This window comes from Phyllobates terribilis, unplaced genomic scaffold (genome assembly GCF_046119375.1).
Source record: "Phyllobates terribilis strain yellow unplaced genomic scaffold, ASM4611937v1 Scaffold_453__1_contigs__length_1468511, whole genome shotgun sequence".
In the NCBI taxonomy this organism is placed as follows: Eukaryota; Metazoa; Chordata; class Amphibia; order Anura; family Dendrobatidae; genus Phyllobates; species Phyllobates terribilis.
Genome location: NW_027363213.1, coordinates 642,865 through 714,953, shown reverse-complemented (window position 1 = coordinate 714,953; position 72,089 = coordinate 642,865). Strand labels below are relative to the sequence as shown.

At 44.2% G+C, this 72,089-nt stretch overlaps 1 protein-coding gene across 2 annotated transcripts; it reads left to right on the top strand.

The window, feature by feature from the left end:
- Window positions 1-38,610: 38,610 nt before the first annotated feature.
- On the top strand, window positions 38,611-59,331 carry LOC141229027 (uncharacterized). Of its 2 annotated transcripts, none has more exons than XM_073667395.1 (5): window positions 38,611-38,745; window positions 54,637-54,760; window positions 54,844-54,932; window positions 55,129-55,219; window positions 58,265-59,331. In XM_073667395.1, exons 2-5 carry the CDS (start codon window positions 54,727-54,729, stop codon window positions 58,876-58,878), a joined length of 828 nt encoding a protein of 275 aa, XP_073523496.1. In that variant the 5' UTR covers window positions 38,611-38,745; window positions 54,637-54,726; the 3' UTR covers window positions 58,879-59,331. The 2 variants fall into 2 exon arrangements, with proteins under 2 accessions (XP_073523496.1, XP_073523494.1); XM_073667393.1 differs by lacking the exon at window positions 38,611-38,745 and adding an exon at window positions 54,155-54,553.
- The last annotated feature ends 12,758 nt before the right edge of the window (window positions 59,332-72,089 follow it).

Sequence of the window (72,089 nt, the reverse complement as noted above, 5' to 3'; positions counted from 1 at the left end):
ACAGAATTTATACCATTGGGCAGTGAAAAAAAAAAAATTACATTTTTACCACCAAAATTTAGTGTTAGCCCCAGATTTTACATTTTCACAAGGGGAAATGGCAAAAATGGCACCAAAATTTGTCCCACAATTTCTGGTGAATGTAAAAATACCCCATATGTGGCTGTACAGTACTGCTTAGCCATACCGAGACTTGGGAGAGGCGGACCGCTATTTTTCTACTGGAACGCAGATTTTCCTAGAATAGTTTGTGGACTCCATATACAGAGCCCCTTACTGCTAGAAAAGCAGAATCCCCCCCTCAAATGACCCTATTTTGGAAATGATACCCCTTTTGGGAATTTATCTACAGGTGTAGTGACGATTTTGACTCAATGCGTGTTTTCCAGAAACAGGTGTAGCACCCTGAGGATTCGGCTGCTACAGGGGTATTGCACCTCAATCCAGAGGTGTGATATTCCACTCCCGGGTAAGGATGGAGTGTGGAACTGAGCTCGGTAGGCTGCATGCACTACATACATCCCATTTCCGAGGAACAGGCCGACGGTACTCCCACTTAGAAATGTGCAGGTACGACCGAGTCTGTTCCTGGCTGGAGTGGGAGGGGGGGTGGTACATCCCAAGTAGTGTAGGGGCAGATAGGGGGAGCAGCCTGGGAAAAGATAGGAGCTCATTGGGTGCTGGTCACCTGAGCTCACACATAGAGGGTGTATATAAGGTGGGCACCATCAAAGAACAGGGTCAGTCTGTCAGAATCAGGAAGAGGAGCAGAGCAGAGCCCTAGAGAGAGAGAGTGGAGCAGAGAAAGAGAGACCCAGAGGGGGAAGCAGAAGAGAGGACTCTGAGATCCCAACTAAAAGCACCGGGTGAAGAGTCGGCATCAGGGTACCGGAACCCAAGCTGGTGGGGGCAAAAACACACCCCAGCCAGAGACCGGAGGCCGTGGGCAGCGTCTGCCACGGCCACCCACCACATCCACCACGAAGGCATACCACACGGAGGGTCAGGGAACCCAAGGCCAAGGGTCACCCAACAGAAGGCCCGAGGAAGCTGGACCTGGGTGGATCAATAGTGGGGACGGCCAGAGAAAGGACAGAAGGAGAGCTCAGGGTCACGCTCCGGACTCGCTTGGGGGTTGGCTGGATCCAGGACCTGGTGGACGCAGCACGGCTCGGGTGGTCACTAGCAGCTGGAGTGACCGGAACATCAGCAGTGAGTAAACACCCTAAACTGCACAACCCGACTCTGTCTTCCTTTAACATCTATGCTGCACCACTACAACCCCCATCCTCTGCACCTGACCCCCTGAGGCTATACCCCACCCGTTGGGGGTTATACCATCACAAGCTGCACCTACACCATCAGCCTCAGCGGACCCCGCTGCAGCGGCGGCCATAGTGACCGCAACACAACGGGTGGCGTAGTCGACACAAAAGAACTCTTAATAACAGCTGTAGGACTGCCACATAACACTGAGCTTGACGCCCTGGGCACGGGGCCGGGTCACAGCCGCTCGGAGACTACAACCCCCCATCTGATCCGGTGCCGGGTATTCCCCTCAAAAAGGAATATGTCCCAGGGGGCGCGTCACAGGCAGCAGTGGATATTGCTGAGTGAAAACTGCAAACTGCCATTGTATTCCCCAGTACGTTGTAGTGCCCAGTACTTTGTATTGCCCATACATTGTGCCCAGCTCGTGCTGCTGGAGACATGCACCCTTAAATTAAGCGGGTTGTCATCACTACAGAAATGACAAACATATGGGAGCTAAATGTGATTTAGGCACACTGGGGCTCAGAAGGGAGGTGGGTACTTGGATTTGAGAGCGCAGAATTTGCTGAACTTCTTTTGCGGGGAGCGAGGAGCCATAGTCCTCTTCCAGAGCCTTTGTACTACCAATAACGTGGAAGCCTCCTATATTTCCATTGACAGATGACGGACCTGAGTGGGCACTTGCTTTTTTGTGGATTGATTTGAAGCTTTTTTTGGGAACATTTTACATAACATTTGGGATCACATTTATCCTGCGCTCTACACTGAGCACTTATATCGGGGTTTCCATGTAAATCTCCAAGAGGTGTGATTCAAATGAAACCCAGAGGGACCCATTTACTAAAAGGAGGCAACAGAGTTACTCTGGTCTCTGTTCAGTGGTGTCCTTCTTTTCAGAAGTGCATAAAACTGTGGCAGACTTCGCTTTTATGCACACCTAAAAAGACGGACACCGCCGGATCACAGGCCAGACGGTGTCCTCAATGCCTCCATCTGCCTCATTGTAGGGAATCTTCTGCCAGGGGTTCTGTTTGAATCACGTATTTCAGAGATTTACACAGAAACCCCGGGTGTAAGCCCTTAGCGCTGAGTGCAGGATAGATGTGTGCGGAGCCTTACTAAGATCTTTGGGAGGCAAAATGAACAAATCAGCAGCAGCAGTGTGCTGTCACACACTAAAAGACGCTTTTTATTGTAAAAATTACGTTTTGCATTGCCATATTTTGAGAACTATAATTTTTCCATATTTCTGCCGACAGAGTAATGTAAGGGCTTGTTTTTTGCAGGACAAGTTGACATTTTTATTGTACCATTTTCGTACACATGACATTTTTTGATCGCTTACTATTCTGACTTTTGGGAGGCAGAATGAACAAAAAACAGCAATTAAGTAGTTGTTTTTTTTATGCCGTTCAGGTCGTGGTAAAATTAATACGGCAGCTTTGTTCTTCGGGTCGGTACGATTACAGTGATACAACATTTATATCTTTTTTTTATGTTTTGACTCTTTTACACAATACAAACTATTTTATAGATAAAATATATTTTTACATCACTTTATTCTGAGAGCTGTAACTGTTTTATTTTTAGGCTAAGGGAGCTATATCACGACTTATTTTGCCGGACAAGATGATGTTTTCAGCGATACCATTTTTCTTTACATTCGTCTTTTTGATGGCGTTTTACTCCACTTTTTCTTGATCACAGCATTTAAGGGTTAAAGTACTGGGAGTGGTGTGGGCACTGCTCCTGTCACTGAGTGCCAGGTGTCAGCTGTCATAATTAGTTGACACCCAGCGGCAATCATGCGTGCACAGTACCTACCGACCTGAACGTATGGATACATCCAAGGTCGTAAAGGGTTAAGAACCATCTGAGATAGACTTAGACACTAACAAAAAAAGAAGAATATCAGTTACACTAACTAAAACCACAGATAGACTAAACAAAAAAAGGAAAAACAACCTTAAAGACAAGGAAGACAAATAAGAGGTCAATTATGTGACCTACTCAATCTGAGAGGCAGAAAACAGGATCTCAGTGGAGAGTATTTTGTCAATGCCGAGGTAGGCCAAATACATGCCTAGGTCACCTCAGCCGTCTTTTCCTTTTTTCTGGAAGGGACAGTTTGCCAGTCATTCTCCCTGCAACGTGGGTTCAAATTTTGCTCTTGAGGATGATCTGGGATGTTGAGGTCCCTTCGTCTCAGTAAGTCTCTACCCTCTTCGTATGTTGTGATGGAGTGCCAGGCATTGCTGTGGTTAATGGGGAGATATAAGGGGAAGCCCCATCTGTAAATGATCAAGTTCTCCCTGAGACTAGAGGTAATGGGGACAGATTCCTGCAAAAGCGAAGGCTAGTAGAGGACACATCAGAGAAAATCTTCATTTGGTTGAAGGTTTTGGGGAGTTACACTTTCTTTCTTGAGCAGAAGAGAAGGTACTCTTTAACATGAAAGAAGTGGATTCTGGTTAGGACATCACGTCGAGCAGTCTCTGGAAGGTGTTTAGGGCACGGGACCCTAAGGCTTTGTCAATAATCATATCATGGCTGGAGCAGTCTGGTTATCATACCTGGGTAATGGAACAGTGCTGGAGCTATATTAATAGGACAGGTACTGAGGTAGTTGCTAAATAAGGGCACGGGCTGCCAGTGCACTGCAGTCAAGGGGCAATCTTCTTCAGCTTCCAAGTCATGCCCCCCTCACTGTCAAATTTTAATTCAGAAGGTCAAAATCATTAAGAAATGGCTCATTTCATAACTAAATCTGACAACTTTTGAAAATATGTAAAACAATGTTACATGATCTGAAAGATCCTTGAGCTAGTCGAGTGGAAGGTCCTTCAGCTGCTCACTCAGGACATGCAACCTCTGATGGTCCCGGTTCCTTCCTTTCCTGCACTGCACCAATCAGTTACATAAGTGTTGGGGCTAGAGGAGAGAGAGCAGTTCTCTCAGTGAACAGAAAGGACAATGTCTCAGCATTCTCCACTGTCACAGGAAGCTGCCTCCAGTCTATAACACCCAATCACTTATTAGCAAGATTTGTTTCTTGTTAAAAGTGTATTTTATAGGCCAAAAACTACGGTAAGTTCTAAGGTAATTTCCCTTTCTCATTTAATTATAAGATTGTGCAAAAACATATAACAATTTGTCAATAACATACATAGTTTCTTCCCATTTGAGTTAATTTTTGATGGTCAACAAAATCCGATTTTCCAGTAATTAATTTTTCACACTCTAGGTATGATAATGACTTATTTCTCTGTGGGATTTTTGATGTTTAAAAGGTTTGAACAATGCCTTCTCATTCCTCTTGTTTGGTCCCATAAAAATAAAAACACTTATACAAATCTCCCATGTCAGTGCTGACAGCGGTGTCGGTACTTGCGTTCTCAGTGCCCATGTGAGGTTGTTACGTCATGTAAGCCCTGCACCCAATCAGCGCTGGCGTCACTGTCCCCACTTTCAGACAAATCAAACCTCATGACGAAGTCAGATAGCAGCCGTAGCTCTGGCTTCATGTTGATGTTTAATACGTCCGAAGGTGGTGACAGTGAAGCCGGCACTGATTCGTGTGAGTCCCAGGAACGTGAGTCCCGACACTGCTGGAACAGCGACAGCACGGGATCTGAGTATTAGTGTTTTTATTTAATCAAGGCAAACATGAGGAATGACAAGGGGTTGTTGTCGTAGTGGATAACCCCTTTAAGAAGATACAATTTTCAGTTAGAACATTCCAACATTCTGAACATTAAAAAATATTCTCCCCTGTGTGACTTCTCTGAAGTTTATTAAGAATTGTTTTCCCAAGTAAAAAATTTCTCAAATTAAGAAAATAAAAATGGTTTTTACCCTGTGTGACTTCTCTGGTGACTAAGAAGAGATTTATTCACAAAACATTTTACACATTCTGAACAGGAGAAAGGCTTTTACCCTGTGTGAGTTCTCTGGTGCCTAACAAAATTTGATTTCTGTGTAAAACATTTCCCACATTTTGAACATGAAAAACATTTCTCCCCTGTGTGAATTCTCTGATGTTTGATAAGACTTGATTTATCTGCAAAATATTTCCCACATTCTGAGCATGAAAAAGGCTTCTCCCCTGTGTGAGTTCTCTGATGTTGAATAAGACATGATTTCTCTGTAAAACATTTCCCACATTCTGAACATGAAAAACGCTTCTCCCCTGTGTGAGTTCTCTGATGTCTGGTAAGACTTGGCTTCTCTGTAAAACATTTCCCACATTCTGAACATAAAAAAGGCTTCTCCCCGGTGTGAGTTCTCTGATGTTTGATAAGACTTGATTTATCTACAAAACATTTCCCACATTCTGAACATGAAAAACGCTTCTCCCCTGTGTGAATTTTCTGATGGCCAAGAAGATGCGCTTTCCGGTTAAAACATTTCCCACATTCGGAACATGAAAACGGCTTCTCCCCTGTGTGACTTCTCTTGTGAGTAACAAGATATGAATTCCAAAAAAAACATTTCCCACATTCTGAACATGAAAATGGCTTTTCCCCTTTGTGAGTTCTCTGGTGACTAACAAGGTCTGATTTCTCTTTAAAACATTTCTCACACTTGGAACAAGAAAATATATTCTCCGCTGTGTGAAATTGTTGATGTTTTAGAAAAGACTTTTGGAGGGGAAAACTATTTCCATATTTTGAACATGAAAATGGCTTATTTGCTTTAGGAGCAATTTGTTTTTTATTGCTTATTTTGTGACTTCGGTTTTCCTTAGTAGTCGGTAATGAATCAGAAGACAGGACCTGTTTCAAAAGATCAGATGACAGATCTTTGCTATGAAGGGATGATGGTATATCTAGAGTAATGGCATTCACTTCAATTGTATCTTGTGGGATCTCAAGATCATCCGATTTGAAAATTGAAGATGTCAGCGGTCTCTCTGAACTCCAGGTACAGTCATCTGCCAAGAAGAAAACCAATTATTATTTTTGAATAAAAAAGGCTTGAATTTTATATTTTTGAACATTTCTACTTAAATTATCCATATCCTGTGCTGGGCCGATTGCAAGCACTACAAGTCAAAAAACAACCAGCGAGGCTGCCGAGCATGAAGAGGCTGGATTGAGCGTCCCAGAGGCTGCAGCTAAGTACAAAGGCGGCAGTAAAGTACATAGTTAAACGCAATAACATAGTTTAACACCAGAGCATAGTTTGGTGTTTTCCTTACTAACCTTCTATTTGTTTTTCTGCTTTTACTTGTATTGTTTATCCCCATATAGTATGTGCTCCATGGGCAATGCTACCAAGTGTGCGTCTTGTGAGATGTATGCATGCTTTGAACAGCCGTTTGAGGGTGAAAATGTCTGCGCTCGATGTCAACGAGTTACATGTTTGGAAGCCCAGATACCGGATCTAAATGTGCAGCTAGCGACACTCAGGAGCATTGCAAACCTGGAGAGGAGTTTAGAGTTCACTGAGCTTGTACTGATTGGGGCCAGTGATATGGAGGCAGGTGGAGGTGGGGAAGACCAGGATAGAGAAGTATGTAGCTGGGTAAATGTTACAAGAAGGGGTAGGGGGAAAAGTGCCAGGGAGCCCAGTCCTGATCTGGCACAACCTAGTAAATATGCCTGTTTGGCTGATATTAGGATTGCTAGCCCAGGACTGGGATCACTGCAGCAGGACGCTCCTAGCAACCAGGAAGACGTCTGTCGTACAGTGCTGGCCAAAAGTATTGGCACACCTGCAATTCTGTCAGATAATACTCAGTTTCTTCCTGAAAATGATTGCAATCACAAATTCTTTGGTATTATTCTCTTCATTTAATTTGCTTGCAAGGAAAAAACACAAAAGAGAATGAAACAAAAATCAAATCATTGATAATTTCACACAAAATCCCAAAAAAGGGCCGGACAAAAGTATTGGCACCCTCAGCCTAATACTTGGTTGCACAACCTTTAGCCAAAATAACTGCGAACAACCGCTTCCGGTAACCATCAATGAGTTTCTTACAATGCTCTGCTGGAATTGTAGACCATTCTTCTTTGGCAAACTGCTCCAGGTCCCTGATATTTGAAGGGTGCCTTCTCCAAATTGCCATTCTGAGATCTCTCCACAGGTGTTCTATGGGATTTAGGTCTGGACTCATTGCTGGCCACCTTAGAAGTCTCCAGTGCTTTCTCTAAAACCATTTTATAGTGCTTTTGGAAGTGTGTTTTGGGTCATTGTCCTGCTGGAAGACCCATGACCTCTGAGGGAGACCCAGCTTTCTCACACTGGGCCCTACATTATGCTGCAAAATTTGTTGGTAGTCTTCAGACTTCATAATGCCATGCACACGGTCAAGCAGTCCAGTGCCAGAGGCAGCAAAGCAACCCCAAAACATCAGGAAACCTCCGCCATGTTTGACTGTAGGGACCGTGTTCTTTTCTTTGAATGCCTCTTTTTTTTTCCTGTACACTCTATGTTGATGCTTTTTCCCAAAAAGCTCTACTTTTGTCTCATCTGACCAGAGAACATTCTTCCAAAACGTTTTAGGCTTTCTCAGGTAAGTTTTGGCAAACTCCAGCCTGGATTTTTTATGTCTCGGGGTAAGAAGTGGGGTCTTCCTGGGTATCCTACCATACAGTCCCTTTTCATTCAGACGTCGACGAATAGTACGGGCTGACACTGTTTTACCCTCGGACTGCAGGGCAGCTTGAACTTGTTTGGATGTTAGTCGAGGTTCTTTATCCACCATCTGCACAATCTTGCATTGAAATCTCTCGTCAATTTTTCTTTTCCTTCCACATCTAGGGAGGTTAGCCACAGTGCCATGGGCTTTAAACTTCTTGATGACACTGCGCATGGAAGACACAGGAACATTCAGGTCTTTGGAGATGGACTTGTAGCCTTGAGATTGCTCATGCTTCCTCACAATTTGGTTTCCCAAGTCCTCAGACAGTTCTTTGGTCTTCTTTCTTTTCTCCATGCTCAATGTAGTATACACAAGGACACAGGACAGAGGTTGAGTCAATTTTAATCCATGTTAACTGGCTGCAAGTGTGATTTAGTTATTGTCAACACCTGTTAGGTGCCACAGGTAAGTTACAGGTGCTGTTAATTACACGAATTAGAGGAGCATCACATGATTTTTCAAAGGGTGCCAATACTTTTGTCCACCCCCTTTTTTAGGTTTGGTGTGGAATTATATCCAATTTGGCTTTAGGACAATTCTTTTTGTGTTTTTTTCATTGAAGACAAATTAAATGAAGAGAATAATACCAAAGAATTTGTGATTGCAATAATTTTCAGGAAGAAACTGAGTATTATCTGACAGAATTGCAGGGGTGCCAATACTTTTGGCCAGCACTGTAGGAAGGAGGGTAATAGGAATGCAGCAAAGACCAGACAGATGTTGGTGGTAGGAGACTCTATAATTAGGCGGACAGACGGAGTCATCTGCCGCCGAGACCGTGAATGCCGAACAGTGTGTTGTCTGCTGGTTGCTCGGGTTCAACATATTGCGGATCGGATACACAGATTGCTGGGTGGGTTTGGGCAAAACCCAGCAGTCATGGTACATATCGGTACTAATGACAAAGTTAGAGGGAGGTGGAAGGTCCTTTAACCGGTTCCCGACCGCCCACTGTAGATAAACGTCGGCGCTTGCCGGGCTCTGTGCAGTGCCGACGTTTAAAAACGGTGGGTGGTCTCGCAGTGCTCAGGACCCCCAGGGTCCTGCAAGCACTGCGATTCCGGTGCAGAGCGTTAGCTCTGACAGGGTACATCATCGGGACCTGATTAGATCAGGTCCCAGTGATGTTAACCCTTTGCTGTCTGCTATATGCTGTGATCTATAGTGATCGCGGCATATAGGAGACAGCAGGAAGAGAGGGGGTCGTCTTACTTACCTCCGAAGACCTCCGTTTCGTTTGAGGACCTGGGGTTGCTATGGCAGCTGGAGGTCACATGACCGCCTCCAGCTCTGCCATATATGGTGTCCTTCCTGTCTGGCTTCAGCCTGTATGTAGCTGATACCAGACAGGAGACTCTGACTGAAACAGTCAGTGAAGATCTCATATAATGTAATATATGTGTATTACATTACATGAGATCAGTGATCAGAAAAATAAAAATTAATGTCCCATACAGGGACTAAGTAAAAATGTAAAAAAAAGTAAAAAAAAGTTTTTAAACTATTAAAAAAAAAATCACAAAATAAATAAAAATAAATAAATAAAATATTAAACCAATAAATCCGTAAATTATTACAAAACCAAAAAAAGTACACATATTTGGTATCGCCGCGTCCGAAACAACCCGAGCTATAAAACTGTCACACTAATTAACTCCTTCTGTGCACACCGTAATAAAAATAAATAAAAAACGGAGCAAAAAAATATGCTTTTTCATCATATCGCCAAACAAAAAGTGGAAAAAAATGCGATCAAAAAGCAGAATAGAAATAAAAATGGGACCACTGAAAACGTCATCTTGTTCCGCAAAAAAAAGCTGCCATACAGCTCCATCAGCCAAAAAATAAAAAAGTTATAGCGCTCAGAATAAAGCAATGCAAAAAAAATATTTTTTTTTCTATAAAATTGTTTTATTGTGTAAAAGCGCCAAAACATAAAAAAAATACAGTAAGTGTAGTATCGCTGTAAACGTACTGACCCGAAGAATAACGCTGCCTGATCACTTTTACCACACGCTGAACGGCATAAAAAAAAACTCAAAAAACAATTCCTGAAGTGTTTGTTTTTGTTAACTTTACCTCCCAAAAAACGGAATAGAAAGCGATCAAAAAATGTCACGTGCCCAAAAATAGTTCCAATAAAAATTTCAACTCGTCCCGCAAAAAACAAGCCGTCACATGACTCTATCGGCCGAAATATGGAAAAATTATAGCTCTCAAAATATGGTGATGCAAAAACTAGATTTTGCAAAAAAAGCGTATTTTAGTGTGTGACAGCTGTCAGTCATAAAAACCCGATATAAATCTGGTATCTCTGTAATTGCACCGACCCGAAGAATAAAGTAATCTAATCAGTTATAGCACACTAGGAACGGCATAAAAAATAAATAAAACAAATATTATTCACCTACTACTGATTTGTTTATTATGTCTCCCAAAGATCCCAGTAAGGCTCTGCTCACATTTATCCTGTGCTCTGCGCTGAGCACTTACACCAGAGTTTCCGTGTAAATCTCTGAAATACGTGATTCAGCCAGAACCCATGACGGAAGATTCCCTGTAATGAGGCAGATATAGGCCACTGTGGATGCCGTCTAGCCTGGGATCCCACGGTGTCATTTGTTTTAGGCGTGCATAAAAGTGCGGTTGGCCACAGTTTTGTGCACTTCTGAAAAAAAGGACACCACTAAACAGAGGCCAGACGGAGTCCAGAGTAACTCTGCTGCCTCATTACAGTGAATGGATCCTGCAGGGGTTTCATCTGAATTACATCACTTGGAAAATTAGATGGAAACCCCGATGTAAGTGCTCAGCCTAGAGCGCCGGATAAATGTTACGTAAAATGTTCCCAATAAAAGCTTCAACTCAGTCCTCAAAAAAAGCTAGTCCCCACTCAGGTCCATCATCTGTTAAAAATATAAGGGACTTCCAAGTTACTGGTAGTAGAAAGGCTCTGGAAAAGCAAAATGGTCCTTGCCCCCCAAAAGAAATTCAGAAAATTTTGTGCTCCCAAATCCAAATGCCTATTCTACAATAATTTGTTCTCCAATTGTCAAATAGCGCTCCTTCCCCCTCAAATCTCACCGTATGGCTAAGTGGTACGATACAGCCACATATGGGGTATTGACACTTTTAGAAGAAATTGTGTGACACATTTCGGCACCATTTTTACCCATTGCCCTGTGTGAAAATGTAAAATCTGAGGGTAAAACATTTTTTTGTGGTAAAAATATAATTATGCTTTTTTTCACTGCCCAATGGTGTAAATTTAAAAATTAAAAAATGCTCACTACTTCCCTAGATGAATTCCTTGAGAGGTGTAGTTTACAAAATGGGGTCACTTGTGGGGGTTTCTGCTGTTTTGGCATGTCAGCGACTCTTCAAATGTGACATGGTGTCTGCTGCCTATCCCAGCCAACATAGCGCTTCTTTCTCTTCCGAACCCTGCCGTACACCAAAGCAGTGGTTTTCCCCCACATATGGGGTATCGGCGTACTCAGGAGAAATTGTACAACAAATTTCATGGTGCAATTTATCCTGTTACCCTTATGATAATGCAAAATTAGGGAATGAAAAACATTTTTTATGGGAAAAATGTGAAAATTTTATTTTTACGGCTCAATATTATAAACTTCTGTGAAGCAGCTGGGGGTGCAAGGTGCTCACCACACATCTAGATAAGTTCCCTAAGGGGTATAGTTTCCAAAATGGTGGCACTTGTGGGGGGTTTCCACTGTTTAGGCACATTAGGGGCTCCCCAAATGTGACATGGCGTCCGCTAATTATTCAAACAAATTTTACATTCAAAAAGTCAAATGGCGCTCCTTCCCTTTCAAACCCTGCCATGTGCCCAAACAGTAATTTGCCTCCACATATGGGGTATCGGCGTGTTCAGGAGAAATTGCACAACAAATTTCATGGTGCAATTTATCCTGTTACCCTTATGATAATACAAAATTAGGGAATGAAATACATTTTTTGAGGGAAAAATGTGAAAATTTTATTTTTATGGCTCAATATTATAAACTTCTGTGAAGCAGCTGGGGGTGCAAGGTGCTCACCACACATCTAGATAAGTTCCCTAAGGGGTCTAGTTTCCAAAATTGTGGCACTTGTGGGGGGTTTCCGCTGTTTAGGCACATTAGGGGCTCCCCAAATGTGACATGGCGTCCGCTAATTATTCAAACAAATTTTACATTCAAAAAGTCAAATGGCGCTCCTTCCCTTTCAAACCCTGCCATGTGCCCAAACAGTAATTTGCCTCCACATATGGGGTATCAGCGTGTTCAGGAGAAATTGCATAACAAATTTCATGGTGCAATTTATCCTATTACCCTTATGATAATGCAAAATTAAGGGATGAAAAACTGTTTTGTGGGAAAAATGTGAAAATTTTATTTTTACAGCTCAATATTATAAACTTCTGTGAAGCACCTTGGGGTTCAAGGTGCTCACCACACATCTAGATAAGTTCCCTAAGGGGTCTAGTTTCCAAAATGGTGTCAGTTGTGGGGGGTTTCCACTGTTTAGGCACATCAGGAGCTCTCCAAACGCAACATGGCGTCCGCTAATTATTCAGACAAATTTTACATTCAAAAAGTCTAATGGCGCTCCTTCCCTTCCGAACCCTGCCGTGCGCCCAAACAGTGGTTTTCCCTCACATATGGGGTATCAGCACGCTCAAGAGAAATTGCAGAAAAAAATTTGGGGTCCATTTTTTCATGTTACCCCTGTGAAAATAAAAAAATTGGGTCTAAAGTAACATTTTTGTGAAAAAAGTTAAATGTTAATTTTTTTCTTCCACATTCCAAAAATTCCTGTGAAGCACCTGAAGGGTTAATAAAGTTCTTGAATGTGGTTTTGAGCACCTTGAGGGGTGCAGTTTTTAGAATGGTGTCACTTTTGGGTATTTTCTGTCATAAAGACCCCTCAAAGTGACTTCAAATATGATGTGGTCCCTAAAAAAATGTTTTTGTAAATTTTGTTGGAAAAATGAGAAATCGCTGGTCAACTTTTAACCCTTATAGCTCCCTAACAAAAAAAAATTTGGGTTCCAAAATTGTGCTGATGTAAAGTAGACATGTGGGAAATGTTATTTATTAACTATTTTGTGTGACATATCTCTCTGATTTAAGGGCATGAAAATTCAAAGTTTGAAAATTGCAAAATTTTCAAAATTTTCGCCAAATTTCCGATTTTTTCACAAATAAACGCAAGTGATATCGAAGAAATTTTACCACTATCATGAAGTACAATATGTCACGAAAAAACAATCTCAGAATCAGGGGAATACGTTGAAGCGTTCCAGGGTAATTACTTCATAAACTGGCAGTGGTCAGAATTGAAAAAATTGGCCCGGTCACGAAGGCAAAAACAGGCTCTGGCGCGAAGTGGTTAAAATTATTACAGGGAACTAGGAGAGAAGCTGAAGGCCAGGACCTCCAAGGTGGTGTTTTCAGAAATACTGTCGGTGTCACGAGCGTCACTAGACAGACATCGGGAGCTTAGGGAGATAAATAAGTGGCTTAGACATTGGTGCAGGAAGGAAGGGATTGGTTTCATGGAGACCTGGGCCGACCTTCTCACCAGTCCGGTGAGAGGGAGCAGGTGGATGCTGGTTGACTTCAGTAATAATGTCTTTTACAATTAGATTTTTGCCCTAGTTTTTACTCAATATTTATTCCTGTACAAAGGACCTTTTTGAATGAATTAAATTTAATGTAATTGACTCCTGGATGAAATGTAATCATGTTATTTTGAAAAAGAAGTGATGTTTTGATTAAAAATGACTATGAATTATATATAATCATATGAAATAATCATGTTCAAAAGGGGATACTTAAAGGGACTATGAACTATATGTAATCATCAGACCAATCATTCATTAGTTACTAAATATTTTAGTGACATATCTGCACATCCTGTATATGTTAATTCTGATAGATATATATCACTTGCACTTTATATTTATATAATTATATACATATTCCCTTTACTATATCCCATTATGGCTAATAAGTAATACATCATACATACTCCCCTGTATGCGTTACCCCCTGATCCCCTCATTTGAGCTTCATTTTTATCTTATTTGTATTGTTGTATGTTTTTTGTCTATGTCTGTGCCCTTTTGTGTTTTTATTACATTAATTGCTATCAAATAAAAAATATTTTTATATGACTTTTTTGTCCAGTGAATATCGTTTTGTTGGTTTATTGATCTTGTGTTTAGATATTGTGAATTTATTTTCTTGGTAACTCTGAGAAACTCCTTCTGTTTTGTAGGATTTATTCTACTGTAGGGAAGGGCCGCATCTCAATGGGGAGGGAGCAGCTATGCTGGGGGAAAAAATGGTCAGACGGATGGAGGAGCTTTTAAACTAGGATCTGGGGGGAGGGAGGGTATGCGTGCTTATAAGGGGATAGATAGACTAGACCAGGGATCTCAAACTCAGCTGGGCATATGGGCCGCACATGGAAAAACATTTAATTTGGGGGGCTGCATTATTTGCATGACAAAGTGACATTTTTAGTGATATCATTTTATTTTATATACATCTTTTGAACTGGTCCTCATCTTGCAGACATGGTCTCCCATCCAGGTTCCCCATATTGCAGACATGGTCTCCCATCCAGGTTCCCCATATTGCAGACATGGTCTCCCATCCAGGTTCTTCATATTGCAGACATGGTCTCCCATCCAGGTCCTTCATATTGCAGACATGGTCTCCCATCCAGGTCCCCCATATTGCAGACATGGTCTCCCATCCAGGTCCCCCATATTGCAGACATGGTCTCCCATCCAGGTCCCCCATATTGCAGACATGGTCTCCCATCCAGGTCCCCCGTATTGCAGACATGGTCTCCCATCCAGGTCCCCCATATTGCAGACATGGTCTCCCATCCAGGTCCCCCATATTGCAGACGTGGTCTCCCATCCAGGTCCCCCATATTGCAGACGTGGTCTCCCATCCAGGTTCCCCATATTGCAGACATGGTCTCCCATCCAGGTCCCCCATATTGCAGACGTGGTCTCCCATCCAGGTCCCCCATATTGCAGACATGGTCCTCATATTGCAGACATGGTCTCCCATCCAGGTCCCCCATATTGCAGACATGGTCCCCCATCCAGTTCCCCCATATTGCAGACATGGTCCCCCATATTGCAGACATGGTTCCCATATTGCAGACATGGTCTCCCATCCAGGTCCCCCATATTGCAGACATGGTCCTCCCATCCAGGTCCCCCATATTGCAGACATGGTCCCCCATATTGCAGACATGGTCCTCCATCCTGGTTCTTATCTTGCAGACATGTCCCCCATCCAGGTCCCCCCCATACTGCGCACAGGGTCCGTCCGTCCCCCATACTGCGCTAAGGGTCCCCATCCCCCCATACTGCGCCAAGGGTCCCCATCCCCCCATACTGCGCTAAGGTTCCCTGTCCCCCCATACTGCGCTCAGGGTCCCCGTCCCCCCATACTGCGCTCAGGGTCCCCGTCCCCCCATACTGCGCTCAGGGTCCCAGTCCCCCCATACTGCGCTCAGGGTCCCAGTCCCCCCATACTGCGCACAGGGTCCCGTCCCCCCATACTGCGCACAGGGTCCCCGTCCCCCCAGCCGTGATCGTTACGGGGTCTATGTGCCTGCAGCCCGCAAGAAGCAGCCGGAGGGGCAACATGCGGCCCGTGTGTTTGAGACCCCTGGACTAGACAGAGAGAGTGGGACAGCAGGGGCAATAGAGCATCTAGGGTGGGGCTAGGATATGCAAGGCATGTAGGGAGCTGAGTAGGAGTAGCAAATGTGCTAATTGTATTAAATGTCTGCTGGCAAATGCAAGAAGTCTCGCAAACAAAATGGCTGAACTGGAGACTCTTATGTCGGTCATGGAATATGATGTGGTGGGCATTACGGAAACCTGGCTGGATGAAAGCCATGACTGGGTGACAAACATGGAGGGATACCTTACATTTAGAAAGGACAGGAAAGACAAAAAAGGTGGAGGGGTGTGTATTTTCGTAAGATCCAACTTAAAACGTGTTCAATGATAACATTGGGAGAAGCTGCGACAATGTAGAGTCAATTTGGGTAAATGTACATGGGGATGGCAATAATGGAAAGCTGCTAAGTGGAGTTTGTTACAAGCCTCCTAATATAGCTGAACTGGTAGAGGACAAAATGATGGAACAAATTAAAAATGCAGCAAATAATAATAGGGTCCTTATTATGGGGGATTTTAACTATCCAGACATTCAATGGGACACAGAATCTTCCAGTTGTGTTAAAAGCTGAAAATTCTTATCCACAGTCCAGGACAATTACCTCTCTCAGCTGGTAGATGAACCAACCAGGGGAGGTAATCTGCTGGATCTGGTGCTGTCATATAGACCAGATACCATTTCAGATCTACAGGTCCGGGAGCATTTGGGATAAGTTTCAATGTAATATTCAATAAAACATTTCAAAAAGGAAATGCAAAAACCTGAAACTTTAGGAAAGCTGATTTCAACAAATTAAGGGAAGAGCTTAATTGTGTAGACTGGGACCATATCATGGTAACTGGGGATAGATACCGAACGTAAATGGGGCATGTTTAAGGAAATACTTTGGACTTTGCAAAGGCATTCAATACTGTATCACATAACAGCCTTATACTGAAGCTACAGAAGAAAGGACTTAGATGGGTAAGGAATTGGCTAAATGATAGGAAACAAAGGGTCGTCATAAATGGCACATTCTCTAAATGGGATATAGTCAGCAGTGGGGGGCCGCAGGGATCTGTGCTAGGACCAATTCTCTTTAACCTCTTTATTAATGACCTGGGGGATGGGATTGTGAGTAAAACGTCAGTTTTTGCTGACGATATCAAACTATGTAGGATATTGAAATCTGATCTTGACATTACGATATTGCAGAACGATCTGGATAAGATGACTGAATGGACAAACACTTGGCAAATGAGGTTTAATGTAGATAAATGTAGTGTAATGCACACAGGATGGAATAATCCTATTGCTACATATACATTAAATGGGAGCATACTCGGGACTACAGAACAGGAGAAGGATTTGGGTATTCTGGTTACAAGTACTCAATGTCAAGCAGCTGCCGCAAAAGCAAACAACATTTTAGGGTGTATAAAAAGAGAAATAAAATCCTGCGATCCCAACATATTGTTACCCCTTTATAAATCACTGGTGAGGCCACATCTGGAATATGGAATCCAGTTTTGGGCTTCACATTTTAAAAGGGATATTCAGAAGTTAGAGTCAGTTCAAAGGTGGTAACTAGATTATTGCAAGGGATGGAGGCCTCTCATATGATGAGAGGTTGGAAAAGTTGAGCTTGTTTAGCTTAGAAAAACGACGGATCTCATTGACATGTATAAATATATGTGTGGTCAGTACAAAGGTCTAGCACATGACTTATTCCTTCCAAAGACTAAGGACCAGGGGGCAATCATTACTGGTGGAAGAAAGGCGATTCCGGCACCTAAACAGAAAAGGGTTCTTTACAGTCAGAGCAGTCGGACTGTGGAATGCCCTACTACAGGAGGTAGTAATGGCCGACACTATAACAGCTTTCAAAAAAGGGCTGGATGATTTCCTCCCTACAGGTAATATGGTGTCCTAGAGTTAAATTAGACAAAATGTTACACCTATAGTAGTACATTTGATCCAGGGTTCTTGTACTGATCGCCTTTCTCTGCGTCAAGAAGAAGGAATTTTTCCCCATGATGCAAATTGGCTGAATGTATCCTGGGTTTTTTGCCTTCTCCTGGATCAAAAGATTTAGGTACAGGGATTTTAGTAATACCATAACAGTAATACAAAAAATAAAACTAATTAAAAATTATTTATGGTTATTTGTAATTGTAATAGTGCAGTAATAATAAAAATGGTAATCCATTTGTGAAGCCTAGTTCCAGTAAGTTAGTATAGTGTTGGTATGGGGAGTACAATTGGGGGAGAAAGGTTGAACTTGATGGATCTAGGTCTTTATTCAACCTACGTTACTATGTTACACTATCTGACTTCCAAACAAGAACCCATCTATCTAGCCAATATCTCTCAGTACACGGGCGCACACTCAGCAGCGTCTGTGTCCTTCAGTAACATGGATAAAATGGCGCTGAGGGAACTTGGCCGGTTTTTATATCGAGAGGAAATGTGATTTCAGCAGCCAATTGCAGAAGCCCTTGTATCTGGACACTGTGGATGCTTCCTGCGCTCTGACTGGCTAGCCGCGCTTTCCTGACTTAAAGTTACCGGCTACAGGAAAAAATAAATAAATAAAAAAATTACAAGCGCACCACTGATCTGACCTGATTTGAGCTATCACCAGCCCCCTCCACTCATCTGCCACGTCCCTCCGCTCATCATAAACAAGCACTATGCTAGCTAAACTGATCAAAACGCTGTAGTTGCCCCGCAATCACGTTCCCGCATTTATTCCCTGATTTTGCCGATTATTTCCAAATTTAAGAAATTTTGCTTGCACTTCCGATCATGAATCCGAATGTGCCATATTCGTGTCGAATTGAGGCTGTGTGCCCACAATGCGTTTTTCAAGCGTTTTCGCTGCGGAATTTCTGCTGCGGAAACGCTTGAAAAACGCTTGGTAATACGTGCCCCATGGTCCCCAATGACAATCCGCATGTTCTGTGCCCATGCTGCGGAATTTTCCGCAGCGGATTTTATGTGCGGGAAAATCCGCAGCATGCCCATTATTTTTGCGTTTATGCATGCGGAATTGCCTACTCAATGCATTAGAAAAACGCATGGCAATTCCGCATGTCAAAAACACTTCAAAACCGCGTGTTAAATTCCCCACACGTTTTTTCTGACAAGGAGATGCAGAAATTAAGCAGAAATTTTCCGCTTCATTTCTGCATCGTGGGCACATAGCCTTAAGTCGTAAGATCGGATTTCGAATAAATTCGCTATTCACTACTTACCATGCTGCTAGCCTATTGTCCTGTAGCTGATCCCAGCCTTGTGCAGGTCTACAATTTTGTCCCTGGTATCCTTAGACATCTCTTTGGTCTTGGCCATGGGGGAGAGATTGGAGTGTGATTGATTGAGTGTGTGGACAGGTGTCTTTTATACAGGTAACGAGTTCAAACAGGTGCATTTAATACAGGTAATGAGTGCAGAGTAGGAGGGCTTCTTAAAGAAAAACTAACATGTCTGTGAGAGAACAGAATTCTTGCTGGTTGGTAGGTGATCAAATATTTATTTAATGCAATAAAATACAATTTAATTATTTAAAAATCATACAATGTGATTTTCTGTTTTTTTTTTTAAGAAACGGTCTCTCACAGGTGAAGTGTAGCTACGATAAACTTGCAAAATCAGCAGTGTATCAAATACTTATTTTCCCCACTGTAACAGCAGCTATGGACGTCCATCACGATAGCTTCATCCTCATCTCTAATGCTATAATATGAGAAGTTCAGCTAACAGGCTCTAATGATTGGCATTATCTAGGAGACTGTCTATTGTACTATATGATTGCTGAAAAGATTAGGGATAAAGCAAGAGAATCTCTCAATATCCTATAACTGCTGCTATAAGCACAAGATAAGAGAAACTGCCAATGTGTCGGCTTCATGAATTTTAAAGCTTACCACGGTGAATTTATTCACAGTTCTCCTGAATAAATTGTGCTGTTAGATACGGTAGGAAGATCTGTTGTCCTGATTAAATAAATATAATTGATATATATTGCAATAATCTTGAGTGACAAACTCTTTACTGCTAATATCCTAGCTGACTTTCAGTTCTGGGACCATTGAGTCAATAATTTTTACATTTTGCTACTATATTTCTAGTTTTAATTGTGAAAAAATAAAAGTTAATTTTTACCCTTTACTCCAATTGGATTAGTCTGTGAAATTTGGAAATATAAGTTTTGGAGATATATAATAATTTGTCAGAGCAGTGAATTGACTTACAGATCTGGGCAGGTAATGGTCAGCATCTCCTAATCCCAGGGGGGAGGTGGATCCTCCAGGTTGTAAGTTCTATAGAAAAGGGCTTTCACAATTTCACAAAGTCATTTGAACAGTTTTAGGTGGACGAGAATGTTGTACTTTAACGGCAAAATGGTGATCACACGACCAATAAAGCAGCCACAGCCGGTGACTGAGAAGAATCTGTGACTTCTCTGTATTTAGTGGTTACTACTCACCTGGGTAGTCATATGTAGGAATCTCCTCTTTACACCTCTCATCACCCCTCACATATGTCTCTGTAGTATTAATACGGGTCAGATCTTCACCCTGAAACAAATATTATAAAAGTCACAGACAGATGGAGAAGTCACATCTATGATCAGCTCTAATCCTACCATCTCCACCGTTCTCATTACACAAGTATAAAACATATAATACTGGTGGATAAAACAAGACTGAGCACAAGACCTTCACAGCCATCTACACATCATAGGGGAGATCTCATGACACCTTCTCTCCATCTACCTGATGATCCTGAGGAACACTGAGATCTTCTTGTTTACAGTCATGTGGAAGAAGAGGACGGGGACATCTCTCTGGTGTTGTCCTCTTACTGGATAGAGCTGGAGGAAACACATACAGGGACTGAATTTATTCTTTACATACAGATAATTATAGGCCGTGTGTATTTAGTCCTGTCTATTACCTGGTGATGTGAGGGGCTGGGGAACCTCCATCATGACATCCTTGTACAGATCGTTGTGTCCTTCTAAATACTCCCACTCCTCCATGGAGAAATAGACAGCGACATCCTGACACCTTATAGGAACCTGACACATACAATGATACCGTCATCTCCACGATCCCTTCATAGCGTTACTGTATAATGTCCCATCATTCCCAGCAGTGTCACCTCTCCAGTCAGCAGCTCAATCATCTTGTAGGTGAGTTCTAGGATCTTCTGGTCATTGATGTCCTCATGTATCAGGGGGTGAGGTGGAGGTCCTGTGATTGGGCTCAGGGGTCTTCCCCATCCCTCAGACACAGGGTCCTGACAGCGCTCACTAGAGGTCTTCTTCACTACTGTGTAATCCTGGTTATGGAGAGACACAGTAATAAATCTCACTACAGACATTTCCAGATTCCTCACCTCTCCAGTTCTGTCCATCTGTTATTCCCATAGATAAGAATGATGTAATGTGACGTCATCAGAATCTCTCACCTCTCCAGTAACCCGGAAGAGGATCTCTAGGGTGAGGTGTAATATCCTCTCTGCCATCTTGTCTGTGTCCATAACCATCCTTGATGAGTAAATCAGGAAAATTCTCTTATATAGAAGATCTTCACTGAGGAGGATCTGATATTGTAGAGAACTGAATGAGAAGAAGATGAGCCGATGTAACATCATAAAAATCCTGTGTAATAATACAATTACTGGAGATAATAAGGGAAACATATGAGGAGATTTATTATTTTACAGTATTTAGTTTTCTTCTTTACATCTAGTAATAAAACTTATATATTTTAGGCCACAGACCACAAACAGTTTCTTCCTCGAAGTCTGCAGCTGAACACGTTTCTCATAGACTCATCTTCCATAACGCGATATCTCGTCTCATTTACCGACTCTGGAATCGGCATTAGCAATACTGCAGGAGATACAGTTGTGCTCAAAAGTTTACATACCCCGGCAGAATTTTTCCTTTCTTGGCCTTGTTTCAGAGAATATGAATGATAACAAAAAACTTTTTCTCCACTCATGGTTATTGGTTGTGTGAAGCCATTTATTGTCAAACTACTGTGTTTTCTCTTTTTAAATCTTAATGACAACCAAAAACATCCAAATGACCCTGATCAAAACTTCACATACCCTGGTGATTTTGGGCTGATAACATGAACAGAATTTGACACAAATGGGTTTGAATGGCTACTAAAGGTAACGTCCTCACCTGTGACCTGTGTGCTTGTAATCAGTGTGTGTGCATAAAAGCTGAGTGAGTTTCTGGGATCCAGACAGACTCTTGCATCTTTCATCCAGCCACTGATGTTTCTGGATTGTGAGTCAAAAGAATTGTCAACGGATCTACGAGAAAAGGTAGTTGAACTATATAACACGGGAAAAGGATACAAAAAAATAGCCAAGGAATTGATAATGCCAGTCAGCAGCGTTCAAACTGTGATTAACAAATGGAAAATCAGGGGCTCTGTAAAAAACAAACCACGGTCAGGTAGACCAAGAAAAATTTCAGCCACAACTGCCAGGAAAATTGTTTGGGATGCAAAGAAAAACCCACAAATAACATCAGCTGAAATTCTGGACTCTCTGAAAACTAGCGGTGTGGCTGTTTCAAGATGCTCAATAAGGAGGCACTTGAAGAAAAATGGGCTGCCTGGTCAAGTCGCCAGAAGAAAGCCATTACTACGCAAATGCCACAAAGTATCTCGCCTACAATACGCCAAACAGCACCGAGACAAGCCTCAAAACTTCTGGAACAAGGTAATTTGGAGTGATGACACCAAAATTGAACTTTTTGGCCATAAACATAAATGTTACATTTGGAGAGAGGTCAACAAGGCCTATGATGAAAGGAACACCATTCCAACAGTAAAGCACGGAGGTGGATTGCTGATGTTTTGGGGACGTGTGAGCTACAAAGGCACAGGAAACTTGGTAAAAGTTGAAGGAAAGATTAATGCAGGACATTATCAGCAAATACTGGAGGCAAATTTGCACTCATCAGTCTGGAAGCTGCGCATGGGATGTACTTGGACGTTCCAACATGACAACGATCCAAAACACAAGGCCAAGTCGACCTGTCATTGGCTACAGCAGAACAAAGTGAAGGTTCTGGAGTGGCCATCTCAGTCTCCTGACCTCAATATCATTGAGCCACTCTGGGGAGATCTCAAGCGTGCAGTTCATGCTAGAAAGCCCAGGAATTTGCAGGAACTGGAAGCTTTTTGCCAAGAAGAATGGGCAGCTTTACAATCTGAGATAATAACCTCATCCACAACTACTACAAAAGACTTCAAGCTATCATTGATGTTAGAGGGGGGCAATACATGGTATTAACAACTGGAGTATGTGAACTTTTGATCAGAATCATTTAGATGTTTTTGTCATTAAGATTTAAAAAGATAAAACACAGTAGTTTGACAATAAATGGCTTCACCTGACCAATAACCATGAGTGGAGAAAAAGTTATTTTGTTATCATTCATATTCTCTGAAACAAGTGCAACAAAGGAAAAATTCTGACGGGGTATGTAAACTTTTCAGCACAACTGTATTCATTACACATGACATGAGAAATTAAGCACCTACGATCTCAGTAAGGCTTATATTCATCATATCAACAATAACCTAATTTTTTTTTTAAAATGGAAGCCAAAATATATTAAAAACATATCATTTATTTATAAAAGTAGAACAAAAAATAACACGATAATAATGAGACAACACAGGTAGGAAAAAGGGGGCACACGTGGCATCTATAATATAACCGGAGATGTGTCCTTCTGTCCGAAGCCTAGTAGTACAGTATGGCGCCGGCGTCAGAGCATGTGCACACTGTACTGCGGCGCCCTTTTATTGGAGGAGGGGGCACCTGGGACCGCTGGCTCTGACAACGCTCACTCTTATTAGGACCCCACACAACAAAGCTCTAGCTCTATAGTTTAGCCTGAGCGAAAGCGTTACGAATTGTCTTTTCTAACGATTATTTCCCAGCGACACCCTCCCTGCTGCAGGTACAGGTGGACACGGTACCCAGCCGGCAGGCTGTCACGCCGAACTGTGTATTATAAATACCACCCGGAGAAAGACGAGAGTAGGCCAAACCCAGCGGACACATCACAGCGACTGCTGACGTGCCGGTAATGTTTGCGGGCACCAGATTTGAAAGATAAATGAGAGACGGCAATAAGTTAGGACTTCTACCATTATGTGCGGGTCATACACTGCCCGGGCTGTAGGCGAGAGGGCAGCACTCAGCGGAGGTTCTGTGTACATAGGTATATAGCAGTGGTGTGTGTACGTTTGTATACAGTGCTGGCCAAAAGTATTGGCACCCCTGCAATTCTGCCAGATAATACTCAGTTTCTTCCTGAAAATGATTGCAATCACAAATTCTTTGGTATTATTCTCTTCATTTAATTTGTCTTCAATGAAAAAAACACAAAAAGAATTGTCCTAAAGCCAAATTGGATATAATTCCACACCAAACCTAAAAAAGGGGGTGGACAAAAGTATTGGCACCCTTTGAAAAATCACGTGATGCTCCTCTAATTCGTGTAATTAACAGCACCTGTAACTTACCTGTGGCACCTAACAGGTGTTGGCAATAACTAAATCATACTTGCAGCCAGTTAACATGGATTAAAGTTGACTCAACCTCTCTCCTGTGTCCTTGTGTGTACCACATTGAGCATGGAGAAAAGAAAGAAGACCAAAGAACTGTCTGAGGACTTGAGAAACCAAATTGTGAGGAAGCATGAGCAATCTCAAGGCTACAAGTCCATCTCCAAAGACTTGAATGTTCCTGTGTCTTCCGTGCGCAGTGTCATCAAGAAGTTTAAAGCCCATGGCACTGTGGCTAACCTCCCTAGATGTGGACGGAAAAGAAAAATTGACCAGAGATTTCAACGCAAGATTGTGCGGATGGTGGATAAAGAACCTCGACTAACATCCAAACAAGTTCAAGCTGCCCTGCAGTCCGAGGGTACAACAGTGTCAACCCATACTATCCGTCGACGTCTGAATGAAAAGGGACTGTATGGTAGGATACCCAGGAAGACCCCACTTCTTACCCCGAGACATAAAAAAGCCAGGCTGGAGTTTGCCAAAACTTACCTGAGAAAGCCTAAAACGTTTTGGAAGAATGTTCTCTGGTCAAATGAGACAAAAGTAGGACTTTTTGGGAAAAAGCATCAACATAGAGTATACAGGAAAAAAAAGAGGCATTCAAAGAAAAGAACACGGTCCCTACAGTCAAACATGGCGGAGGTTCCCTGATGTTTTGGGGTTGCTTTGCTGCCTCTGGCACTGGACTGCTTGACCGTGTGCATGGCATTATGAAGTCTGAAGACTACCAACAAATTTTGCAGCATAATGTAGGGCCCAGTGTGAGAAAGCTGGGTCTCCCTCAGAGGTCATGGGTCTTCCAGCAGGACAATGACCCAAAACACACTTCCAAAAGCACTATAAAATGGTTTGAGAGAAAGCACTGGAGACTTCTAAGGTGGCCAGCAGTGAGTCCAGACCTAAACCCCATAGAACACCTGTGGAGAGATCTCAAAATGACAGTTTGGAGAAGGCACCCTTCAAATATCAGGGACCTGGAGCAATTTGCCAAAGAAGAATGGTCTACAATTCCAGCCGAGCATTGTAAGAAACTCATTGATGGTTACCGGAAGCGGTTGTTCGCAGTTATTTTGGCTAAAGGTTGTGCAACCAAGTATTAGGCTGAGGGTGCCAATACTTTTGTCCGGCCCTTTTTTGGAGTTTTGTGTGAAATGATCAATGATTTGATTTTTGCTTCATTCTCTTTTGTGTTTTTTCCTTGCAAGAAAATTAAATGAAGAGAATAATACCAAAGAATTTGTGATTGCAATCATTTTCAGGAAGAAACTGAGTATTATCTGACAGAATTGCAGGGGTGCTAATACTTTTGGCCAGCACTGTACATGTGTGTGTTTATATATACATACACTCAGGAATGAGGCGTGTATATAGCACTGGTGTGTGTATACAGGAATGCCTGTGTACGTATGTATAAAGCACTTATGTGTGCATATGAATAAAGGAAATGGCTGTGTACATAGTTATGTGGCTGTATACATGTGTGTATAATATTAGTATCTTATATATAATGGTGATTGTGTCCTTCTGTCCGAATCTTGGTGCCGGAGTCAGCATGTGCGCATACCGCATTATGGCGCTGTTTTATTGAAGATATTGTGTGTGCGAATTCGCAGACACAGTGTCTTCAATAAAATGACACCGGAGGGTATTGCAGAGCACAAACTTGCCGGGTCCATGTGCCACAATACACGCTGCCGGCCAATCAAGGGCCAGCAGCTGACGGTGGCGTGCATGTGACTGGGAAAATGGCAGTGACATCATTCACCCCGTTGCTTGGACGCTGAAGTCAGCAGCTGTCTTCAGAAGACGACGATGCCCTGTAGGGGAGCGAGGGAAAGGTGAGTTTTTTAGTTCTAACTATTGAAGAACACCGGCGTGGGCAGCATGAGGGGCATATACCAGGATGGAGGGACATATGCCAGGATAGAGGGACATACGCCAGGATGGAGGGACATACGCCAGGATGGAGGGAGTATATACCAGGATAGAGGGACATAAGCCAGAATGGAGGGACATATGCCAGGATGGAGGGACATACGCCAGGATGGAGGGAGTATATACCAGGATGGAGGAACATATGCCAGGATGGAGGGACACACGCCAGGATGGAGGGAGTATATACCAGGCTGAATGGACATATGCCAGGATGGAGGAACATATGCCAGGATGGAGGAACATATGCCAGGATGGAGGGAGTATATACCAGGCTGAATGGACATATGCCAGGATGGAGGAACATATGCCAGGATGAAGGAACATACGCCAGGATGGAGAGAGTATATACCAGGATAGAGGGAGTATATGCCAGGATGGAGAGAGTATATGACAGGATGGAGGAACATATGACAGGATGGAGGAACATATGACAGGATGGAGGAACATATGACAGGATGGAGGAACAATATTTTCTTCTATTTAGCTCTTTGTCATATAACAGGACTGTGTAAGTTGCAGCCGACAGAAAGGGACAGACAGAAATCATAACCCATGGGAGCTAATGCGGGCGTAATTATACAGCATGAGAGCTTATGTGGGGGCCATTATACAGCATGAGAACTAATGTGGGGGCCATTATACAGTGAGATAGCTATTGCGGGGACCATTATACAGTTTGAAGGCTACTGGGGGACCATCATACAGTATTGGGTCCTATACACAGTGTGGGAGTTACTGTGGGGGCCTTTATACAGTGTGGGAGCTACTGTAGGAACCATTAAAGAGTGTGAAGGCTACTGTGAAGGCACAAAGACACATATTTCTATGTAAGGAGCTCAGCAGTGGCATTAGTATGTGGGGCAGTGAGAGGATCTCTGCTTTTATACCACACAGTAGGTGCAGTAATAGGGACACATACGGCAGCGGCGGCTCAGCATTGGGGTATCGTCAGGATGAGGAGTTTGTGCAGGTTGGGAATAGATGAGGACGGTGGTGAGGAGTCAGATGTGTCTGTGCTGCAATCTCCGCAGACGAGTCCTGGCTGGAGAAGTCACAATGTCTTTCTGAGAAAGATGGAAAAGTGAACGAGTCCATCAGAAAGAACGTCAGCTCTGATCTGTAACTGTGCTGTATCTTCTGTAGGACTGGGATCTACCACTAGATGTCACCATATGGCGGGAATAGTGTTGGGCTTTGTGGAGATTTTTCTTTCAGTTACACTGCAGTCATCTGCTGAGGTTCTCCTATACCCACTAATAGGCTGCACCAGCATAGTGTGATCAGGGGTTACCAGTAAGGGGCCACTCAGATACTGCGCCCCCCGGAGCTGAATACCTAGCTACACCTCTGCAAGTGTTACGTCACTGTTCACACCACACAGAGACCCCAAAAGAGTCTCCGTGCTGCAGGGGTTAATGCCCCCTGCGCCCAGTGATGGGGGATCTCCACATACCTCCACCTGCAGAGCCGCCACCACATATATGGCTGCTCTGTGCGCACAGGACCTGTGATGAGGTCACAGGAGGGGAGGAGTCAGGGGTCACATGATCAGGGGCCTCAGTGGATGCAGGACTCTGCTGTGCTGGCTCAGTTGTTCTCACTGACTTCTATTTATACCTCTCATCTCTCTGTAGCTCCTCCTCCTTAGGGGGCAGGGGCCACTCAATAGTCAGTGAATAAATGAAATTATAGTACACTCACCTCTTCCTTCTCCTGTGATCACATCTGCCAGGACTTGAACTGGGAGCTCAGTGTTCAGAGGCTGCAGCTCTAACCACTGAGCTACAGCTCTCAATGGTGAACAGAGGAGGATTTGGTTAACTTGACTCTAGAATGCAGGCAATGCATTGTAGAGTCAAGAAGCACAGACAGTACAGAAGCAGAGTATACATCTTCATAGAAATATGACGCGCCCCCTGGGCCGTGGGGTACTCGGTAGCCGGGCCGGTCGATGCTGGGGGATGTCACAGTGGCAGTGACCCGCTCCGTGACCCAAGGCGGTCAATCAAAAGGGGTTTAAAGAAAAGGGGAATTAGTTTTTTTTAATGTTCGTGACGACACCTGTGGTATGCAGCTATATGGAGCCGCCGCTGCGGAGCAGGTCTTCTGGAGCTGTTGTTAATGCAGCAGAGTTGATTCAGCTCTCCACAGGTAGAGCTCCAGGGCGGTGCTGTGATGGTAAATGATGAGGTAGCTGTTGTTGGGCAGTGTAGTGCAGGTGATGGCACACCAATAATTCACCGAGACAGTGGGGTGCAGTCTTCAAGGTTTACTCACGATTATCATGTTGCTCCTGGTTACAATGGCCAAATTATCACCACCCAAGTCGTTCTGCGTTCACCGAGGCTGGGGTTCAGCAAATTCCCAGGTATCTCTGGAGTATTTGACGGGACCCTGTGTTGTGTGCCTTTCACGGTCGTCTTCCTGCGCTGGCTTTTCCCCTCCTGCCCTGCGCCTCACAACCAGTGTCCCAAGCCAGTAACCTGAGATCTTGACGGGCAACCTGGAGTTCCCTGGATCCTGTGCGGCTACCTTTTTAGTGATTAGTTGCGGCTGTGGGAAACTACACCTTGAAAGTACAGTAGCCTCCGGTTATCTAGCTGAGCCTTGTAGTTTTCCACTAGTTAGGGGCCGGTCCCCTCTGCGGCCTGATCCCTCCAAGTCCATTTAGATTCGGGCGCACGGGTGGCTTCCTGCACTCATCGTGCCCCTGGGATCCCCTCTGTTCCTGGAGCCTTCCCTCTGCTCCCGTCCTCTCTCAGTCTGTCCTCCTGGGCCTCTCTTACTAGACCCGCTCCTCCTGAGCAGAGCTCCTACAGAGCCCCTGCTCCCAACTCTCTCCCTCTCCTCTGACTCTCTCCTCAGACTGATCTCCTTCTAGATGGTTCCCCTCCTTTTTATACTCCTACTGAAGTGCTCCCCTGAACTTCTTCCTCCACCCACACCCACTACACGGTTCCACCCTCTAGCCAGGGACCAGGGACTGTGCTCTCCCTTAGGAGCAATCTCGCCCTTCCCTCTTGAAGTATAATGGATGCAAGTGTGTGGGTTCCAGGTAGTACTCCATCCTTACCTGAGAGTGAGATACCACACCTCTGCGTGAGATGCAGTACCTCTGTGGCGACTGAGCCCGCAGTGGCGCCGCATACCCCCCTGGTAAAACACAGCACGTCCATGGGGTGGAACAGAGTAAAAACAAACATGCAAATTTTTAGAATGCATTCACATAGAAGTATTTGTCACGCTGTCTCTGTATACTGGAGGTAGGGGGCCTAAGCTGACCCTAAGCTGGGGCCCTGGCTAATCCCTCAACCTGGAGGTACTGTTAAAGGTACAGAGGTCCAGGCCGCCAGCGTAACCCCTACCTCCTGAGGATCCCTGCACCTAAGTAATCTAGTCCTGAGAAGGACCCCGATCACAACAAAAGGGGACAAGTAATAATATGCCCACACACAGTACTTAGACGAACGAGACAGTACAAGGGAAAAACCAAAACCACCTTGCATACAAAAACTACACAACTACAACAGAGGGAACACCAACGGGAAAGGAGATAAATGATAAAGCGAGGAAGGGAAAAAACTCTCCGAATACACTTATCTCTGAAACTCCAAATACCACGATCCGCTCTGTTAGTCTGCATGAAATGCTTTCACCGACACTTCCCTAACAGACCAGCAGGCATTTGAAGGAGTCTCACTACAGCAGCATTGATTGCAGCTGGGCGAGGCTGGACCTCATCTAGCACAGAGAGAGAGAGAATTAACTCCCTCACTGCCGAAAAACACAAAGCACCAAAAAGTCAACTGCGAGAAGTCAGGCTGTGTAATCGTGATGATCTTCATGGCGACACACCCGTGACAGTATTATGACATTACTTTTTCTTCCCTTTATGGGAGGCACATTTTTTTGAACGTTACATGTTACTGTATCAGCTTATAAAACATTATCAAACTTTCTTGAATAAAACTTTCTTCATATATATAAAACATTTTTTCATATCAAACATTTTCAATAACTACAGTGAAATCTATAGCCGCGTGTCCATTTCACTGAACAAGGTGCAATTTGAGGGACCCGTCTGAAAACCCTCAATGTAGGCCCTGGGCGTGGCTGCAGGGCATAGGTGGTCCAGCTGTTGGAACACGTCTTCGGCCACGCCAAACGGGTTTTTGTTCAGAGGTCTTTATATATAAAACCAATAAGAAGCACCTTAAGAAGTGCCAACTATATACAGTTAAAAGTTTTTGGCTGCTCACAGTCCTCAGCTCTTCAGTTCTTGTACCCTTACCGGGTAGCTAAGTAAACACAAGACTTTTTCAGTTCACTCAAACACGGATGTACCCTTCCGGGTAACTATAATAACTATATACAGTTCCTTCAAATGAATAGTTTCATAGTGGTGCTCCTTCCCTGGAGACACCTGTTCTCTGTAGGCTGGCCCAGCCGGGTCGTCAGTCTCGAACTGCAGGGGCATGTCCTCTTCCTCCTCCACTACTCTATGTACATGGAGGGCATACCAGCCCCGCTCTCCTCTGTGCCGGGAATAGGTGACTCGGTCACCAGGGTACAGATCCCGCTCTGGATGTCCATGCTGTAAATGGGACTCTACGTCCCGCCGGTTAACAAAGAGGTCGGTGCCAAGTTGAGGCTCTCGGATAAAGCCCCATCCTCCATCCAGGTCAAACTTGACCACGACCCCTTCCACCTGTGGATCGGGCATGGCCGGCTTGGCTTTGTGGGCCCGGGCCTTCTCCTCCATGTTGCGAGCCTCCATTGTCTCCCAGCGCACCCGGCGTGCGGTTCCTTCTCCAGCTGAAGGAGTTCCCGCCAACAATACTCCTCTCGGCGTGCGGCCTCCTTTTGGGTCTCCGGGGGAAAACCCATCAGGTCACCCGCCGGGTTATCCCATTGGAATTGGTCCCCATCTTCCCTGTGGGCAACCAAGGGCACGGGAGCGGGCACTAAAGGGAGGCTCTGATCTTCAACCTACTCGGACCAGTCCCATACCGGCGGCCGTACACCCATTCGGGTGTGGGGGCAGGTGGCTCCTGCAGGTGGCCTAGGAGCAGGTCGGCATCGTGAGCGCCCGGGGACGGAGGTTCCTGCAGGGGGACCAGGAACGGATCAGCGCCAGCGGCGTCCGGGACAGGGATATCGCTCCTACCTGCTCCCGTGATCGCTTCAGCTCGGCCTGACGCCTCCTGGTCCAGGAGCAGCTCCTCCGGGGCTGGGGCGCTGCCACTCGCATGCATCGCAGACTGCTGCCGGGTCAGCATCTTCTCAAGGAGCTCGGCTCTCCAGACGGCGACAGCTAAGGCCGTGTTCACACCTAGCATAAATGCTGCTTTCTTTTTGCTTCTTTTTTTCTGCAGGTGTTCGCACCACACGACGCAGTAACAATCTTCTCTGATTATTGTGTGTTGGCTGCGTTTCTTTTATGTGTTTTCCCGATTATTTGATGCGATTTTGGGGCAGATATGAAGCAGAGTTTTTAACGCTTTTTAATAGTACAGAAAAGCTTTGATTCTGCACTTAAAAATGCAGCGGCGTTTTTTTTTTCTTCATGCGTTTTTTTTCAGAAGAAGCCGAGGAGAAAATGCTCCAAAATCACAGAGTAGTGATGAGCGAGCGTGGATTGTTAACCCTTTCGGTGCGCACGCTCGCGTGCTCGCAGAGTATTTTCGGCGTGCTCGGCATCTACAGCTGTGACATGTGCAGGATGCCATGACACATGCAGCTACGGCGGCACTAACATAAATGCTGAGCATGCTTTCCGAAAGGGTTAACAACACATGCTCACTCATCACTACCGCAGAGTTCAGCAGCGTCTTCAGACGCTTCTATGTGGAGCCTAAAAAAAATGCAAATACTTCATTAAGTGCAAAATCAAAGCTTTTCTGTACTATAAAAAGCACCTTAAAAACGCGGCTTCACATCTGCACCAGAAACGCATCAAATAAGGGGGAAGAGACTGTTATTGTGGAGTTTGGTGCGGACATCTGCAGAAAACAAAGAACACAGCATTTTTGCAATGTGTGAATGTTCTTGCGGCTCCGACTATGAATGAGGGAACAAAAAATAATCCTCAGGTCCCAACGAGAGATGAGCAGGACGCACAGATGACGTTGCGCTGCCCTGAAAGATAAGAGATTCACAGTGTCCCGTCCAGCCGCCAGGTAGCACTGATTTGGACACTGGACCAGAGACTCAGGAATCCATCCGCTCATCTCTAGTCCCAACTGTCCGGGATACAGCGGACAGTCCTGGATTTGGTTCTACACACTGCAGTCTTGGCCTTCTGCTGAATTTCTCTCACTACCAGCGCCCTTCTGACAACTGCTCCTGCCAGGGGAGAAAGATAATGGTAAATGGGCGTCGATTGGGTTGTGGCCAGAGGCATGGACAAGTTTTGCCTCTTTCTGTTCTTCAAGAGTTGGGAGGTATGCCTGTACGAGGTGTTCGGAGTGGAGCCGTGAGTGTACGAGGTGTACGGAGCGGAGCCGCATGTGTACAAGGTGTACGGACCGAAGCCAGGAAGAAGCCATTACTCCAAAGGAAACATAAAAAGGCCAGATTAATGTTTGCAAATGCACACAGGAACAAAGACCTTAAAGAAGTTGTCCAGTACTTTGTCGCGCCTCACTTGATGTGACATCAGCGGAAGGAAGAGCCGGATGCAGCCGGGGGTCACGTGTTGCCTGTAAGCAAAACCCTTACAAAAACCCTTATCTGAACAGGGTAAATACATTGGGGGATATTTGGTCTACAGTAAAAAGTGCTGGACAACTCCTTTAATTTTTGGAGACATGTTCTGTGGTCTGATGAAACTAAAATAGAACTTTTTGGGCAAAATGACCATCGTTACGCTTGGAGGAAAAAGGGAGAAGCTTGGAAGCCTAAGAACACCATCCCAACTGTTGTGCGGTTATTTTGCTGCAGGAGGGTCTGGTGCACTTCACAAAATAGATGGTAGCATGAGAAAAGAAGATTATGTGGCAATACTGAATCAACATCTCAAGACATCAGCCAGGAAGTTAAAGCTTGAGCGGAAATGGGTCTTCCAAGTAGACAATGACCCAGAGCCCTGATCTCAATCCTATTGAAAATTTATGGGCAAAGCTGAAAAGGTAGGTGCAAGCAAGGTGACCTACAAACCTGGATCAGTTACACCAGTTTTGTCAGGAAGAATGGGCCCAAATTCCAACCAACTATTGTGAGAAGCTTGTGGAAGGATATCCCCAACATTTGACCCAAGTCATTCAGTTTAAGGGCAATGGTACCAAATGCTAATGAAATGTATGTAAACTTTTGTCTTTGCAGTAAGTAATAAAATGCCTTAAAACAGTCTCTCATTTTTACAGGGATTTACATAGCAAACAACAAATACAATAATTTGAATAAAAACAAGTCAGTGACTGGTACAGGAGGAGAGGGGACCCGGCCCACGAGAGCTCACAATCTACAAGGGATGGGTGAGGATACAGTAGGTGAGGGTAGAGCTGGTTGTGCAGCAGCATGGTGGAGAGAGGGTTAATGCAGGTTGCAGACTTGTCGGAAGAGGGGGGTCTTCAGGTTTCTTTTGAAGGTTTCCACGGTAGGCAAGAGTCTGATATGTTAGGGTAGAGAGTTCCAGAGTATGGGTGATGCACGGGAAAAATCTTGCATGCGATTGTTTGGAAGAGGAGATAAGAGGGGAGTAGAGAAGGAGATCTTGTGAGGATCGGAGGTTGCGTGCAGGTAAGTACCGAGAGACTAGGTCACAGATGATTGGAGGAGACAGGTTGTGGGTGGCTTTATATGCCATGGTTAGGGTTTTGGAGTCTCTGGGCAATGGAGAGCCAGTGAAGGGATTAACACAGGGTTGAAGAATGTGCGAATCTGGGAAATATTTTTGAGCTGGAGTCAGCAGGAAGTGGAAAGGGCTTGGATATGAGGTTTGAAGGAGAGATCAGAGTCAGGGGTTAACCCAAGGCAGCGAGCTTGCGAGACTGGGGAGAGTGGACAGCCATTGACTTTGATGGATAGGTCAGATGGGGGGGTTGAGCGAGATGGTGGAAAGATGATGAATTCAGTTTTATTCATATTAAGTTTTAGGAGTCTTACAGAGAAGAAAGATGAAATAGCGGACATCACATACCCTTGTGATTTTGGCCTGATAACATGCACAGAATTTGACACAAATGGGTTTGAATGACTACTAAAGGTAACATCCTCACCTGTGACCTGTTTGCTTGTAATCAGTGTGTGTGCATAAAAGCTGAGTAAGTATCTGGGATATCTCAATGTTAAAATTAACCTACCCTTAAAATTATAGACTGTTCATTTCTTTATCAGTGGGAAAACTTACAAAAACAGCAAGGGATCAAATACTTATTCCCCCACTGTATATATCTAAATGTTTATGAATGTCTCTATAAAATGCTATAAGACAATGATTATATACTGTACATTGTGGACCATTCAGACTCAGATGCAGAGTGTGAACATTGCCAAAAATCTTTATTGTACATTTAACTAAAGTAAATGATACAATTCATCAGAAATGTTAACCATTTAAACGGTTTTCCGACATAGTTAGTAAAACCAAAGTTCTGGATAAATATGAACAAAATGTAAATGTTCATTGATAAGCCGTGAATTCAGCGGGTCGGTCCTGAGGGAATTTACATCCCATGTAGGAATTCAGAGGATCTGGGAAGGGATTTCGCACCAAATGAACAAAACCGGATGGAATGGGCCAGATAACCCGGGACCCAGGCTGGAAAAGATCCATACGCTGGTTTTCTTACATTACTTATATTTTCTAACTTTTTTCTATTTTTTTTTTTTTAGAAATATTTGATATTAACCCCTTTACCCCTTTTTGAGTTTCTCAATTTTTGCGTTTTCGTTTCTCGCTCCCCTTCTTCCCATAACTTTTTTATTTTCCCGTCAATATGGCCATGTGAGGGCTTGTTTTTTGAAGGATGAGTTGTACTTTTAAACGACACCATTGGTTTTACCAAACGTGTGCTGGAAAATGGGAAAAAATTCAGTGCGGTGAAATTGCAAAAATAGTGCAATTTCACAATTATTATATTTTTTTACCATGTTCACTATATGATAAAACTGACCTGCCATTATTATTCTCCAGGTCATTAGGAGTTACATTAGGAGTTAGTAGATACCAAACATGTATAGGTTCTTTTTTATACAAACAAAGTGCGAAAGCAACCCAGGAATCTTTTACTGTAAAGAAGTGGAAAATTCTGCAATGGCCGAGTCAGTCACCAGATCTCAACCCCATCATGGCTTCCAGACTTCAGGCTGTCATTGCTGCAAAGGATTCTCTACAAATCGTACACGTGCGGCTCCGCTCTGTACACCTCGTACACGCACGGCTCCGCTCCGTACACCTCGTACACGCGCGGCTCCGCTCCGTACACCTCGTACACTCGCGGCTCCGCTCCGTACACCTCGTACACACGCGGCTCCGCTCCGTACACCTCGTACACACGCGGCTCCGCTCCGTACACCTCGTACACACGCGGCTCCGCTCCGTACACCTCGTACACACGCGGCTCCGCTCCGTACACCTCGTACACACGCGGCTCCGCTCCGTACACCTCGTACACACACGGCTCTGCTCCGTACGCCTCGTACACGCGCGACTCCGCTCCGTACGCCTCGTACACGCGCGGCTCCGCTCCGTACGCCTCGTACACACGCGACTCCGCTCCGTACGCCTCGTACACGCGCGGCTCCGCTCCGTACGCCTCGTACACACGCGGCTCCGCTCCGTACACCTCGTACACGCGCGGCTCCGCTCCGTACGCCTCGTACACGCGCGGCTCCGCTCCGTACACCTCGTACACACACGGCTCCGCTCCGTACGCCTCGTACACGCGCGACTCCGCTCCGTACGCCTCGTACACGCGCGGCTCCGCTCCGTACGCCTCGTACACACGCGACTCCGCTCCGTACGCCTCGTACACGCGCGGCTCCGCTCCGTACGCCTCGTACACACGCGGCTCCGCTCCGTACGCCTCGTACACACGCGGCTCCGCTCCGTACGCCTCGTACACGCGCGGCTCCGCTCCGTACACCTCGTACACACGCGGCTCTGCTCCGTACGCCTCGTACACACGCGACTCCGCTCCGTACGCCTCGTACACGCGCGGCTCCGCTCCGTACGCCTCGTACACACGCGACTCCGCTCCGTACGCCTCGTACACGCGCGGCTCCGCTCCGTACGCCTCGTACACACGCGGCTCTGCTCCGTACACCTCGTACACACGCGGCTCTGCTCCGTACACCTCGTACACACGCGGCTCTGCTCCGTACACCTCGTACACACGCGGCTCTGCTCCGTACACCTCGTACACACGCGGCTCTGCTCCGTACACCTCGTACACACGCGGCTCCGCTCCGTACACCTCGTACACACGCGGCTCCGCTCCGTACGCCTCGTACACACGCGGCTCCGCTCCGTACACCTCGTACACACGCGGCTCCGCTCCGTACACCTCGTACACACGCGGCTCCGCTCCGTACACCTCGTACACACGCGGCTCCGCTCCGTACACCTCGTACACACACGGCTCTGCTCCGTACACCTCGTACACGCGCGACTCCGCTCCGTACGCCTCGTACACGCGCGGCTCCGCTCCGTACGCCTCGTACACACGCGACTCCGCTCCGTACGCCTCGTACACGCGCGGCTCCGCTCCGTACGCCTCGTACACACGCGGCTCCGCTCCGTACGCCTCGTACACACGCGGCTCTGCTCCGTACACCTCGTACACGCGCGGCTCCGCTCCGTACGCCTCGTACACGCGCGGCTCCGCTCCGTACGCCTCGTACACACGCGACTCCGCTCCGTACGCCTCGTACACGCGCGGCTCCGCTCCGTACGCCTCGTACACACGCGGCTCTGCTCCGTACACCTCGTACACACGCGGCTCCGCTCCGTACACCTCGTACACACGCGGCTCCGCTCCGTACACCTCGTACACACGCGGCTCTGCTCCGTACACCTCGTACACACGCGGCTCCGCTCCGTACACCTCGTACACACGCGGCTCCGCTCCGTACACCTCGTACACACACGGCTCCGCTCCGTACACCTCGTACACACGCGACTCCGCTCCGTACGCCTCGTACACGCGCGGCTCCGCTCCGTACGCCTCGTACACACGCGGCTCTGCTCCGTACACCTCGTACACACGCGGCTCTGCTCCGTACGCCTCGTACACACGCGGCTCCGCTCCGTACACCTCGTACACACGCGGCTCTGCTCCGTACACCTCGTACACACACGGCTTCGCTCCGTACGCCTCGTACACACGCGGCTCTGCTACATCCACACTGTAAACCCCTCCTGACCCCACACATAAACTTCAGCTCATCCAGCACCATGACAACCAGCACAGCAGAGTCCTGCATCCACTGAGGCCCCTGATCATGTGACCCCTGACTCCTCCCCTCCTGTGACCTCATCACAGCTCCTGTGCGCACAGAGCAGCCATATATGTGGTGGCGGCTCTACAGGTGGAGGTATGTGGAGACCCCCATTACTGGGCGCAGGGGGCATTAACCCCTTCAGCACGGAGACTCTTTTGGGGTCTTGTGTTGCCCCTTTATAAGAGTCATAAGGTTTTTGTTCTGTTTCCTGTAATAGATACATACGACCCAACTATGGAGACAGGAAGGGAGGAAACGTATTGTTCTCATAGGACAGGACCCCTTTACTGGCCCCACAGTGTAATGCCCCCATTATACCCCTTATGCAGGAAGTATGATGCCCCCACAGTGTAATGCCCCCATTATGCCCCTTATGCAGGATGTATGATGCCCCCACACAGTGTAATGCCCCCATTATGTCCCTTATGCAGGATATATGATGCCCCCACAGTGTAATGCCCCCATTATGCCCCTTATGCAGGATATATGATGCCCCCACACAGTGTAATGCCCCCATTATGCCCCTTATGCAGTATGTATGATGCCCCCACACAGTGTAATGCCCCCATTATGCCCCTTATGAAGGATGTATGATGCCCCACACAGTGTAATGCCCCCATTATGCCCCTTATGCAGTATGTATGATTCCCCACAGTGTAATGCCCCTTATGCAGTATGTATGATACCCCCACAGTATAATGTTCCCCCAGTACCACCTGAGGTCTTGCAGTTGGAATAATCCCTCTGGAGTTGGTTTTCCCTTTGCTTGCTCCCCTACATGTAGACTCTCGAGCATGTATACACTCATGTAGGGGAGCAGGCCTTACTAGATATCGAGGCTTTGTACAGTAATATACCGCATGATGATGATATCAGAGGAGTAAGACATTTCTTGAAATCGAGATCAATAGAGTGTAGCAGACATAATGACTTCATGTAGTATCTTCTAAAATTCGCTATTACTCATAACTTCTTTCTTTTTGACAGGAAGTACTTCCTCCAGCTCAGGGGTACTGCGATGGGAAGCCTCTGTGCCCCTCATATGCTATCCTATCCCTGGCTGGACTGGTGGGAGGAAACCACAATATTCAGGGATGATCATAAGTGATGGCATCCATATATTGGGGTATGGTACAAATATATTGACTACTTTTTTATCATCTGGTCAGGGACGAGTGAACAATCTTTTGAATTTGTCAGGGAATTCCACATCAATAGAGTGGGCCTAAGATTTATATCAGAGATTAATTATTACCAGTTTCCTTTCCTGGATGTACTAATCAAGAAAGATTGCAATGGGACCCTATGGACACTCAACTGCCATAAACCTTCAAGCACTGATAAACTATTGAAGTGGGATAGCCACCACCCCATCCCCATAAAAAGAGTTATACCCAAGGGTCAATTTTTATGGTTGAGAGGGTACTGCTCTATTGTCACAGATTTTAATATACAGACAATAGACCTGAACATCAGATTCAGGGAAAAAGGGTACTCATGGTACATTTTGGATTCCGCATCATCGTTTGCAGAAAAATGGGAGAGACAGACACTCCTCCATACCTAACCAAGAGACCAAGAAAAACTTATGACAATCAGAGTCACTGTATCTTTCATATCTTCAGAAAACACTGGGATATACTTGTGGCTGACCCGGACCTGAGGGTGCTGTGGGATCTACTCCCACAATAACTTTCAGAAAGGGTGGGTCAATTAGGGACCATTTAGTGCATAGTTTCTGTCAAGGAAATATTGAGAAAGTATTAACAATTTCTCTCTGTCCCTGAAACCCCTCTTCATCCCTCCCTTATCCACCATTTGTCACCAGAGGAGAGCTGACACTCCAGGCAGCTGTTGGTATGCAAATAATAATACAAGAAGCTCTTCTACTTAACATACGAATGCATCTCCTCTTAGCACAGACCTGGGATAGATTGACAACTTCCAGCATAGGGGCAGAGATGGAAGGAAAGAGGAAATGGCTTCTTTTAGGCTCAAAAGGGGTTTAACAAAGACTGCAGGATTTTCGGAGTCGAAACGAAATATGGAATAACTAAAGTTCCATAATTCTGATAATCATGGGACCTATATTTTTAGTGACAGGGTCAGCCAGGGAACGATATGAATATTTTCCTGTCTCTGTAGGTCCCTCTGGGGGCTGTGGCGCAAAGTCCCAAAATAACAGATCGCAGCTATACCGTGTGAGGTCTCTGGACAAAGGTAAAATCACAACGGAAATTTTTTTTATCACTTTCGTGCCTCTTCGATCAAGCCACGATAAGTTATCACAAAAAAAACTGATATCTAATAAAGATATGAAGGCTGGAGACCAGGCCCTGTTTTGTCATCCCAGGGGGTGTGTGTGTCTTTCCCTTCAGCAGCATAAAAGAATCTGCTGAGGTTGGAGTAGTATTCATTGCGGGAGTATATATTTATTATAGCAACGGATCCTGAATCATCTCAGCGATCGTTATAGTAAGTCTTCTTTAATCCTGTTTGTTATGTGTAACTGCTTATGTATTGTATTGTCCCCTTTTGTAAAATCTTGTATATTTTTCATAACACTGCCTCCCTTTTGGATTAAATATAAAATTTAATAGTTCTATTTCTTTTGTGCTGTAATTGTTCCCTCCCACGAAGCCATACGCTACCAGAAAGCAGGCGTCCGCCCAGGCCTGTATTATATTTCAAATCTGGATGGTGGTGGCAGTGAATAATATTAATTGGGCTATTGTGAAGCTGACAGTGACCGTGCGGGGGCATGTTCCATGCGTTGGAATCCGGAGGTGTGATGCCATACGCTCACTGGTCGCTTGCCGATACCTACGTAGTGGGTAGTCGGGATCGTGAGCTCGCCACTCCCTGACGAAATCCGGACAGAGTGACGGCAACGGTGAGATATTGTGTGATCTCCCCGGTGTTGTTTCTGCGGAACCCTGACAAATTGGAGGCAAGCGGTGGGATATTACAGAACATCAATGGCTGGATTGAGCAATCATTCCTGTCACTGAAAACTTACACGGTTCTTGCAAGAATACTGTGCAGATTTTTAAGAAATCAGAGTCAGTGTTTTAATATTTTTTTTATTTGGGACATTACTGTACGTATACGCTGTTGCATCCCCTCCCCTTCTCTTGTTTTTCTGTCCTATCTTTTATTTGGCAATGATGGCTACAGGTGAAGAGCCCAGGTATCACCAACAGTCAAAGGACACTCTCACTGCTCTCTATGAGCTGAGACAAATTGACCCCACAGGCAAGACCAGGCACCAAATGATTGCTGAACTGTTGCAAGGTGCTGCAGAGTCCGTCTGACAGCAGAGCTCGGATTATGGGGCGACCAGCCAAGGCCCGGATGGTGCTGCTGCAGGGGTCCCACCTATGATTGCCAGCCAGACCCGCAGCCAGGCTAGTGTGGACCCCCAACTACAGATGGCCTTGGAGCCGGCCAAAGCTGACCGAGAGGCTGCTGAGCAACAGGCCGAAGCTGACCGAGAGGCTGCTGAGCGACAGGCCGAGGCTGAGAGAGCTGAGCAACAGGCCCAAGCTGATCGAGAAGCTGCTGAGCGAAAGTGGCAAGTTGAGAAGCGGTACCAGCTGGAGTTAGCCCAAATCCAGCTGCCGAAATCCACCGCATCGGGCAATGAGCCCGGCAACACCAACTGCTTTTAACCCCTTCCGGAGCATTTTCCTGCAATGGAAGACTATGAGGCCAGGATAAAAAAAAGTACCAGCTGACTCCTGAAGTTTACCGGAAAAAGTTCAGAGCCCTCCAACGTTGACCACATGACCGCTACAGTGATGTGGTGGATGGGCTCAGGACCAATTTTGAGCAGTGGGTCCAAGGACTGTCACCACCTTCGAGGACCTGAAAGATCTCTGATGATGAAGGACCAATTTCTTCGTCTTTGCCCAGTGGAAGTTCGACAGTTTGTGCTTGACCGGGAGCCAAAGGAGGCTGCCAAAGCAGCCCAGATCGCAGATGCCTATGAGGCCAACCACACACCAGAGGTGCGGAAGTCAGCCGCCGCCAGCTGGAAAGGGGGTAAGCCCACAACCACCCCCCAGTGTTCCAGCCAGCTGGCCCTCAGCGGGTTCTGCCCCATCTTCTAGCACCTGGCCTGCATTTGACTCCCTTAAGTGTTATGTTTGTGACCAAACGGGTCACACAAGCCTTGTCTGCCTGGAGAGGCAGAAGATGAACACCACACCTGAGGCCCCAGGACCTACTGCAGCCATTCTTTTTGTGGGTGGGGCGGTTGGCAGGGCCCGGGAAAATGTACAACCTGTTACTGTGGGCAACACCGTTACTGTTGGTCTTAAGAACACTGGCGCAGAATGTACCCTCATCCGCCCTGAGTTTGTGTTACCAGAGGAACTCATTCCTGGGAAGACCCTGACTGTCACTGGGTTTGGGGGTGTTTGCTGTCCCATACCGATGGCCCGAGTTTTTCTGGACTGGGGTGCGGGGAGGGGGTTAAGAGAAGTGGGGGTGTTGGAGATTCTCCCCACTAATGTGCTATTGGGAACTGATCTGGGACGGTTGGTTGCCCGATACATCCCTGACCACCCTCCCAGATCTGATATGTCATGTAATGCCACTGTCAATAATGTCAGTCATGCATAATAAAAATGTATGTTGTGTTAAAGGGAATTCAGCCACCTCACCCTGTGGGGTGATGCTGCTGAGGATCCCCTAAAGCGAGCCAGCATAAGTGCTATGGGCAAGGGGAGCAGGCATGGACACCAGGAAGCAGGTTGTTCCATGCGGGTGACCAGTGTCACGCCAGATAGTGACATGGTCAATGGTAGCTGCCCATGACTAGCACAGCTCCAGAGGTGATGAACAGGGATGGGGAGAAACATGGGGATCATAGGGAAAGTGATTCCGTGCCGCTGACCAGTGTCATGACGGACTGTGACATGACCGGTCGTAGCTCCCCCCTAGTGAGCATGGCTCCTAAGGTAAAAATAATGACAGGAAGGGTAGGCCCCACAACCGGGCAAGGTAAAAGAAAGGTGTGTCCCCCTGTCTGTCAGGAGTATGGGAGGAAGGTACCCATAGCCTGTTAGAGGTGTGGGGAAAATGTTCCCCGAACCGGTCAGGGTGATCGGAAAGCTAGATCTCCATTCAGTCAGAGTGGGGGGCAAGTTGGGTCAACGGCTTGTCGGATCAGCTGTAAAGGTGGGCCAGGAGGTGGGCTTAAAGGGGCGATCTGTAAATCAGCCCCTACACCACCTCAAAGAGACAGAGAGGTCAGGGAAATATTGATAAAGTATTAACAATTTCTCTCTGTCTCTGAAACCCCTTTTCACCCCTCCCTTATCCATCATTTGTCACCAGAGGACAGCTGACACTCCACGCAGCTGTCGGTATGCAAATAACAGTACAAGAAGCTCAATAGTCTATTCTACTTAACATACAAATGCATCTCCTCTTAGCACAGACCTGGGATAGATTGACACCTTCCAGCATAGGGGCAGAGATGGAAGGAAAGAAGAAATGGCTCGTTTAGGCTCAAAAGGGGTTTAACAAAGACTGCAGGATCTTCGGAGCCAAAACGAAATATGGAATAGCTAAAGTTCCATAATTCTGATAATGATGGGACCCATATTTTTAGTGACAGGGTAAGCTAGGGAACGATATGAATATTTTCCTGTCACTATAGGCCCCTCTGGGGGGCTCTGGCGCAAAAGTCCCAAAATAAATGTGGTCTCTGGAGAAAGGTAAAATCATAACGGAAAAAATGGTATCACATTCGGGCCTCTATGATCAACCCATAATAAGTTATCACAAAAACCAGATATCTAATAAAGATATGAAGGCTGGAGACCAGCCCCGTGATGTCATCCCAGGGGGTGTGTGGGCTGGTCTCTCCCTTCAGCATAAAATAATCTGCTGAAGTTGGAGTAGTAATCATTGTGGGAATATATATTTTTTCTAGCAACGGATCCTGCTCTATAACAGTCAAATCAAGCGGAGTGTCTCCCCTCAACCTATATTGAATCATCTCAGCGATCGTTATAGTAAGTCTTCTTTAATCCTGTTTATTTTGTGTAACTGCTTATGTATTGTATTGTCCACTTTTGTAAAATCTTGTATATTTTTCTTAATTCTGCCTCCCTTTTGGATTAAATATAAAATGTAATAATTCTGTTTCTTTTGTGCTGCAATTGTTCCCTCCCCCTAAGCCATACACTACCAGAACGCAGGCGTCCGCCCAGGCCTGTATTATATTTCAAATCTGGATGGTGGTGGCTGCGAATAATATTAATTGGGCTATTGTGAAGCTGACGGTGACCGTACGGGGACGTAGACACACATTCTATGCGTTGGAATCTGGAGTTGTGACGCCATACGCTCACTGGTCGCTTGCCGATACCTACGTAGTGGGTAGTCGGGATCGTGTGCTCGCCACTCCCTGACTATATCCGGACAGAGTGACGGCAATGGTGAGATATTGTGTGATCTCCACGGTGTCGTCACTGCGGAACCCTGACAGTTTCTATAAAAAAACTGCACCCAAGGGGACTTGGCTAGATAGAGGAATCTATGGTTTCTTTAGATTTGGAGAACATTGTCCATTTAATTGGATGAGACAATATAAATCTTTCTTGAGTTCCTCTTTGGTTAAAATCTTTTTCCAGTGGGATTATTCCAACTGTTAGTCCTCAGGACTAGTATATATGGTCACATGCACCTGCCCCCTAGATTATGTAGGCAAGATCAATAGGAAGTCTAGGAGGAGGGTGGGGGACCATTTGGGCAGTGTACGCCATGGTTGGGACACCCTATTAGCGAGACACATGAACAGTGTACATTGAGATCAAACTGGAGACATCTCCTTTTGTATCATTGAGATGGTTAAACCCAATGTGAGAGGAAGGGATCACAATAGATATCTCCTCAAAAAAGAAAGTGAGTGGATTGTTAGACTGGATTCACTGGCCCCTAAGGGACTCAATGAGCAAATTTCTTATGCCTGTTTTGTGTGAATACAGCCCCATTCTGGATTACATTTTTGGATTTTATACTCTACCCATTGCTACTCAGTTCCCTGTGAATGGGGTTCACATATTGTTGTACTTCATCGAGATATCTGAGCTTCTATATCAGAATTATTACTTAGCAATTATTCCACATATACTATTTATTAATTAACAAGTGTGGTGATCCGTGTGTATCTCTAATTGTGCAATAGGGGTCAAATTTGACCATTTAGGAAAATACTGTGGGCCATCATCCCATATCTTATGTAGTGATAAAGTATATCTTCATGCTTATTGCATGATGGGATGTGCAATACTTGTTTTTAGTCTCCCATGACGTTGATCTCAGAGATAGGACTTTTCTATGTTGGTGGTATGCAATCCAAAACCATCATACGCTCCGGCGTGGAACGCATGCTTCCTGACATGCGCATTCGCAGATAGGAGACCGTGATGCACTCCGGCGTGGAACGCACATGTCCGGGCACGTTTGTGCTTTCTGCCCGCCTGTGTCCGTTGTTTTGTGCTGAATTGTGGGGAGTATTTGAGAATTTATTTTTGTTCCATCTGTCTTTAGTTGATCCCACTGATACATCAATTAAGTCCTCAGAGAATTATAATTAGAGGAACCCATGGACACATTAGTATTTGTGAAGCTGACCTCCGCTCTCCTCTATTTCCTTTGAATTTATTGTGTGACCTGTATTTCAGAACAGTAGCTCTTGGTTTGTTTCATTTCCATGTGTAAATTGAATTTGACTCGTAGTCTTTGATATCTCTTTCAAACTTAGTTTTTTTGATCTCTGAGATCCATCCTCCAGACTTTGTAAATTCTTTTGCATATTTTGAGTTTTGTATCCAAAAAGGCTTCTAAACTAGGCGGAAAACTTTCACCTATTTTTTTTCAAGAAACAAATATCAAACGCAATGTAACTTGGTTATCCGTGGTTAGGCTTTTTTTTTAAATTTAGATTGTGAGCCCCAATGGGGACAGCGATGATAATGTATGTAAAGCGCTGCGGAATATGTTGGCGCTATATAAAAATAAAAAATATATACCGTATTTTTCAGACTATAAGACGCACCTAGGTTTTAGAGGAGGAAAATGGAAAAAAAATGTAAGCAAAAAATGTGGTCACAATGCACTGTTAAGGGGGAATAGGGGGAATGTCCCCAAATTCTGATAATATCCCCCATCCTGGTAGATATGCCCCCCCTTCCTATTATACGTGGCTCCCATCCCCATCCTGATATGCATGGCACCCCGCATCCTTATCCTGGTATGCATGGCACTCCTCAACCCTATCCTGGTATGCATGGCACCCCTCATCCCTATCCTGGTATGCATGGCACCCCTCATCCCTATCCTGGTATGCATGGCACCCCTCATCCCTATCCTGGTATGCATGGCACCCCTCATCCCTATCCTGGTATGCATGGCACCCCTCATCTCTATCCTGGTATGCATGGCACCCCTCATCCCTATCCTGGCATGCATGGCACCCCTCATCCCTATCCTGGTATGCATGGCACCCCTCATCCCTATCCTGGTATGCATGGCACCCCTCATCCCTATCCTGGCATGCATGGCACCCCTCATCCCTATCCTGGTATGCATGGCACCCCTCATCCTTATCCTGCTATGCATGGCACCCCTCATCCTTACCCTGGTATGCATGGCACCACTCATCCTTACCCTGGTATGTATTGCCCCCTCATTCTTATCCTAGTGTGCATGGTCCCCCTAATCCCCATCAGGCTGCACATAAAAAAATAAATAGTCCTACTCACCTTTCTTCTCTCTCCTCCAGCGCTGCATCTGTCTGCCCGCACTGATCTCTACATGTGAGCCGCCCATGACGTCACTGCCATGCGCGGCTCACAAGGAGAGATCAGCTGCCGGAAGTCACTGCTCCCCACACTGGGACTGTGTGCATGGGGAGCAGTGACTTCATGCTTCTTAATAGCCGGCACACAGCATAGCCGCAGTGCGGCTCCTGCTGCTGCCGGGCTGTCGCGTGTGCCCGCTGTTAAAGGGCATGAATATTCACCCCCTCCCAACGCCCATGGGCGTAGAGAGGGGGTGAATATTCATACCCTTTAATAGCGGGCGCACAGGATTGCCCGGCAGCAGCAGGAGCCGCGCTGCTGATACACTGTGTACCGCTTCCCCCAGCACAGTATATACACATATATATATATATATATATATATATATATATATATATATATATATATATATATATATATATAATATAATATATATACACCCCCCCAGCAACATTTGGACTAGAAGACGAAACCCCCATTTTCCTCCAATTTTGGAGGAAAAAGTGCGTCTTATAGTCCGAAAAATACGGTATATATATATATAATATATGTGTGTGTGTATATACAGTACAGACCAAAAGTTTGGACACGCCTTGTCATTTAAAGATTTTTCTGTATTTTCATTACTATGAAAATTGTACATTCACACTGAAGACATCAAAACTATGAATTAACACATGTGGAATTATATACTTAACAAAAAAAGTGTGAAACAACTGAAAATATGTCTTATATTCTAGGTTCTTCAAAGTAGCCACCTTTTGCTTTGATGACTGCTTTGCACACTCTTGGCATTCTCTTGATGAGCTTCAAGAGGTAGTCACCGGAAATGGTTTTCACTTCACAGGTGTGCCCTGTCAGGTTTAATAAGTGGGATTTCTTGCCTTATTAATGGGGTTGGGACCATCAGTTGTGTTGTGCAGAAGTCTGGTGGATACACAGCTGATAGTCCTACTGAATAGAGTGTTAGAATTTGTATTATGGCAAGAAAAAAGCAGCTAAGTAAAGAAAAACGAGAGGCCATCATTACTTTAAGAAATGAAGGTCAGTCAGTCCAAAAAATTTGGAAAACTTTGAAAGTGTCCCCAAGTGCAGTTGCAAAAATCATCAAGCCCTACAAAGAAACTGGCTCACATGAGTACCGCCCCAGGAAAGGAAGACCGAGAGTAACCTCTGCTTCTCAGGATAAGTTTATCCGAGTCACCAGCCTCAGAAATTGCAGGTTAACAGCTGCTCAGGTTAGAGACCAGGTCAATGCCACGCAGAGTTCTAGCAGCAGACACATCTATTCAACAACTGTTAAGAGGAGACTTTGTGCAGCAGGCCTTCATGGTAAAATAGCTGCTAGGAAACCACTGCTAAGGACAGGCAACAAGCAGAAGAGACTTTTTTGGGCTAAAGAACACAAGGAATGGACATTAGACCAGTGGAAATCTGTGCTTTGGTCTGATGAGTCCAAATTTGAGATCTTTGGTTCCAACCACCTTGTTTTTGTGCGACGCCGAAAAGGTGAACGGATGGACTCTACATGCCTGGTTCCCACCATGAAGCATGGAGTAGGAGGTGTGATAGTGTGGGGGTGCTTTGCTGGTGACACTGTTGGGGATTTATTCAAAATTGAAGGCATACTGAACCAGCATGGCTACCACAGCATCTTGCAGCGGCATGCTATTCCATCTGGTTTGCATTTAGTTGAACCATCATTTATTTTTCAACAGGACAGTGACCCCAAACACACCTTCAGGCTGTGTTAGGGCTATTTGACCAAGAGGGAGAGTGATGGGGTGCTACGCCAGATGACCTGGCCTCCATAGTCCCCAGACCTGGACCCAATCAAGATGGTTTGGGGTGAGCTGGACCGCAGAGTGAAGGCAAAAGGGCCAACAAGTGCTAAGCATTTCTGGGAACTCCTTCAAGATTGTTAGAAGACCATTTCCAGTGACTACCTCTTGAAGCTCATCAAGAGAATGCCAAGAGTGTGCAAAGCAGTCATCAAAGCTAAAGGTGACTACTTTGAAGAACCTAGAATATAAGACATATTTTGAGTTGTTTCACACTTTAAGTATTTAATTCATAGTTTTGATGCCTTCAGTGTGAATGTACAATTTTCATAGTCAAGAAAATACAGAAAAATCTTTAAATGAGAAGGTGTGTCCAAACTTTTGGTCTGTACTGTAGGTTTCCATATATTACATGAAATACGCCCCCAAAAAATAAAATTGGGGATGGAGGTACTGTGGGAACATTATACAGAGTGTGGGTGGATGGCGGTACTAGGGGAACAGTATACTGTGTGTGGGGACCAAGAAAGGGGCACTGTACTATGAGATCAATACATGATTCCTTCACAAAAACACCCTAAATATAACATTTTTAAAACAACCCTACAATTTGTGAATCTTCAGGGTAAATCGATATATAACCATTTGATTAGAGCTGATACTATTACGCTAAAGTGTCTAAACAGACTTTCTTTCAAATCCATAAAGGGGCACTTTTCCGTGTCTGTCATGCCAGAACTGTTGGAGCATTATTAGAGGTGATAGTTTTCCCACCAATTAGAAGGGACACCTGTGGATATTGGTGGTTTTTACCTGCTACATTTCTGGTGTGATTTACTCTCAGTTCCCTTGTGTTACAGGGGTTGTCCATTACTTTATATGATCCCCCAATGTATTCCCCCAGGGCCCATAAGTGTTTCTCTAAATACCTTGTGGTGCCTTTTCTGCCTGTGAGCGGCGCTATCACTGGCCGCTCACAGGCATCACGTGACCCCCGGCTGCAGCCACGTGATGCCTCTGAGCGGCAAGCAGTAGCGCTGCTCAGAGGCAGAAAAGGCACAGCAAGGTATTTGCAAAAACATTTCTGGGCCCCGGGGGATACGTTGGGGGGGTCTATATAAAGTAGTGGACAAATTCTTTAAAGTGGACATTGGACAAACGTCACGGTCAATTACAATCAGACTGAAGAAACATCACTCCTCTATTCGGCTCTATGAGTCTAGGATGAAATCCACTGCTTCCACTGCAAGAAAAAGAATGAAGAAGAGCAGAAGTTTGGTGAGACCACCGTGGCCAGACATTTCTCGGAGATAGTGATAAAAGTTCTGATCTCCGATGGTCGGTGTTAGAAGAAACCCCCGCAGCGGATTCACAATCACAACGCAGTAAACTTCTACTGAGACGTGTTCTGGATTTACTGCCTGGAATCACTTTCTCCCAAAGGGTTAAATGACGTCTGTAACTTCATGGTCTTTCTATGAAGCTTCTTCTCTGAACTTTATTCCTCTGTTGTCTGTCGGGGAGTTGTTTTCTAAAAAAATATTTTTGGGTGTTTTCTTTCTTTTAGTTTACTGGGTTAGTAATGGGGGTGTCTGATAGACGCTTCTCTATTACTAACTCTAGGGATTGATGCCAGCTGTGAATACACAACTGACGTAAACCCAAAAAATATTACCCCAGTTGCCAACATACCAGTGCAATTAGGAAGAGGCGGGAAAAGTGTCAACATTTGTCGCATCTAATGTGATTTGCCAATTCTAGGGCTGCTGTGGACTGGTATTTTTAGGCTGGAAGGGGCCAATATCCATGGACCTTCCCAGCAGGATAATATCAGCCCCAAGCTGTCTGCTTTACCTTAGCCGGTTATCAAAAATAGGGGGGGGGGGTACTCCACGTAATTTTTTTAAATTCATTATTTATTTAATAGGTTTAACCCCTTCATGACCGGAGCATTTTAAGTTTTTGAGTTTTCGTTTTTTGCTCCCCTTCTTCCCAGAGCCTTAGCCTTTTTATTTTTCAGTCAATATGGCCATGTGAGGGCTTATTTTTTGCGGGACGAGTTGTACATTTAAACACCATTACTAGTTTTACCATATTGTGTACTGGAAAATGGGAAAAAAATTCCAAGTGCGGTGAAATTGCATAAAAAAATGCAATTCCACAGTTGTTTTTTTTTTTTTTTTCTTTCCACGTTCACTGGATGCTAAAACTGACCTGCCATTACTATTCTCCAGGTCATTACGAGTTCGTAGACACCAAACATAGGTTCTTTTTTATTTAAGTGGTGAAAAAAAATTCCAAAGTTTGCTAAAAAAAAAAAAAAAAAAAGAGCCATTTTCCGAGACCCGTAGCGTCTCCATTTATCGGGATCTGGGGCTGGGTGAGGGCTTATTTTTTGCGCGCCGAACTGATGTTTTTATTGATAGCATTTTGGGGTAGATCCAATGTTTTGATCGTCCTTTATTGCATTTTATTGCAATGTTGCGGCGACCAAAAAAACGTAATTCTGGCGTTTGGAATTTTTTTCTCGTTACGCCATTTACCGATAGGATTAATTCTTTTTTTATATTGATAGATCGGGCGATTCTGAATGCGGCGATACTAAATATGTGTATGTGGGGCTTAGTTTTTATTATTTTATTTTGAATGAGGCAAAAGGGGGATGATTTAAACTTTTATATTTTTTAAAAAAAATTATATTTTTTTTCACTTTTTGCATGCTTCTACAGTCTCTATAGGAGACTAGAAGCAGCAACTGTCCGATCGCCTCTGCTACATAGAGGTGATGAGCAGATCACCTCTATGTAGCAGAAATGCTCCTGTGTTATGAGCGCCGACCACTAGGTGGGGCTCATAGCGATTAGCACATGACAACCACTGGGGTCTGCTGCAGACCCAGGGTTGTCATGCCCACCCATCAGTGACCTGCGATCACGCGACGGGGTCACCGATGGGCGGGGTAAGTGATGTGCTTCCGGCGCGACGCTGTTAATGAGATTGACAGCAGTATTTAACTAGTTAACAGTCGTGGGTGGATCGCGATTCCACCCGCGGCTGTTGCGGGCACATGTCAGCTGTAATAATCAGCTGACATGTGCCCGGTTCAGTGCCCCCGCTGAACCCGGCCTTTCCGATGTGGTGAGTACTATTACTGACCATGTCGGAAAGGGGTTAAAAAAGGTGAAATACACCCTTTAGTGCCCATTGGAAGGCAACTATGTTAATAAAACCAAAACATTTGAAGAAAACCTAACGGGACAACAATTTGCAATACACAATTTCATCAGTTGTAACACTAGGGGGTCATCTTTTTAATAGAATGTATAGAGAGTTACCTGCAATATGTGGGATGGACGTCAGACCTGCTAAAAAAATGTATTAGAAGACATTTATCTGACGCAATCAATCCCACCGCATTAAACCTGTCTGTGGTTTCAAGACACTTTTCACAAAAACATAAAGGGGATATCAGATCCTTCAGATATTAGGAATAGAAAAGATTTATAAACCATTAAGAGGTGGAGATATGAAAAGAAAAATCTTAAATAGAAAGTCATATTGGATATTTATATTACACACTAGAGCCCCACAGGGAATGAACATCAGACCGGATTAATATTACAGTACAATTAATTGTATTTGTCTTTGATTTCCAGTGATTTTATTGAATGTCTCATGCATGAGTTGTATTTGTGTATTCTCTTTTTCTTCCATACAATACAGGGTTAAATTGTCTGAGAAGTACTCAGTAATTAATGGACACCCAGGAAAGGGAAGGATATAAAAGTATCACGGAGACTCACATGTTGTAAATCAGGAATAAGCATTGGTTGGGTATGTGGGCACTTGGTGGTATGCCATCACAACAGTTTTTATTAATTCACAATAATTCAGTTTTAAACAAGTCTCCTTTGTACGATCATACAACACAGAAGCCTCTGATTTCTCAGGTGATGCACTGTACTACTGTAGTGCGTGTATTATCACTGCCTGTCAGTGTAATACTAACTGCCCCATACACATGAGATAAGTGTTGGCTGAACGGTCATTTGGCAGACGGTTATCTCTCCAGACTCCCCCATACACAAATATTCCAGCTTTCCTATGATCTGTATGAGAGTCGCCTCCAGACTCCTCTAGACTCTGCCCTGACATTATCTGTTGGGAGGCCCCCAAATACATTATATAGTTTACCAAACCCCTCAAAATCAGTGATATCATGCAGCTTTAGTCTAATATGTGTCTGGGGGCGTTAAAAGGTAACTTATGGAATGCTGCCTCTGGCTCGGCCTAATAGACTTTCGTACATTGCAGGCCCAGACACCATTATTAGGCATTTAAGTATTGTAGGAACTAGGCAGCCCCATACTATCGAGTACTTGGGGGAGGAGGAGGGGCATTCAGCCGAACTCTGTCAAACCTTCTTAGATGCCATGTTTGCTTTTTGCAGGAGCAAGTGGTTAAACTGCCAGGGATTTTATTGCAGCCGCAACTGTGCCAGCCTTGCGGTGTACATCTATGTTCTGGTGCCCAAAAGAATTCATATAAGAACAAAAACAAATGTTTAACTTGTTAAAAAATGACAATGTGTCTTTTGCTTTTTCATGTTATTTTTTTTTACAAGAATTGTTGGTGCCAATTTTCTTTTGAAACATTTTAATATCTGCTTTTTTCAGTTTTTTTTTGTAATATAGGAAAGTCTAAGGCCAGAAGTAAACCCTATAATACACTGCACATGTAGACTTTAGTATCAAATCATTTCTGTATGCCGTGTTTGTGCAAACAAAACAGCTTTTTTAAAAGCCTCAAACTTCTGTGTGTGAATCAGATATGAGATCTAACTTGATAGAAGATTACAGTCTGGGGAAGACGGGAAACATTCATATAGACGGCCAGTGGTGCAGTAGTCAGTGACTGTCTCTTGCCAAATATGGTTTTTGAGCCGTAGTAGTACATGTTGCCTCATCATGAAGTAGTTATTTCTCATGTTACTTGTCATGAATATCTCCTGCAGTATTGCTAATGCCAATTCCAGTGTCGGAAAATGAGACGAGAATTAGCGTTATGGAAGGTGAGTGTCAGGAACTCACAAAGAGACGACACTGGGGAGATCACACAATCTCTCACCTGTGCCGTCACTCTGTCAAGATATGTGTATATTCCCCTGTATGTTCACTGTCAGCTTCACGATAACCCAATTATTATTATTCGCTGCCACCACCGTCCAGATTTTAAATATAATACAGGCCTGGTCGGACGCCTGCGTTCTGGTATATGGCTTCAGGGGAGGGAACGATTACAGAAAAAAAGAAACGGGACTATTACATTTTATATCTAATCCAAAAGGAAGGCAGTGTTATGAAAAATATACAAGGATTTTACAAGGGGGACAATACAGTACAGAATATACAGTTACACAATATAAACAGGATTAAAGAAGACTTATGTACTAGACAGATCGCAGACACAATTCTGTTTAGCTGGAGGGGGCGCCCCACTTATTGATTTGACTGTTATCGAACAAGATCCATTTATTATAGTCTCTGTACCCCCTGGCAATGAATACTCATCCATCCTCCGTGGATTCTTTTATGCCTAGAGACCTGCCCACACAGCACCTGGGATGACATTACGTGGGCTGGTCTCCAGTCTCCATATTTTTATTAGAATATCTGGCTTTTGCGATAACTTATCGTTGGTTGATCGCAGAAACCCGTAAGTAATACCATTTTTTCCGTTATGAATTTACCTTCCTTTAGAGACCACACATGACATAGTTGCGGTCTGTTATTTTGTTACTTTTGCACCCCAGCTACCAATAGGGGCTCTCAGCTGCGAAAAAATAAGCATATTGTTCCTTGGCTGACTCTACCACTAAAAATATGGTTCCCATTATTAGCGGAGCTATGGAACTTCCAACATTCCATATTTCATATCAGCTCCGGACATCCTGGAGTTTGTGTTAAACACCTTTGAAGCCTAAATGAGTTTTCCTTCAAACTGCCCCTGCTGGAAGGTGTCAGTCTATCCCATGTCTGTGCTAAGAGGAGATGCATTCGTATGTTAAGTGGGTCAGTAGCACCTTTTGTGCTGCATTTGTCTACAAGTGACTTCTGCTGTGTGTGTTAAATTGCATGGAAACAGTTGGCCCAAATGGTGGATAAAGGAGGGGTGAGAGGGAAATGGGGTTTGTCAGGACCCTGTGTCTGAGGGATGGGGAAGACCCCTGAGCCCAATCAAAGGGCCTCCACTTCATCCTCTCATACATGAGGACATCAATGACCAGAAGATCCTAGAACTCACCTACAAGATGATTGAGCTGCTGACTGGAGAGGTGACACTGCTGGGAATGCTGGGATATTATACAGTAACGCTATGAAGGGATCGGGGAGATGACGATATCATTGTATTTGTTAGGTTCCTATAAGGTGTCAGGATTTCGCTGTCTATTTCTCCATTGAGGAGTGGGAGTATTTAGAAGGACACAAAGATCTGTACAAGGACATCATGATGGAGGTTCCCCAGCCCCTCACATCACCAGGTAATAGACAGGACTAAATACACACGGCCTATAATTATCTGTATGTAAAGAATGAATTCAGTCCCTGTATGTGTTTCCTCCAGATCTATCCAGTAAGAGGACAACACCAGAGAGATGTCCCCTTCGTCTTCTTCTACAGGACTGTAAACAAGAAGATCCCAATGTTCCTCAGGTAGATACAGAGAAGATGTCATGAGATGTCTCCTATGATGTGTAGACGGCTGTAAAGGTCTTGTGTTCAGTCTTGTTTTATCCACCAGTATTATGTTTTATATTTGTGTAATGAGAACGGTGGAGATGACAGGATTAGAGCTGATCATAGAGGTGACTTCTCCATCTGTCTTTGACTTTTATAATATTTGTTTCAGGGTGAAGATCTGATCCATATTAATATTACAGAGACATATGTGAGGGGTGATGAGCGGTGTAAAGAGGAGATTCCTACATATGACTACCCAGGTGAGTAGTAACCACTAAATGCAGAGAAGTCACAGATTCTTCTCAGTCACCGGCTGTGGCTGCTTTATCGGTGGTGTAGTCCGGCAATATCACAATCGTGTGATCACCATTTTGCCGCTCTACCACAACATTCTCCTCCGTTCGAAAATATTCAATTTACTTTGGGAAATTGTAAAAGCCCTTTTCTATAGAACTTACAACCTGGAGGATCCACCTACCCCCTGGGATTACAAGACGCTGACTGTTACCTGCCCAGATCTGTAAACTATAAAGCCTAATGACAGCGTACGTAGAATGTGCTGACAAGTGAGAAAATCACTTGAAGAAAAATATTATGATGGGCCTGTAAGAGAAAGCAGAGGGTAATGATGCTGTTGGCTTCCTAGAACCCTGATATCTTATTGGATGAATCTACCTTGTCTCCCTTCTGTGCTACTGAATGTGCTCATATGGTCCCTACAAGACCAGGTCCAGTCTTTCTGGCCAAACTTTACTTTTATGATCTACAACATTAAATGTGCAGTGAGGGCCAAGTGTGAATTTCTTTTCAATAACAGCAGAGTTTCCCTTTATCTAAACTTTAACATTTATTTTAAATTTAACTTCAAACAGGATTGTGATAACCTAGACAAAAAAACTACACCTGTGCCATGATATATCTCTAAGCTGTGCGTGGCTGATGGCTGTAATATACATTTATTCACGCCTGCAGGAGATGTGTTGGCTCCAGCCCTGGTTTCATGGAATCACTCCACGTCATAAATTCCATTATGTTTTCAATCCTAAGGAATTCAGATTACTGCACAATCTCTCCTGAAATGGGGGCGCTAATACTTTCTCTACTCTCCTGGTCAGGACTCATAGTTGCTCCAATGGTCCACCATAAATGAGTGTAACTCCATCTTAGTGTTGGATTTCTCCCCTCATACATACGTTGTTGTTGGGGATGTTACATGTTTATATATTCTTTTTTTTTTTACAAGTTCACTCTCTATGATAGTTTGATTGTAGTGGGATCGGCCGGCCTCACTTATGTGACTCTGTAACTCCCTGGTAGTCTTTCAAAAATATCTCAATTGCCTCTTCCAAATGCCCGAGATCTAAATTTAAGACACCTCAGCTCTGCACTATTATAAAAAGTTCTCTTTAAATGTGTAATATTTCTTCTTGAAACTCATCTGACAGAAAATATTGTCCCTTACGATAGTTTAGATTGCTAAGAGCCACCGAGCCCCATACTCCAATTACCCCAGAGAGGTTTCACCACTAGTTACTCATTTTTTCTCTAATTTTTCTCTTTATTGTCTAATCACAATTTTTGACTTCAGTAGTTAGTGCCCAAAATACCCTGATGTAACCTCTTCCTGCAGCCAGTTTTGTGTTCCTATCTGGGCCCATTTTTCAAATCTGACGTGTGTCACTTTATATGGTGATAACTCTGGAATTCTTCACAAAAGATAATAGAAAACAAATGGACCTTACAAATTATTTTCCAACTTCTCTTGAATCTGACAATCCCCTATATACGGTTGTACACTGCTATCTGGGCACATGGCAGGTTAAGAAGGGAAGGAGCGCCATTTGGCTATTAGGAATGCAGATTTTGCTGGAATGGTTTGCAGACACAATGTATTGGGGACACTGTTCATGGTCACCTGGAAGATCAAAAGATGGCCACCACGAATAGGCTTGGCACTATCTACCCCATTTACAGATTTCATAAATTACTTTGCTCATCGCCGTTTAACCCCTCTACATGGATCTGGAGTTACACAGAGACCCCTAGGCTTGGGCCACGGTGTTACCTGCTGTTCTGTGGAGTGAGATGGGAAGATGAATAGTCAGATAGTCAGGTCAGAACCAGGAGGGCTGAGAAAATACAAAATCAGAAGACACGAGTAGTCAGTAAACGGGCCGAGGTCACAACAGGAAACAAATACACAAGCCGGGAGCTGAGCACAGAGGACTGAACCAGAGGAGAACAAGGCTGTATCTGGCAGCTTCCGGCAATATGCTTCCAGCTTTAGTAGGGTGCGGTGCTTTCCAATTGGCTGAAGTAGGGAGCAGATTACTCCAGCTGGACAGCACACTCACCCATACTGCCAGACTGGATGGTACTACAGGTCCCAGCAACCCTAATCTTAGTGGCTGGACAGAGCCTGTGCCTCGCAGAGCTTCTGGTTCTGATGTCTCTTTCATCACCAGCGTCGCCTGCAGGATGAATAAGGCGGTTCCTGGTGAGAGAAGCAGATATCGCAGGAGCAGATCCCAGAGGAGATGGTATACACCTTTTGCCGAAGCCCTAATATAACAAAATGTCAGAATACCAGAGCAGTAAAAATCCACATAAAGTGACTTCATTTTGGAAATTATAACCCTCAGTGAATTAAGCTATAGGAGCAGTGACTATTTTGACTCCACAGTCACTTTCCAGAAATTAGCACGCAGTGGATGCTGGAGAGTGAAAATAACAAATATACCATTTTATTACCCAACACATAGTGCCCAGATTGTGCTCCAGGAGACACACACCGTAAATTAAATGGGTTCTTCTCATTATAGTAATACCAAATACATGGAGGCTAAATGTGCTTTGGGCGCACTGCAAGGCTCAGAAGTGAGGGGGAGATCTGACTTTGGGAGAGCAGATATTGCTGGACTGGTTTATGGAAGCCATGTTGCTTTTCAAGAGCCTTTGAGCCACTAATAATGTGGAAACCTCTGTTTTTCCACTGACAGATGATGGACCTGAGTGGGGACTTGTTTTTTTGTGAGATGAGTAGAAGTTTTTATTGGTATTATTTTCGCCTACATAACATTGGTGGCTTTTTATTCCATATTTGGGAGGGAGAATGAAAAAACAGTTGAACACCACGCTGTACTGGTTCATCCTATGAGGTTTTCTATTAGACAGTCATTGTCCTGGTGAATAATTACATTTTTTTATTTAACTTGCCTTTTTTACAGACAGTTTAAGTAGAAATGTTCAAAAATATAAAATTCAAGGATTTTTTATTAAAAAATAATTGGTTTTCTTCTTGGCAGATGACTGTACCAGGAGATCAGAGGGACAGCTGACATCTTCAATTTTTAAATCAGATGATTTTGAGATCCCACGGGATACAACTGGAGTGAATGCCATTACTCCAGATAAACCATCATCCCTTCACAGCAAAGATCTGTCATCTGATCCTTTGAAACACGTCCTGTCTTCTGATTCATTACTGACTACTAAGGAAAATCAAAGTCACAAAATAAGCATTAAAAAACAAACTGCTCCTAAAGCAAAGAAGCCATTTTCACATTCAGAATATACAAATAGTTTTCCCCTCAAAAAGTCTTTTCTTAAACATCAAAAAATTCACACAGCGGAGAATAGATTTTCTTGTTCCAAGTGTGGGAGATGTTTCAATCAGAAATCAGATCTTGTAAGGCACCAGAGAACTCACACAGGAGAGAAGCCATTTTCCTGTTCAGAATGTGGGAAATGTTTTACAGAGAAATCAACTCTTATCGCACATCAGAGAACTCGCACAGGGGAGAAGCCTTTTTCATGTCCAGATTGTGGGAAATGTTTTGTTCAGAAATCACATCTTAATATACATCAGAGAACTCACACAGGGGAGAAACATTTTTCATGTTCAGAATGTGGGAAATAGTTTACAGAAAAATCAACTCTTATCACACATCAGAGAACTCACACAGGGGAGAAGCCTTTTTCATGTTCAGAATGTGGGAAATGTTTTACAGAAAATTCAACTCTTATCACACATCAGAGAACTCACACAGGGGAGAAGCCATTTTCATGTTCAGAATGTGGGAAATGTTTTGCAAAAAAATCAAATCTTATCAAACATCAGAGAACTCACACAGGGGAGAAGTTTTTTCAGCAACACATAAAAAGTACAAGCGTCACATGGAAAGGGTTAAGTAAGGCATACTTAGTGAAAGTAAACAGATAACCAGCAGTGTCAGGGGAGGCCCCGACACGTGTTTCCGTACTTCCTCAGGGGGCGTGGTGGGATGTGTGTGGATACAGGGCCTCTTATATATACATGGGTCCCATGTGAAGCAATCAGTTACTGACCAATAACGGCATATGTCGCCGCATAGCAGCAGACATTGGTGGCAGCGGCGTGGTCTCAGGCGGCGCCCAGGAAGAGGGGAACTCCCCCACTGACGTCACATATTCCAGGGCACCGCCCACCCGAGACCGCGTCGCGGCCACATGACCGCTGCATCCGGCGCATGCGCAGAAGGTCGGACGACAGGAATCGATCGTGATCATATAAGGAATAAATATGGAGCAGGACAGACTACTTAACAACAAAGGAAGAGATACATTATATCGGTGGAGTGACAAGTGTCACCCTGCACCAAAAGGTCATCCATGTAATACATAACAGATGATATTGCAGTAAATGTCCATACGAAACAGGTGTCCATGTCCGCTCCTTATCCTTAAAGGGAAAGAGTTCTATTTAGATCCAACCAATTTGTCATCAAAAACAATCAGGTTCTCTTCCAATGGTCTGATGAAGCCCCAAACACAGAGAGAGGCCGGGGGGAATAGAAGTGAGCTAAAAAAATAAGATAAAACACACACTTACTAAAAGACAGACTGAAAAGAGAGAAATATAGGGCAGAGATGCAGAGATAAATCAACAAAAAAAAAATATTATTTGATTAATACTATACCAGTATATATAGGGAGTGGGGGGAGGGGTGGGTATTTTTTAATTGCCCCCCTCAAAGTACACCAGGGGGAGGCATCTAGGTAGGAGGACTTATAAAAATCATGTCGAGGGCAATCACAAGAGGAGTCAAAGAACATGCTAAATCTAATAGGTAAAACCCATAGATAATAAAGTAGCCAAGAGAGCATGGATCTTACCCCGAGGGCGCTCACGTCCAAGGAAGAGGAGACACGGAGGGGGCAAACAACCACCAATGGCTAGAGGAAGGGGGAAAAACTCAATCGTTCATTTAGGCCTGCTGGTGACATAGTTCCCAGTCTATAGATCCAGAGGCATTCTAATTTGACCAATGCCTTCTTTACATCACCACCTCTTAGGCCCAAATGGACCTGATCAATGCCGCAGATCTGCAGACTCTTAGGGTCGCAATGATGATATTGCTTAAAATGTCTTGGCTGGGTCCGAAGTGATGATACATCCTCCACCTCCCCAGCCCCCAAAATATCCAAAACGTGCTCCCTCACGCGTCTCCTCAATTCCCTAGACGTGAGCCCCACGTAGATGAGCCCACATCCACAGGTGGCACGATCAATGACGCCAACGCTGCTACAAGAGATATATTGCCTGATGTCAAAAACTCTCGTGCCATCTACATTAGAAAATGTTTTAGTCCTAACCATGTTTCTGCAGGAGAGGCGTGAGCCACAGGGATAGCAGCCCCATTTAGGGTTGCCAACTTTGAAAGGCAGGACACTCTGGTGTACATAGTGACTATGCACCAGAGTATCCCTGAGACTCCTGCCCCTCCTTGCTGTCATAAGAGGACGATCCGGCAAAAACTCCCGGAGACTTGGGTGAGTTTTTAGGACCCGCCAGTGTCTATCAAGGATGTCTCCGATGGTGTGCCACTGATTATTAAATGTAGATATGAACCTCACCACGGGTTGGCCGGTGGACCCCAAAGGCGGCTTAGGTGCAAGCAGCTCTTGTCTGGAGGCTCTGTATCCACACACATCCCACCACGCCCCCTGAGGAAGTACGGAAACATGTGTCGGGGCCTCCCCTGACACTGCTGATTATCTGTTTACTTTCACTAAGTATGTCTTACTTAACCCTTTCCATGTGATGCTTGTACTTTGTGTTGCTGAAAAAACCTCTGATGGTTGTCTATACTGTGACTTGTTACAGGTCACTTGATCTATGTCATTATAACTTTTTCTATAACTTTTTCTGCACACATTGTTTGTGACTTATGGATTGTATGGGTTGGACTATGTGACCTATTATAGGTCCAATGTGAATTGGATACCAGCTGTGTCTCTATCTACCCCCTGCTGCCTCACATGCCCATGTTATGTCCTTTCACACATGTTATTTATACCTATGTGTTATCTTTTTTAAAAAAAATATATAAATAAAGCATTGATCTTTTTTAGTCTAACATATGGTGTTTTGATTATGTTACTTTGGGGTTTTGAAAATACCTATGGTCTCTCTGGTTCATATAATGTTTAGTGGTATGCCCCTTATTACATTCAAAGTCCTATTGGTCATTGTTATTTTGTTGTATTATGCTGGGAGTTATAGTTCACCCTACATTTATTTCATGTGATTTCCCTGAGAACTATAACTCCCAGCATGTCCTGCAGCTTCTATGGCATGCTAGGAGTTCTAGTTCATCACAGTGGTAGTGTTTTGCTGTATGTGCTTTAATGCTTGCCTCACTGTTTCTTGTTTGGAGGGAGCGGGGTCGCACTGCAGGGAGAGGATCATCAGGGATCAACGGCGCTGTTATGAATTCACTATGGCAGTGTTAGACATGAGTTAGTGGGCGGTCCCGGGCCAGATCACATGCTGCAGTGACAATACCAAAGAGGCAGGGCTGCGGGGGACTGCATGCTGTGCTGTTTTTTGTTGCCCTGGCCCTGCAGCATGTAATCTGGCTCGGGACCGCCCACTAACTCCTGTCTAACACTGCCATAGTGAATTCATAACAGCGCCGTTGGATTCACTATGACAGCTCCATCGGGCTAAGCTGTGAGAGGTATCACACACAGCAAAATCAGCGGTGCTGCCATTAATGCACTTACACTGCATTACACAGGAGAAAGTGGGCAGTCCCGGGCCAGATCACATGCTGCAGTGATGATACAAAAGAGGCAGGGCCGAGACAACACATAACAGCTCAGCGTGCAGTCCCCCCGGCCCTGCCTCTTTTGTATCGTCACTGCAGCATGTGATCTGGCCCGGGACCACCCACTTTCTCCTGTGTACCGAAGCGTAAGTGCATTAATGGCGGTGCCCCTGATTTTGCGGTGTGTGATACCTCTCCCTGCCCTGCCACCCGCTACCTGCAGTACGACCACACTCAATCACCACCGCTGCCGCCTCCGCCCCACACCACCACAGTAAGCACCATAATATCTATATTTTGACTAGATTCGGACCATAAGACGCAACCCCTTTTCCCCCCAAAATTTGGGGGGAAAAAAGTGTGTCTTATGGTACGAAAAATACAGTAACTCCCTAATAGGCCATTGAGGAGTTTCTCGTACCTCCGGAGGAACCAGAGGGGAGGCCGCAACACACTGTCAACAAGGAGAAAGGAAAGTATGAAGGAAAATATGAAAACCCTGAATGAGAAACAAAAACACATTCATATAGGGCAATGTAGGCAAGCTAAGGAGAACCACAAATAAAAGGAACAAGTATAATCTCCCAGAAACCTAACATTGTTAGAATAAAAAGGTACTGGGAGGGAAAGCAAACTGACCGGGAGGATAGTTTCACCTTTGTGGTGAAACTTATAAAATTCATCCTCACCAACTGTAAATGTAAAACCTGTCCATTTATAATGACCACGGACAAGATAAAGGTTCCCAACTCACATCAGGACCACAAGATCCCAGGTACTTTCAGCTGCATCACATCCAATGTAGTGTACTTAATTATATGTACCAAATGTCCAACTGGGGTCGGTATGTAGGGGAGACAGGGCAGAAACTTAGAACAAGGATGAATTCTCATCGCCATACAATAAAAGAAAAAAAGAATCGATCTACTTGTGGCCTAACATTTTTGTATGCTTGATCACAGCCTCATGGACATGAAATTACTTGTATTAAAAGGTAACTTCAAATCTCAGAGAGACAAAGTTATGACAACCTTTGACACACTCAGAACAGGAATGAATGTGTTGCATGGATTTATGTCTGTGTACATCAACTAAGGAATGTGTACCTCAGACCGTTTGAGGGCATCACAATCAAGGACCGGACCTCAATCACAGGACAATAAAACTTTCATACTCCTTATCTTTGAACTTTTCCAATATTTACGGCCACAACTGCTTCTCCCTTTCCCATACTGATAGTTCTGCTTCATGTCACTTGTCTTATCTATTGCTTTATTCCTGTGCCCTATTATGTATAAATATGTGACTCTTCAGATTTTGTGTTATACTATGCTTGATGAACAGATTTGAGTAGTCTCGAAAGCTTGAAATTTCTTACCTTTTAATGGCTAACTGAAAAGATGGTATCAACCACTGAGGACTCTCAAATTTTAATACTTTTCTCCAAACAGCAATTTTAAGATCTCTCCACAGGTGTTTTGGGATTTAGATCCAGACTCATTGCTGGTCAGAACTCTCCAGCACTTTGTTTCCGTCCATTTCTGGGTGCTTTTTGAAGTATGTTTGGGGTCATTGTCATGCTGTAAGACTGATGACCTAGCACACAAACACTGCTTTCTGACACTGGGCACTACATTGTGACCCAAAATCCTTTGCTAATCTTCAGATTTCATGATGCCCTGCACACTGTCAAGGCACCTAGTGCCAGAGGCAGCAAAAGAATCCCAGAACATCTTTGAACCTCCACCATATTTGACTGTATAGGTAGTAAATTTATTAATTATGTTGCTCACCATGGACAAAGGAACATCCGGATCTCTGAAGATGGACCTTGAAATTCTTGATATTTTTCAACAAGTTTGGTTCTTAACTCCTCAGACAGTTCTCTTCTTCTTTTTCTGTTTTCTCTATGCTTAGTGTGGCACACATATGCACACAATGCAAAGATTGAATCAACTTCTCCCTTTTTTATCTGGTTTTAGGTGTCATCTTCATATTGCCCATTCCTGTTACTTGCCACAATTGCATTTGAAGAAGCTTCATATGCTTGAAACTAAGTTGTTTACCCACAAGTTTGGCAAGGTGTCAACAATTGTGCCCCGCCTATTTTATGTGGTTTTGTTTGAAATTATGTTCAAGTTGCCTTTTTTTCTCTATTTTCTTGTGTTGTTCCAATACACACAAAGGAAATAAACAAGTATGACAAAATGTGTAATTGCAATAATTTTCTGGGAGAATTACTTCATTTCTGGAACAATTTCAAGAGATCCAACACTTTTGACCATGACTTGTTTTTGTTGCCTTTTTAATTTGTTGCAGCATATCATCCTCTAAGTGTTCAGCTATATTAGGAGGCTTGTGGCAAACTCCAATTAGCAGCTTTCCATTATTGCCATTTCCATGCACATTTACCCAGACTGACTTTCTACATCAGGGATGTAAAACTCAAAACATGCAGAGGGCCAAAATGAAAAACGTGGACAAAGTCGTTGAACAACCAGTTTACCGTATAATGGGCCCCACATAGTCCTCCATGCAGAATAATTGCCCCACATAGGTGTTCTTGTGTCGCAGGCTTTCCCTCTCTGCTTTCGTTTGTAAAGCACGCAGTGGATTCTGGGCTGTGACGTGCGGTGAAATCCCGTCCACAGCTCATCAATCAAGGGGGAGTGTGTCACTTGCTCATGCCCAACTGCTGCCGGAACTTGACATGACATCAGCGGATGTCGGAGCCGGCTGCAGCCGGGGTCACGTGATGCCTGGTGATAGCGCCGCCCACAGACAATAAAAAGCAATGTATTTACAAAAAGACTTGTTGCCACTATTTAAATCCATAGGGTCAATGTTAATAGTTAGTAGACAACCTCTTTAATTAATTGGGAACAAAATCTCTCCTCCTCTGGCATAGAGGACTGTAATCCTGAAAAATTCCCAAACACCAGATGAAAACTACCCCAGCTAAAAAAAAAAAAGGCAAAGTCCCGATAGCCTTAGAGGAATGTTTATTTAGAGCACACTCGGTAAGGGGCAGAAATATCACCCGGTCTTCCTGATTGGAGGAGACAAAACATCCCTAATACTGCTCTACTTCCTGGTTCATTCTTTCCGTTTGACCAATAGACTCGGCATGATAGACTGAGAGAAAAGACAATGGATGGGGAAGGAGGGGAGGTGGAGGCTTACCATGCTGAGAGAAGGAATGACTTCAGCTGGAGAAATCCTGAGGGCGCCGCACCCATCGGTGATTACAGACCATGAATGGAGAAAAAAAGTAGAACCGGCACATCCAACCAGGACTTATAAAAGGGAAAAAATTTATTTGTAGAAAAAAGTTAAATCATGGAAATAAATTCAGAAACCTCAGGAAATCCTGATGCGTTTCAGGTGCAGAACGCACCCTTAGTCATAGGATGTCAGAAGTAACACATAAATGCTGCTATATATCTTAAAGAACAATGTCCATTGACTGGATAATGAATTAATCAATACTGAGGTAAAGCATCAGGTGTTCGCATACACATAATGTGAGTACATGGCGTTATAAGCTGACATGAATGACATAGATATATTAAATAAAAACAAAAAGACTACCGCAGGGAAACACAGCACCATGTAACACCAGCCCAAAAACCACACAACTGGATACCAGAGAAAAGCAAACACCCTGCCACACTCAAAAATGGACTAAAGAAACCAGCGATCTTGGGAAAGAAAAAGGGCAGATTGTATGAACATCAGGAGTATGGATCCTAGCTGACTAACTCACAACTACCAAGAGAAGCAGTGCGGCTCAAAGAGGCACATAGCACCACACACAACCACCGATATCCCGCCGGAGACACCAAGGACCAACATGTCCCAGCAATCCCGGAAACCTGTCTACAAATACGAGCACAGCAGACACGGCCAACACTGCAACACAAGTGCCAAACGCCATGTTACACGCAAAGAATGAACTAGAAGAACCAGCAATGTTAGAAGAAAAGACTACATGGTATTGACATCAGCGGTATAGATTAGGGTAACTAACTAGAAGCCAACGAGGAATAAAGTGCGGTTTATAGGGGCGCATGATGCTACATCCAAATACACCGACTCTGCGATGGAAACATTAAAGGACAACATGTCCCAGCAAAACGTCCACCAATGCGGACACAGCGAGCATGGCCAGCGATGCAACTCAGATACCACAACATCACCACCAGTAAGTAAAATTATTATAGCAATCTATACCGGCGGCCTGGATGAACGGATCTGCCGGCACCATACTGGAACCTCTGAGGAACAACTGGTCCCAGGAGTCCTGATCGACGAACCATTCCAGCAGACATGGCGGACAATGCACCTGAATGCTGCAACTTGTCTGCAGGTGAGTGGAATGAATGTGAATCATTGTAAAACAACAAAAGCCAATGATCCAATGGAGCGGCCGTCTACACTACTGCGATAGACACTGATGGAAATATATACAAAGTCCATAAGGGAGTTTTATCGTCTCTTACTAAACGCATTGCCAGATAATTATTAGGAGAAAATACAAGTGTGAATGGTGTATCAGATAGTGATTCACAGGAAGCAGACACATCATTTACAGAAGAAAACTGAACGTGTGCACAGGGTGCAACTGGGGAATACATATAGTGAATCACAACTGATCATTATACATTATATATATTAAATGTCCACATTCCTGAATAAGGAAACACATTATTTTGATGTAAAATTGAAATTAAATATACATCGCCGAGCCGAAAAACGAGGAAAATGTTCATAGATGAAAAACAAATAATTTTTGAAGTTCACGCCATGGTGGTACATTGTGTTTAAAGTCAAGATCCAATACGCCTCCCTCAGGGCCGGCTGCTTTTTCCAGCTGCCACCACAGGCCGCAAAATTGACCTTTTCGAGTCCGAAAAATGATGAACACAAGGAGTCCCCTTTATGTATTATGGTAAAATGTTTGGCCGTACCAGAATACCCGGAGTTGTTGGTGATATTGTTGATGTGTTCGGCGATCCTCTTCTCCAGTTTATGTGTGGTATAGCCAATATACTGAAGCTGACGGCTAATGCAGAATATATCGTATACCATGTGGCTGGACTCACAATTTATAAAGGATTTGATTGGATAGGATAAATGAGATGAAGTGCCCATAGAGGGGAATTCCTGTTCTCTATTGTCAGTAAAGCCACATACGCTGCATCTATTTAATGCACAATCGGAAACCGGAAGTCATGTAGAAGGTGTTCTGGTATTTCGCAGCATACTGGGGGACAACATATTCCCAAGGGTTCTTCCTCTCTTAGCAACTACTTGACACCCCCCTTCCAAAATAGTTTGGGGACATTTGTCCTGGTTAATAACCGGCAAGTATTTCAGAATAACATTCTTTATAGTGTTAAACTGTCTACTGTACGGAGTGGAAAATACAATATTCTGAGGAGAGGACTGTTTCAAATTATTATTGCTGCCATACAATAAATCCCTGCGTGGAGTGTTCCTCACCTGTATGACGGATGTTAGATTTATGATCGTCTCTATCTAATAACCTGTCAGTTATGATTTTTCCTTCATTGGTAAAAGTGTCATCATTGGAGCAGATTCTCCTGGCCCTGGTATATTCTCCTCTGGGGATTGCATTGGTCGTGTGCCTGGGTTGAGAACTGGATGCCAACAGAATGGTGTTACCGGCAGTGTCTTTACGGTGTAAAGAAGTATCAATCCTACCAGTGACTATGTTACCATGCAATTCAATATCCAAAAACGAGACATGGATGGACAGCTGGCTAGAAGTAAAACGGATGTTACAATTGTTTGAATTGATGTAAGAAACAAACTCAGAATATGTGGATGTGTCTCCCTGCCAGACAAGGAGTACATCATCCACATATCTGGAAAACCAAACCAAATGAGTAGAGAATGTATTATTAATAGAAATAAAATGTAAATTTCTTCCCACCAGGCTATAAAAAGTATTGCTAAAGATGGGGAGAACTTGGGACCCATCGGTGCCCCCAATGTCTGTAAATAAAATTTAGTACCAAATATGAAAAAATTATGTTTTTAACAGGTAATCCAATGATAATAAAATAAAATGTTTGAGGACTGGCGAATAGGCACTATACCTCTCCCAATGGTATGCAATAGCCACCATGGCTGTATTGTGAGGTATGGATAAGTATCAGTTGACCATATCACATGTAGCAAAAGAATAGTTAGGATGGCATTGGAAATGATCAAAAACCTTAAGGACAGTAGAAGTGTCCTTCAAAAAAACTGAAGTTCTAATAATGAGTAGTTGGAGATGACCATCCACCCACTCACTAAGGTTCTTGTTCAGGTATTCAATACCAGAAATTATTGGTCTGAGCGGAGGGAGGAAAACCCTTTGTAAACCTTAGGGAGCCTGTGGAAAATAGGAATAATAGGGTATTCAGGAATCAACCGTTTTCGTAATTTAGGGTTCAAAATACCGAGTCTGCTATATCCAGACTGTCAGGAAATATTAAAAATCTCTCAAATCTCTCCCTCCAAACTGTTCAGCCGCCCTACCTCCCCTATCCCATTTGGAGTAAGAAGAGCTTGCAATCTAAAAAGCTGCTTCTATGCAAAATAGTAGTGTACAAAAGAAGTGACAAACTTAATTATCCAAGCTAATTACCATACTAAATGGAGCTCCTGGTAAAGGAGACGTGTGACAAAAAGACACCTTTGAACATATGGGCCAGAGACTGAATGAGTTGTGCATTTGATCAGAAATAACAAGTATGACACCTGAAAGAGATAATAAATATCTCGTTAAGGCTTCAAAGGGAATCTATCACACTCCTTACAATAGCCGGGACAGTCCCAGCTGCACATGAGTTCGATCTCCAGACTCTGAGGCACTGAAATGAAATATGGAATACCGGCATTTCTATATTTCCGATTGTGATAGGACATATATTTTTAGTGGCGGGGCTAAATAAGGAACAGTATGCACATTTTTCCATATCTGTGAGCCCTGCCGGTGAGCTGTAACTCAACAGTGCAGAGATAACCAACAGCATCATGTTTTATCTCTAAGGAAAGGTAAAATCGCAATAAAAAATATGGCATCATTCGCTAACTTCTGCGATCATCAAGCGAGGAGATATCACAGAAATTAGAGATTTAATAAAACCATGAAGGGCGGCGACCAGCCCACATGATGTCATCACAGGGAGTGTGTGGGCAGGGCCTACTTCGGCATAAAAGATCAAGCTGATTATTTATCTATGCTCATGCTGGGAGATACATACTTTCATGTAAGCAGGGATCACGTTCACTGAAACGGCCAAATCAATCAAAGTGCTCTCCTTCAGCTAAACTGAATCGTCTCTGTGATTGGTATAGTAAGTTCTTCTATTAATCCCTTTTATTTTGTGTAACTGTATATGCTGTATGGTATTGTCCCCCTTTGTAAAATCTTTTGTAGATTTTTTTCATAAACATTGCCTCCCTTTGGTTTAAAGGGGTTGTCCACTACTTTCACATTGAAGCCCTATCCTTAGAATAGGGCATCAATGTATGATCAGCAGGGGTCCCTCACCCGGCACCCCCGCCAATCAGCTGTGATCGGTACCAGGGGCAGGAAGTGCTTACCTGCGGTGCTTGGCCTTCAAGCTGTAGCGGCCGGCGCTTGTTACTGCACATCCGCCTCCTATTCAATTCAATGGGAGGTGGATGTGCAGTACCCTGCGGCGGCCACTACAGATGGACGGCCAAGCACCGCAGGCAAGCACTTACAGCCGCCGTCACCACAGTCGATTGGCAAGGGTGCCGGGTGCGGGTAGTGGACTTCTTTAAATATAACATTTAATAGTTCTGTTTCTTTTGCTCTGTACTTGTTCCTCCTCCGAAGCTACACGCTACCTATAAGGCGTCCAATCGTCCGGAAAAACAGATTGGTGGTGGCAAAGAATAATCTCTCTTGGGTTATTTTGAAGTGACAGTGATCGTACAAGGGTGTATACATATATTCCATGTGTTGGAAGGTGGTGTGTATGCCGTACGCTCACTGCTAGCTTGCCGATACCTACATAGTGAGAACAGCCTGCAGCCGCCTATATTGATTGTCGGCCAATCGTGAAATTGTCCAGACAATAGTGGGCAGCAGAGAACTGTTCACTCCAGAGATCACAGTGGGTGGTCTCTATGTCGTGTGGAATCCTTGACACAGACATTCTGGTAACTCAGATTTAAATGCATTAGTAGGATCACATCTTAAGGTGGTGTAGGTGTTTGTGTCGCTGAGGATGGAAATAGCCATGTTACAATACAATTCAGTGTCCAATACCACAACACATCCACCTTTATATGATTGCTGGATGGTTATACTAACATTTTGTTGAAGATCTCTAACCGCTGGAGCATATCAAAATTACTATTATACTTCATATTACAGATACCACCATGTAATTGTTTTAAGGTTGTTTTCAACTAGAGTTTGAAATAAAACTAAAGATGGAACCCTGGATTGCAGAGCATAGTATGCAGGGTTAGATGGGATGATGTTAATTCCTCGATCTTGTGGTTTATTCAAAGAAAAATCTGGATCCTGTAACGAAGACAAAGTTAGTAAGGCAGTCTGTTCAACGACTGTAAGTGTAGCATCATTATGCTCCATAATCTCTGCCGTCATGTTATTAGGAGTGGAAGACTCTTCGGACTCATTGAAGAAATGTTTTGTAACTGTTAATAACCGCGTAAAGCGATTTACATCTCTTAAGGTCAAAATCTTGCGAGGGGACATAAATTGTGAGTCCAGTCACGTGGTATACGGTATATTCTGCAGTAGCCGTCACCGTCAGTATATTGGCTATACCACACGTAAACTGAAGAAGAGGATCGCCGAACACATCAATAATATCACCAACAACTCCGGGTATTCTGGTGCGGCCAAACATTTTACCATAATACATAAACAGGATACTTCATGTTAATCATCTTTTGGACTCTAAAAGGTCGATCTTGTTGCCCGTGGTGGCAACTGGAAAAAGCAGCCGGCCCTGAGGGAAGCGTATTGGATCCTGACTCTAAACACAAAGTACCACCATGGCGTGAACTTCAAAAATGATTTGTTTTTCATCTACTAATATTTCCTTGTTTTTCGGCTTGGCGATGCAGGTTTAACTTCAATTTTACATCAAAATAATGTGTTTCCTTATTCAGGAATGTGGACATACAATTTACATAATGTTTAATGATCATTTGTGATTCACTATATGTATCTCCCAGTCGCACCCTGTGCACACGTTCAGTTTTCTTTTGTAAATGATGTGTCTGCTTCCTGTGAATCACTATCTGATTCACCATTCACACTTGTATTTTCTCCTAATAATTATCTGGCAATGCGTTTAGTAAGAGATGATAAAACTCCTTTAGAAAAGCTTTATATATTTCTATCTGTGTTCTTTGCAATTGTATATATTTCCATCTGTATCTATCGCAGTAGTGTAGACGGCCGGTCCATTGGATCGTTGGCTTTTGTTTTACAATTCTTCCCATTCATTCCACTCACCTGCCATGTCTGCTGCATTGGTAGCAATGGTTCGCCAGCCAGGACTCCTGGGACCAGTTGTTCCACAGCAGTTCCAGTATGGTGCCGGCAGATCCGTTCATCCAGGCCGCCCGTATAGTTTGCTTTTTAGACAGATATAATCATTTTACTTGTGTAGACATTGTGGTACTTGAGTTACATTGCTGGCCATGTTTGCCGTGTCCTCATTGGTGTATGTTTTTTGGGATTGCTGGGACATGTTGTCCTTTAGCAGAGTCCATCGCAGAGTCGGTGTATTTACAGTTGAAATCAGAAGTTTACATACACTATATAAAAAGACACATTCATGTTTTTCTCAACATCTGACATGAAATCAGAATAAACCTTTCCCGTTTTAGGTCAATTAGGATTACCATCATTTTTAATATTTGCCAAATGCCAGAATAATGAGAGAGAGAGAATGTTTTAAGGCATTTTTATTACTTACTGCAAAGTCAAAAGTTTACATACACTAAGATT

Bases quoted from the DNA above. Each gene is read 5' to 3' on its own strand.
- LOC141229027 (XM_073667393.1), top strand. From the start codon at position 54,530: ATGATTGAGCTGCTGACTGGAGAG. The intron at 54,761-54,843 runs GTAATAGACAGG...TGTTTCCTCCAG, and splicing joins CCAGCCCCTCACATCACCAG to ATCTATCCAGTAAGAGGACA. The intron at 55,220-58,264 runs GTGAGTAGTAAC...TCTTCTTGGCAG, and splicing joins TCCTACATATGACTACCCAG to ATGACTGTACCAGGAGATCA.